Source organism: Triticum urartu, chromosome 5A (assembly GCF_056163025.1).
Source record: "Triticum urartu cultivar PI428250 chromosome 5A, HENAU_Tu73, whole genome shotgun sequence".
NCBI classification, from domain to species: domain Eukaryota; kingdom Viridiplantae; phylum Streptophyta; class Magnoliopsida; order Poales; family Poaceae; genus Triticum; species Triticum urartu.
Genome location: NC_141877.1, coordinates 38,801,841 through 38,873,464, shown reverse-complemented (window position 1 = coordinate 38,873,464; position 71,624 = coordinate 38,801,841). Strand labels below are relative to the sequence as shown.

At 44.6% G+C, this 71,624-nt stretch overlaps 10 non-coding genes and 4 pseudogenes across 10 annotated transcripts; all 14 read left to right on the top strand.

The window, feature by feature from the left end:
- Positions 1-33,144: 33,144 nt before the first annotated feature.
- On the top strand, positions 33,145-33,278 carry LOC125511877 (small nucleolar RNA snoR80). The gene has a single exon (XR_007285148.1). It is a non-coding gene; the product is annotated as a small nucleolar RNA snoR80 (small nucleolar RNA).
- Positions 33,279-33,555: 277 nt separating this feature from the next.
- Positions 33,556-33,644, top strand: LOC125511871 (small nucleolar RNA snoR20a). Its single transcript, XR_007285143.2, has one exon. It is a non-coding gene; the product is annotated as a small nucleolar RNA snoR20a (small nucleolar RNA).
- Positions 33,645-33,699: 55 nt separating this feature from the next.
- LOC125511869 (small nucleolar RNA U61) lies at positions 33,700-33,778 on the top strand. The gene has a single exon (XR_007285141.1). It is a non-coding gene; the product is annotated as a small nucleolar RNA U61 (small nucleolar RNA).
- Positions 33,779-33,868: 90 nt separating this feature from the next.
- LOC125511881 (small nucleolar RNA snoR14) lies at positions 33,869-33,957 on the top strand. The gene has a single exon (XR_007285152.1). It is a non-coding gene; the product is annotated as a small nucleolar RNA snoR14 (small nucleolar RNA).
- Positions 33,958-34,142: 185 nt separating this feature from the next.
- LOC125511870 (small nucleolar RNA snoR77Y) lies at positions 34,143-34,225 on the top strand. Its single transcript, XR_007285142.1, has one exon. It is a non-coding gene; the product is annotated as a small nucleolar RNA snoR77Y (small nucleolar RNA).
- An 817-nt stretch (positions 34,226-35,042) lies between these two features.
- LOC125511775 (small nucleolar RNA R66) lies at positions 35,043-35,114 on the top strand. The gene has a single exon (XR_007285114.2). It is a non-coding gene; the product is annotated as a small nucleolar RNA R66 (small nucleolar RNA).
- Positions 35,115-35,529: 415 nt separating this feature from the next.
- On the top strand, positions 35,530-35,625 carry LOC125511771 (small nucleolar RNA Z159/U59; annotated as a pseudogene).
- A 6,177-nt stretch (positions 35,626-41,802) lies between these two features.
- On the top strand, positions 41,803-41,903 carry LOC125511726 (small nucleolar RNA SNORD96 family; annotated as a pseudogene).
- Positions 41,904-42,016: 113 nt separating this feature from the next.
- LOC125511719 (small nucleolar RNA SNORD25) lies at positions 42,017-42,112 on the top strand (annotated as a pseudogene).
- A 541-nt stretch (positions 42,113-42,653) lies between these two features.
- LOC125511790 (small nucleolar RNA R16) lies at positions 42,654-42,737 on the top strand. The gene has a single exon (XR_007285116.1). It is a non-coding gene; the product is annotated as a small nucleolar RNA R16 (small nucleolar RNA).
- Positions 42,738-42,889: 152 nt separating this feature from the next.
- On the top strand, positions 42,890-42,985 carry LOC125511766 (small nucleolar RNA Z159/U59; annotated as a pseudogene).
- A 78-nt stretch (positions 42,986-43,063) lies between these two features.
- On the top strand, positions 43,064-43,208 carry LOC125511894 (small nucleolar RNA snoR137). The gene has a single exon (XR_007285165.2). It is a non-coding gene; the product is annotated as a small nucleolar RNA snoR137 (small nucleolar RNA).
- Positions 43,209-43,311: 103 nt separating this feature from the next.
- Positions 43,312-43,410, top strand: LOC125511755 (small nucleolar RNA Z103). The gene has a single exon (XR_007285106.1). It is a non-coding gene; the product is annotated as a small nucleolar RNA Z103 (small nucleolar RNA).
- Positions 43,411-43,626: 216 nt separating this feature from the next.
- On the top strand, positions 43,627-43,724 carry LOC125511756 (small nucleolar RNA Z103). The gene has a single exon (XR_007285107.1). It is a non-coding gene; the product is annotated as a small nucleolar RNA Z103 (small nucleolar RNA).
- Positions 43,725-71,624: the final 27,900 nt, after the last annotated feature.

Genomic DNA, 71,624 nt, shown 5'->3' with positions numbered 1-71,624 from the left:
AAGAGCTTCGTACCATCATGCACATGTTACTTTCGCCTAATGATGAAGACATGGTTTTGTTGAATCCTTTGACACTAGGAAACCTCCCGACCCCTCGGCGATCCTCTCGAACATGAGAGGAAGAAGAGGATAAAAAAAGAAGAGGAAGAAGAAAATAAAGAGGAGAAGAAAGAATAGAGGAGTTCTTCTCCTCTATTCTTTCTTCTCCTCTTTTTTTCTTCTTATTCCTCTTTTTTTATCGGGAACGAGGGTCGTCGAGGGACATAGATGTAGTGTCGTCGTTGTCGATATATACCCCCTCTCGATAGCTTACTATGATTAGGTAGCTAGTTCTACGTTTGGCACTAATATATCCATCTGTCATGTTTGAATAATAATTGCCATGTTGTAAATATTTGTAGAAACTATGGACACCGCTCTAGACGAAGCAAAAGAAGCATTGTTGAGGGACATAATCGCAGAAGGAAGTGATGCCATCTCGTTGTTTCTCAACGAAACCGATGGTCTAGAAGGAGAGGGTGAACAAGCTGGCTACGGTGACCTAATGCCGGTGCAAGAAGAAGAACATGAGGACGGCTCCGGTGACCCAATGCCGGTGCAAGAAGGAGACCGTGATGACGGCTTCGGTGACCGAACCGAGTCCGGCCAGGTATATATATTAGTTAAGCCTATGCTGACTAGTTGATTGATGCATTCATTGTTTTGGTATGTACACATATTAATTAAGTCTTTGTTCTTTTTTCTAGCCCTCCGGATCGAGCACAACTTCGGTAAAGAGACGAGGCCCGAAGAAAAAGTTGAGCTCGGATGAAAAGTTTGAGATCATAGCAATCGCGCCCGACGGCCAGCCTATTGAACCCCTCAGGACAAAGAGCGCATTTGTTGCTCAGTGCGGGGTTCTGGTTAGGGACAAGATCCCGATAAGCATCCAGCAATGGTTTAAGCCGGCTACAGAAGACCCTGAGGTGTCTTATGTCAATGATATGCAGAAAAATGATCTTTGGACTGAGCTGAAGTCAAATTTCACCCTACCGCCAGAGGATAATCCAGAGAACCCAGTTAAAGAGAAATTAATCAAGTCTTTTGCTCTGAAGAGGATGGCAGTACTATTCAGGAGGTGGAAGAAAGAGCTGAATAAGTTTGTCGAAAATAATGAGACACCAGAATTCAAGGACAGATATGAGAAGATCAGAGATCACTGGCCCGCATTTGTGGCCCACAAGACATCGGAAAAGAGTAAGAAGATGTCGGCGACAAACAAGAAAAATGCTGCGAAGAAGAAGCTTCACCATCGCACGGGTCAGGTGGCTACCTCGTAGCCCGGCCTAAGTGTTCCAAGACTGAGAATGATCTGGTTCATAAAGGGATCGAACCAGAGACAATTAACTGGCCAGACCGTTGCCGGACTTGGTTCTTCGGGGCTGGCGGAACCTTGGACCCTGTAACAGGGAAGTGCATTTGGACGAACGATCAAATGGACATACCAGTCAGTAAGCTTAAGCAGTATATCGAAGCAGCGCAGGAAGGGACGTTCTTTCCAGACAGAGAGAACGACGAGCTCACAATGGCCCTCGGGAATCCTGAGCACCCTGGACGGACACGAGGCACGCCAGGCTCCATTCTGTGGAAGGTTGGGTTTCCGGACGCAGGCGGTTACAAATCCCATGAGAGGAGGAAAAAAGTGCAGTAGACCCAAATGCAGGCGCTGCAAGCAAGGGTAGACGCGATAGAGGAACGAGAAGCAAATCGTAGCAAACATACTGCCGAAGCCTCCCCCGAAGCTACCCCGGCATCTCAGCGCAGAAGCAGCGTGGCTTCCACCGAGCTGCTTCAGCCGGAGCATGCCTTGACGGCTCCTGCCAGCTATCCCGTGGATGCTATCATGGAGTCTCAAAATTGCCACCTTATGATGCAATGGATGAATTTGAAGGTCAAGGCGGCTGTTGGCTCTGTTTATCCTACTGAACCCGGCGCAACTTTTCACTGCCGGCCGATTCCAGAAGGATATGCTAGGGTGATGGTGGATGAAATAATGGAGGGATTTGAGGACCTCCAGCTTGACCACCCTACCGGTGAAGGGGAGACTCGGCTGGGGTCTGCTCTGAAGACTCCATGCCTATGGCGGAAGGAGCGCATCAACCTTCCGAACTGGACGCCTCCGCCTCCTCCTCCTCCTCCGGCGAGTCAGGGCACTCCGCCTCCTCCTCCGGCGAGTGACGATCAGGGCCCTCGGCCGGCTCCTTCTCCGGCGCGTGGCGGCACTCCGCCTCCTTCTCCGTTTGCGCCGACGCGCTCGAGCAGCCAGCCTCCTCCTTCTCCGCCTCGTCGGCAAGGGCGGAAGAGACCTGCCACCGCTCCAGCTGCTCCGGCGCGTCGTAGTCCTTCTCCTCCGCCTCTTAAGCAAGTAAAGAAGACAACCGCTCCGTCTGCTCGGTCGACGTCTAGCAGTACAACCAGAGGCGGGAGGACATACAGATTCGGTCCTTCTCTAAAGACTCCAGAGAAGTTACCATATGAGAGGACCCCAGAGGAGAACGCCGAGATCACGTGAACCGAAGTGGATGACTGGTTTCAAGGGTTGAGAGCAAAGAGACATCCACCTCCGGAGGAGAAGGTAGATCCAGTGAAAGTGAAGTGCACTCTGGCTGCCATGACAAAACCACCGAAGTCTCCGCCGAAAGGAAACTATGAGCGCATTATTGGAAAGGAATTTGCCGAAGCGGAGCGGTCGGGAAGTACTGTCAGTGATCAAAGGCTGAAAGAACGACGAGCTGGGAAACAAATTGCCCAGCTCGGCGAACAAGCGAAGCAATCATGCCCCCCGCTCAAGGTGCCTAGCCACAACGTCGCTAATGATCTGAGGATGGTGCCCGGTTATAACAATCTTGCAGATTACCTGCCCGACGATGTACATTATGAACCCATGGACATGCAGATACAAAGATACGAGTACGGGAAGCCTCTCGTCAAAGATGAAAGATCTCTATCAACGATGATGCGAAGATTGCATGATTGGTACTTGAAAATCTGCAGAGACTCTGGGGGGAGGAGTACTTTGTATGTGAAAGTTAAAAAGGAGCATGACCTCGTTGGAATTGAACTGTTGCATGTTCCATTTGAGGAGTTCTATCAGTTTTTCAATCAATTGGCCCTCGATAAAACAACGGTCGCCTGCTACTGTCTGTAAGTAGTACTACTTCTGTCATTAAGTTTCTCTATATAGCTTAGCTCTTTCATTGCATGTATTTATAATCATCCTCACTATATTATGCAGATTGAAGATCGCCGAATTGAACAAAAGACAAGTCGGTGATATTGGGTTCATTAACACATATCTCATAGATGCAACTCAGGTTGAATTTCATGCCGCAGCTACCGAGGCCAACTTGCTACGATCATTGGTAATAAATGAAAACAAAGATATAATACTCTTTCCTTACAACTTCAAGTGAGTGTTACTGTCTTGTGCGTATTCGGTTTCCCTTATATATTAGTCAAGGTTATAGTAATGTAATTGATGAGTTATGCATGCGTGTGCAGTTTCCACTATATTCTCCTAGAGAGTAAGCTTGAGCAGGGACTAGTAACCGTCTTAGACTCAAGACGAAAAGATCCCCAGGACTATGCAGACATGACTCAAATACTCGAGAAGTAAGTTAAATCGATCATTATCCACCATATCAGCAACTTTGTTCATTTCCTGATATATCAAGTAATTGTTTTCTTTGTCCGGCAGGGTTTGGAGAAAATTCACCTGAAAAGCTCCGGGACTGCCGAAGGAGCTGCAATTTAGACACCCGAAAGTAAGTACTATAGTAGCATTTTAAGCGCATCTACTAGTCATTCAAGCGCTAGTTTCATCAATACCATTTGGCATTCTTGCTTATCAGTTTGATTAACCTCTATTTCTTGTAAAGTGGTTGTGGCAGGAACAAGGGAATGATTTCTGTGGATACTACATTTGCGAGTCCATCCGCCACACGACCTGTGAGCGGGGCTACACTGACGAACAATATGAAGTACGTAAATAACAACATTCACAATTTTATTTTATTACCATCATTTGTGTTGAGTTTCATTCATTCATATATATATATATGTATTGACCCCCTTCTTTAAATTAGATGTTTCGGAAGCGGGATGAACTCCTAGCACCAGCTCGCATGCGAGCAATTCAAGAGGAATTGGCGGCATTCTTTCTTGACCACGTGATCCCTGAAGACGGAGAATTCTATGTAGACCCTGAGTCCGTATGTTTATATTTGTAAGAGATAATTATTGTATATATGTAGCCGGTAGTGTCAGATAGATATACGAGAACTTGTTGTTCGACCAATCTCTCGGAGAAGGAGAGGTGGTCGATATCACTTCTCTCTGTATGCATATATGTTCATGACGATCTTCTGTTTCCTTCGTTTGCTTACTAGCTAGCTACCGTGTCTAGTCCTCTCTATACGTATGTATAGTACGTAGCGTCGACCAAGCACGGACATAAGAGAGGACACTTCTCTCTATTAATTATAGCTAGCTAAATTAACACAATATATGAAACACCTAAATTAACCCCCCAAAACCCCCAACCCCCCCCCCCCCTTTCAAAAAAAAACAAAAACCCCAGCCACAGAAATACTGACGCGTGGATGCCTATTGGTCCCGGTTGGCGCCACCAACCGGGACCAAAGGGTCTCTTGCCTGGGCTCTGCGCACTGCCCACGTGGAGGCCCATCAGTCCCGGTTCTGGACTGAACCAGGACTAAAGGGTCGGGGCATTAGTACCGACACTTTAGTCCCGGTTCGGGAACCGGGACTAAAGGCCCTTACGAACCGGGACTATAGGCCCTTTTTCTACCAGTGGGCGTATGATCGTGTTGATTGGAACTTCTTGGAGAGGGCTCTGTCCAAGTGGGGTTTCTGTGATGCTTGGATATCCCGTGTTATGGCGTGCGTTACATCTATGAAGTATTCTGTGAAATTCAATGGCAAGTTACTGGAGGCCTTCTCCCCCTCAAGAGGGCTCCGTCAAGGTGACCCCTTATCACCCTTTCTCTTCCTCTTTGTGGCTGATACCCTGTCTGCCCTGTTACACAAATCAATGAGAGAGGATGGCCTACAAGGGGTTAAGATATGCAGGTCTGCTCCGGTGATTACGCATCTTTTGTTTGCATACGACTCACTCCTATTTTTTCAAGCCTCGGAACAGCAAGCTAACTTGGTTAAGAGTGTGTTGAACATGTATTCGGCGGCGACTGGACAATTAATCAACCCGTCAAAGTGCTCCATCCTCTTTTTAGAAAACTGTTTGCCATCTGTGGTACATGAGGTGAAGTCGGTCTTGCAAATAACCCAGGAAGTTTTTGAGCCTAAGTATTTAGGCCTCCCAGTCCCGGAAGGAAGAGTACATAAGGGAAACTTTGAAACCCTCCAGGATCGGTTATGTAAGAAACTTATTGATTGGAGCGAACAATACGTGTCCTCTGGAAATAAGGAAATCTTGATCAAGGCAGTCGCACAGGCGATACCTACTTATGTCATGAGTGTCTTTAAGTTACCTGCATCGGTATGTGACGAGCTGACTCGCATGATCCGCCAGTATTGGTGGGGCGTTGAGAATGGGAAGAAGAAGATGGCGTGGATGAGTTGGGACAAGATGCGACTACCAAAATCTATGGGTGGCATGGGGTTTAAGGATATGCGGGCTTTCAATCAAGCTTTACTGGCCAAGCAAGCTTGGCGATTGCTAGATTCACCGGATAGCCTATGTGCACGGCTCTTGAAAGCTCGTTACTACCCGACGGGACAGCTGTTGGACACCTCTCGCTCTCTGATAATGGCTCTTCTGTTTGGAAGGGCATACTTCATGGTCTTGATCTGCTGAAGCGAGGTGTTATTTGGAGGGTCGGCAATGGTGCTAACATACGTACATGGAGGGACCCCTGGATCCCTAGGCCGTCCTCGTTTCGTCCTATCACCCCAAAGGGGATCTGCCGACTGAACCGAGTGGCCGATTTCATTGATGAGAACGGTGCTTGGCGTGCCGATCGTCTTCGGGAGTTTTTCTGGCCGATGGATGTGGACTACATATTAAAGATCAGGGCCTCACCGCGTAACCGCGAGGATTTCGTTTCATGGTTCCCGGAGAAGTCTGGTCTATTCTCAGTAAGAAGTGCATATAAGCTGGCCACATGTGATCACAACATCGCTTTTGCCAATGGGGCGTCGAGCACGAACCCAGCTGGAGATCGCGTGATATGGAATTGTATCTGGGCGGCCAACGTACCACAGATAATGAAGATTCATGCGTGGAGAGTGGCGACTGGTACGCTAGCAACACAACGATGTAAAAATCGGAGGCATTTGGCGACCAGATCCCTATGTCCTCTTTGTGGGATTGAGGAGGAGTCTACTTTTCATGCTTTGGTTGCGTGCACGCATGCTAGAACATTGTGGTTCAACATGCGTCGGAGGTGGCCTTTGCCGAAGGGTGACGTTCTAGTTGATAACGGATAGGAATGGCTCATGACACTCCTCAGCGTTTGCCCAAAGTCAGCTGCAGACATGGTAATCTTGTTGATTTGGAGGATTTGGCAGGTTCGGAATGATATTTATCATGGTAAGGAAGCACCCCCAGTACTGGCCTCCGTTGAGTTCTTGGACAGCTACTACAAATCTATCAACTTGGCTGGCAAGTTCACTGTGGAGGAGATTCTCAAAGGTAAAATGTCCTTGGCAACCCCGGTGGCACCGCGCCAAAAAAGGGTGGCAACTGCCCTACCATGGCCGGCACCACCGAGAGGGTCTGTGGCCCTGTCCATCGATGGCTCCTTCCAGGCTGAAGACGGCTCTGCGGCGGTCGGGATGATACTCAGGAACCATGAGGGGGTCATCCTCTTTGCAGCTTATAGATATGTTTTTCACTGCAATGATCCCTTGGAGACGGAACTACATGCGTTGATGCAAGGTATGGCGTTGGCCATTGAGCACTCCGAGGCCCCGGTGATCCTTCAATCGGATTCATCCGAAGCTCTATCATGTCTCGCTACGGATGCTCTCCAACGGTCAGCGTATGGTCAGCTAGTGATGGAGATTAAGCACTTATCTGGTATTAGGGAGTTTGTTCCTCAGAAACTTAATCGTGTGCAGAATAGAGTTGCCGATCGGCTGGCTAACTATAGCCGTACGGAGCGTGCCACTGCTGTGTGGTTAGGCTCGATTCCTCCTTGTATTGAGGATGTATGGCCTCTCGACTGTAACTCTATGAATTTGCAATAAAACTCCCTTTACCCTCGCAAAAAAAGGAATAGGAATCTATTCCTATGAACCAAAGAGCTCTAAAGGAAAAAAATCTTATAAAAATCCTATCCTCTAAAATTTCTATGAAATTCCTCCAAACCAAAGGAGGCCTTACACGGATCCGATCCTGACCACCACAGGAGGGTGTGTTAACCAAACAGGACGACCTGTCAGCCCTGCCAAACGGTGTTTAGATCTCGCTTTTCTATTGGTCGGTCATCTGAATTTGTTTATCGCGTCAGTCATACTCCGTGTATCTGAATATACTATATACCAGCAAAATCACCTAAAAATTATACTGGTGGATGATTGTTTTTTTTGTATATCATTGAACAGCGCAAGTTCTATGAAATCTCTAGCAATTCTTTTTCATCATTTGCTTGGAGTTTGTTCTTCATTTCCCTTTTCTTTTAGGTGATATATTAATGCCTTTAGGTCATTCTACCTTAGGATAATGTTTTTTTTGTTTTTAACTGTGTCATTGTATATGCTTAGTCAATTTTCCAGTCGTTGGATTTTTCTTCTATATTTGTGCATGTGATGATGTATTTGATGTTGCAACCATCTGCCGCTACTTATTTTTCTATTAGAAACTTAAAATGAAATTTAGTTTTGTAATTTATCTATTTAAATCACTAAAATATCATTCAATATATCTTTTTACCAACGCTTAGTTGACTTTTTTTGGCGTTGGATTCTTCCACCTATAGTTGTGCATGCGACACCGTATTAATCCACAGTTATGTGACACTAAATTTTTTCTATAAACTTAAAATGAAATTTCCTTTTTTATGTGCTGATTTATTTTGTATCCAGGTGATTTTTATAATTGAACTAGTTTACACTTGTTCTTGCACACTACCGAAGTGTGCAAGATTTGCATATTTTGTGTGCAAGCTTTTAATACATTTTGATTCCTCCATGTAAGAAAAAAGTTTGACAAAAAGTCCTTACGATTGTTCATCTTATGCATATTTGCACAATACACCTGGCTTTCCTTTTTACTACGCATATTAGTTTTTTCTTAAGTCAACATTATAAGTTTGACCAAGCTTACAGAAAAGAATATTTGCCATCCAAAATATGAAGCCTTTCCTTCATTTCCTTTCCTATTTAGGGTAATACCAATGCCCTTAAGTCATTAATCCTTGAAATATATGTTTCATTTTTTTGTATTAGTTTTAGGTATTTACTGCCATAAACTTAATTCAACCAGGTTGTTGTGCTGATCTTAATTCCACACCTTAAAGCCCATAGTGTAAGAATATTGTGGATGTCGGATATGACCAATGTAATTTATTGCGTGATTTAATTAACAAATTGCTTGTATATTGGTATTTAGTTGTTTGAACTCTAAGTATGGCATCAATGTACACATATAAGTTTTATGCAATGTATTTGCAAATATCATATTGTTGTATGAAAGTTACACTAGTATATGCGTATTCATGTATATTCTCGAAAAACGCCAAGTTCTATGAAATAGCTAGAGAATTTTTTCCCTCACTTGGTTTGAGTTTTTTTCCCTTCATTTTTTTCCTTTGGGTAATATTAATGCCCTTAAGTCATTCCACCTTAGAACAATATTTGTTTTTTCTTTTAATTATTTCTTTGTTCATAGATGTTTAGTTGATTATCTACTCGTTGGATTTTTCTTCTGTAATTTGTGCATGTGACGATGCATTTGATATTGCAATCCCCTAAAACTACTTAATTTTATTTTAGGAACTCAAAATGAAATTAATTTTAATAATGTATCAAATTTAATCAATAAAAATGTTTTATTATTCTTTTTTGTCGGTGCTTGGTCCATTTTTTTGCCGTTAGATTTTTTTCCTATAGCTGTGCATGTGACAACATATTAATTCAACAATTATTTGACACTACAAGACGTTTGCTAGAAAATTCCTTGTTCTTTTACACTACTGAATTGTGCAAGTGTTGCATTTTTTGTGCAAACTTTTAATATTTTTTGGGAGTTTTAGAAAATGTTCGCTTTCATTGTTTTGGAAATACAAAAAAAATTCCTGTTTGAAAAAAGTGTTGACGCTTTTCAGAAAATGTTTTCAGCATTTAATGATTCGCACTGCCTTAGAAGAATTGCGTTCAAAATTTCAGATTTTTTTTTCAAATCTGCGTTGGCGTTTGGTTCTTAATAGTTTGCCTTGTCTCTCAGGACGAGATTCTGCTGGGTTCGATACGATGGGAGGATACCTATTTTTGGAGCCAATACTCGATCGCATCCTCTCGCTACCTTCTTGGGCCGGCAGGCCAGCAGGCCAATGCGTCGGCCCGTCCCATCTACACGCGACAAAAACCCTAGATAAATAAATAGATAAATAGGAGTACCCACCAACGCCACGCCGTCTCCATACCCCCCGACCTCAAACTTCATCCCGTGTGGGCTGTGGCTCTCTCCCCTTCTCCCTCCCTGCCCCTGCGTCGCTCGTCCAATGGTACGGCCCGTGTCTTGCTACTTCCGATGGTCGATGAGAGGTTGTATGTAGCGTTGATGACACATTTGTGGACTAGAGTTTCTGACGCAGCCTCTTCAGCAGTGTCTGCAGACTATTAGGATGATCTCCACCGTGTGGGCTCAACGGCCCACCGGGCCCTTAGATTTGTGCCCTGATCGGGGGCGCTCAACCCACTATGGTTGACGGGCCCTTGTCACCTGCACTATATAAAGAGGTGGGGGCCGGTGGCTCGCATCACGAGGTTCGTCGCAACGCCATACACCCCACCTACATCCCTACCGATCTAGGGTTAGTGCAGTGCTGATGGGAAGCGCCGCCACCACTTCGACCACTACCCTCTGCCATCTCCGGCACCGGCGCCATGGCCGACACCGGGAGCTCCTCGAGCCACATGGAAAAGGTAATACCTATCACCACTACCGGAATCCCCATGCCCACTGGATCAAAAGACTCTATCAATGGTATCAACCGAGGTTGGCGTTATGGATTTTCGGTAGCAACAGAAATTCCCCCCTTCCCAAAGAACCCTAGAACAGGGCAGAGTAAAGAAAACAAAAGTACACCGGAGAAGGCCTTGGGCCGCCGGCAAAGAGCGTCGCTGCAAGGCCGCGCCAGTTCCTCTCGATCCCCACACGCATCGGCAAGCCGAGGTGCAGGGACGAAGAACCACCTCTTTTGGGGCAAAGGGCACCGCCACCGAGCCGCTTGCCGGCGGCACGCTCTCTTTCGGGAGCTCGCGCGCGCCGGCAAGGGGGGTGGGGGGCCGCCGCATCGGGAAACCGCCATCAGACGAAGAGGAGGGCTCTGCTCGGGCTGCTCGCGTCTCTCCCTCTCTCTCTCTCTCTCGCCGGGGCGGCAGTGGATGTAAGAAAGAGAACGGGAAAGGGAAGGGGGGCTTGCGCTGGCGCGGCTCGCTGCCGTCGCCGGCGGCAGGAGCGCAACCGCGTCCCTCTCTGCCACTAGATGGGATGAATGGAGGGAGAAAAGGAAAGAAGAAAGAGAAGGCGGCCAGGCTCGCGCGACGCGGCGCGGTGGCCGGTTGATGCCGTCGCCGGCGGCAAGGGCGCGACACGGTGGCCCGGCGACCTGAACGGCGACCAGAAGAGAGACGAGAGACGAGCAGACAATCGAATGGGGCTAGGGTTTTTGTTGGAAATATGCCCTAGAGGCAATAATAAAAGCATTATTATTATATTTCTTTGTTCATGATAATTGTCTTTATTCATGCTATAACTGTATTACCCGGAAATCGTAATACACGTGTGAATACATAGACCATAATATGTCCCTAGTAAGCCTCTAGTTGACTAGCTCGTTGATCAACAGATAGTCATGATTTCCTGGCTATGGACATTGGATGTCATTGATAACGGGATCACATCATTAGGAGAATGATGTGATGGACAAGACCCAATCCTAAGCATAGCACAAAGATCGTGTAGTTCGTTTGCTAGAGCTTTTCCAATGTCACGTATCTTTTCCTTTGACCATGAGATCGTGTAACTCCCGGATACCGTAGGAGTGCTTTGGGTGTATCAAATGTCACAACGTAACTGGGTGACTATAAAGGTGCACCACAGGTATCTCCGAAAGTGTCTGTTGGGTTGACACGGATCGAGACTGGGATTTGTCACTCCATATAACGGAGAGGTATCACTGGGCCCACTCGGTAATGCATCATCATTATGAGCTCAAGGTGACCAAGTGGTTGATCACGGGATCATGCATTACGGTACGAGTAAAGTGACTTGCCGGTAACGAGATTGAACAAGGTATTGGGATACCAACGATCGAATCTCGGGCAAGTAACATACCGATTGACAAAGGGAATTGTATACGGGATTGATTAAATCCTCGACATCGTGGTTCATCCGATGAGATCATCTTGGAGCATGTGGGAGCCAACATGGGTATCCAGATCCCACTGTTGGTTATTGACCGGAGAGTCGTCTCGGTCATGTCTGCTTGTCTCCCGAACCCGTAGGGTCTACACACTTAAGGTTCGGTGACGCTAGGGTTGTGAAGATATGTATATGCAGTAACCCGAATGTTGTTCGGAGTCCCGGATGAGATCCCGGACGTCACGAGGAGTTCTGGAATGGTCCGGAGGTAAAGAATTATATATAGGAAGTGCTGTTTCGGCCATCGGGACAAGTTTCGGGGTTATCGGTATTGTACCGGGACCACCGGAGGGGTCCCGGGGGCCCACCGGGTGGGGCCACCTGTCCCGGGGGGCCCCATGGGCTGTAGGGGGTGCGCCTTGGCCTATATGGGCCAAGGGCACCAGCCCCTATAGGCCCATGCGCCTAGGGTTTCCATGGGGGAGGAGTCCCACTAGTGGAAGGCACCCCTGAGTGCCTTGGGGGGGGGGGGGGAGGGAAACCTCCCCTGGCCGCCGCACCTAGGAGATTGGATCTCCTAGGCTGCGCACCACCCCCCCTTGGCCCTCCTATATATAGTTGAGGAGAGGGAGGACTTCATACCTCAGCCTTTGGTGCTTCCCTCTCTCCCCGTTACGTCTCTCCCTCGTAGTATAGGCGAAGCCCTGCTACTGTGACGCCCTGCATCCACCACCACGCCGTCGTGCTGCTGGATCTTCATCAACCTCTCTTCCCCCCTTGCTGGATCAAGAAAGGAGGAGACGTCATCCGTTCCGTACATGTGTTGAACGCGTAGGCACCGTCCGTTCGGTGCTAAGATCATCGGTGATTTGGATCACGTCGTGTTCGACTACATCATCCCCATTCTTTGAACGCTTCCGCTCGCGATCTACAAGGTACGTAGATGCATCTAATCACTCGTTGCTAGATGAACTCCTAGATGGATCTTGGTGAAACGAGTAGGAAAATTTTGTTTTCTGCAACGTTCCTCAACAGTGGCATCATGAGTTAGGTCTATGCGTAGTTCTCTTGCACGAGTAGAACACAAAGTAGTTGTGGGCGTTGATTTTGTTCAATATGCTTGCCGTTACTAGTCCTATCTTGATTCGGCGGCATCGTGGGATGAAGCGGCCCGGACCGACCTTACAAGTACTCTTACGTGAGACAGGTTCCACCGACTGACATGCACTAGTTGCATAAGGTGGCTAGCGGGTGTCTGTCTCTCCTACTTTAGTCGGATCGGATTCGATGAAAAGGGTCCTTATGAAGGGTAAATAGCAATTGGCATATCACGTTGTGGTCTTTGCGTAGGTAAGAAACGTTCTTGCTAGAAACCCATAGCAGCCACGTAAAACATGCAAACAACAATTAGAGGACGTCTAACTTGTTTTTGCAGGGTATGCTATGTGATGTGATATGGCCAAAAGGATGTGATGAATGATATATGTGATGTATGAGATTGATCATGTTCTTGTAATAGGAATCACGACTTACATGTCGATGAGTATGACGATGAAAGGATGATCATGGAGCCCCAAGATGGAGATCAAAGGAGCTATGTGATATTGGCCATATCATGTCACTATTATTATTTGATTGCATGTGATGTTTATCATGTTTTGCATCTTGTTTACTTAAAACGACAGTAGTAAATAAGATGATCCCTTACAACAATTTCAAGAAGTGTTCTCCCCTAATTGTGCACCGTTGCTACAGTTCGTCGTTTCGAAGCACGCCGTGATGATTGGGTGTGATAGATCCTTACGTTCACATACAACGGGTGTAAGACAGTTTTACACATGCAAAAACTCTTAGGGTTAACTTGACGAGCCTAGCATGTACAGACATGGCCTCGGAACACAGAAGACCGAAAGGTCGAGCATGAGTCGTATAGAAGATACGATCAACATGAAGATGTTCACCGACGTTGACTAGTCGGTCTCACGTGATGATCGGACACGGTCTAGCTCACTCGGATCATGTAATACTTAGATGACTAGAGGGATGTCTAATCTGAGTGGGAGTTCATTAATAATTTGATTAGATGAACTTAATTATCATGAACTTACTCTAAAATCTTTGCAATATGTCCTGTAGATCAAATGGCCAACGTTGTATTCAATTTCAACGCGTTCCTAGAGAAAACCAAGCTGAAAGACGATGGCAGCAACTATACGGACTGGGTCCGGAACCTGAGGATCATCCTCATAGCTGCCAAGAAAGATTATGTCCTACAAGCACCGCTAGGTGATCCACCCGTCCCACAGAACCAAGAAGCTATGAACGCTTGGCAGACACGTACTGATGACTACTCCCTTGTTCAGTGCGGCATGCTTTACAGCCTAGAGCCGGGGCTCCAAAAGCGTTTTGAGAGACATGGAGCATATGAGATGTTCGAAGAGCTGAAAATGGTTTTCCAAGCTCATGCCCGGGTCGAGAGATATGAAGTCTCCGACAAATTCTTCAGCTGTAAGATGGAGGAAAATAGTTCTGTCAGTGAGCACATACTCACTATGTCTGGGTTACATAACCGCTTGACTCATCTGGGAGTTAATCTCCCGGATGATGCGGTCATTGACAGAATCCTCCAGTTGCTTCCACCAAGCTACAAGAGCTTTGTGATAAACTTCAATATGCAGGGGATGGAAAAGACCATTCCTGAAGTATTTGCAATGCTGAAATCAGCAGAGGTAGAAGTCAAGAAGGAACATCAAGTGTTGATGGTCAATAAAACCACTAAGTTCAAGAAGGGCAAGGGTAAAAAGAACTTTGAGAAGGACGGCGAGGAAGTGGCCGCGCCCGGCAAGCAAACTGCTGGGAAGAAGAAATCAAAGTATGGACCCAAGCCTGAGACGAAGTGCTTTTATTGCAAAGGGAAGGGTCACTGGAAGCGGAACTGCCCCAAATACTTAGCGGACAAGAAGGCTGGCAACACCAAAGGTATATTTGATATACATATAATTGATGTGTACCTTACCAGTACTCGTAGTAACTCCTGGGTATTTGATACCGGTGCCGTTGCTCATATTTTTAACTCACCGCAGGAGCTGCGGAATAAACGAAAACTGGAGAAGGACGAGGTGACAATGCGCGTCGGGAATGGTTCCAAGGTCGATGTGATCGCCGTCGGCACGCTACCTCTACATTTACCTACGGGATTAGTTATAAACCTCAATAATTGTTATTTAGTGCCATGTTGAGCATGAACATTGTATCAGGTTCTCGTTTAATACGAGATGGCTACTCATTTAAATCCGAGAATAATGGTTGCTCTATTTATATGAGAGATATGTTTTATGGTCATGCTCCGATAGTCAATGGTTTATTCTTAATGAATCTCGAGCGTATTACTACACATGTTCATAGTGTGAGTACCAAAAGATGTAAGGTTGATAATGATAGTCCCACATACTTGTGGCACTGCCGCCTTGGTCACATAGGTGTCAAACGCATGAAGAAGCTCCATGCAGATGGACTTTTAGAGTCTCTTGATTATGAATCATTTGACACGTGCGAACCATGCCTCATGGGAAAAATGACCAAGACTCCGTTCTCAGGAACAATGGAGCGAGCAACCAACTTATTGGAAATCATACATACTGATGTGTGCGGTCCAATGAGTGTTGAGGCTCGCGGTGGCTATCGTTATGTTCTCACCCTCACTGATGACTTGAGTAGATATGGGTATGTCTACTTAATGAAACACAAGTCTGAAACCTTTGAAAAGTTCAAGGAATTTCAGAGTGAGGTTGAGAATCAACGTGACAGGAAAATCAAGTTTCTACGATCAGATCGTGGAGGAGAATACTTGAGTCACGAATTTGGCACACACTTAAGAAAATGTGGAATAGTTTCACAACTCACGCCGCCTGGAACACCTCAGCGTAACGGTGTGTCCGAACGTCGTAATCGCACTCTATTAGATATGGTGCGATCTATGATGTCTCTTACCGATTTACCGCTATCTTTTTGGGGCTATGCTTTAGAGACTGCCGCATTCACTTTAAATAGGGCTCCGTCGAAATCTGTTGAGACGACACCGTATGAATTATGGTTTGGGAAGAAACCTAAGCTGTCGTTTCTAAAAGTTTGGGGATGCGATGCTTATGTCAAGAAACTTCAACCTGAAAAGCTCGAACCCAAGTCGGAAAAATGCGTCTTCATAGGATACCCTAAAGAAACTATTGGGTATACCTTCTACCTAAGATCCGAAGGAAAGATCTTTGTTGCCAAAGACGGACTCTTTCTGGAGAAAGAGTTTCTCTCGAAAGAAGTAAGTGGGAGGAAAGTGGAACTTGATGAAGTATTGCCTCTTGAACCAGTAAATGACGCAACTCAAGAAAATGTTCCTGAGGTGCCTGCACCGACTAGAGAGGAAGTTATTCATGATGATCAAGATACTTCTGATCAAGCTCCTACTGAAATTCGAAGGTCCACAAGGACACATTCCGCACCAGAGTGGTACGGCAACCCTGTCTTGGAAATCATGTTGTTAGACAACGGTGAACCTTCGAACTATGAAGAAGCGATGGCGGGTCCGGATTCCGACAAATGGCTGGAAGCCATGAAATCCGAGATAGGATCCATGTATGAAAACGAAGTATGGACTTTGACTGACTTGCCTGTTGAACGGCGAGCCATAGAAAATAAATGGATCTTTAAGAAGAAGACAGACGCGGATGGTAATGTGACCATCTATAAAGCTAGGCTTGTCGCTAAGGGTTATCGACAAGTTCAAGGGGTTGACTACGATGAGACTTTCTCACCGGTAGCGAAGCTAAAGTCCGTCCGAATCATGTTAGCAATTGCCGCATTCTACGATTATGAAATATGGCAAATGGACGTCAAAATGGCATTCCTTAATGGTTTCCTTAAGGAAGAATTGTATATGATGCAGCCGGAAGGTTTTGTCGATCCTAAGAATGCTGACAAGGTGTGCAAGCTCCAACGCTCGATTTATGGGCTGGTGCAAGCATCTCGGAGTTGGAACATTCGCTTTGATGAGATGATCAAAGCGTTTGGGTTTACGCAGACTTATGGAGAAGCCTGCGTTTACAAGAAAGTGAGTGGGAGCTCTGTAGCATTTCTCATACTATATGTAGATGACATACTTTTGATGGGAAATGATATAGAACTCTTGGACAGCATCAAGGCCTACTTGAATAAGAGTTTTTCAATGAAGGACCTTGGAGAAGCTGCTTATATATTAGGCATCAAGATCTATAGAGATAGATCAAGACGCCTCATAGGTCTTTCACAAAGCACATACCTTGATAAGATTTTGAAGAAGTTCAAAATGGATCTGTCCAAGAAGGGGTTTTGCCTGTGTTACAAGGTATGAAATTGAGCTCAGCTCAATGTCCGACCACGGCAGAAGATATAGAAGAGATGAGTGTCATCCCCTATGCCTCAGCCATAGGTTCTATTATGTATGCCATGCTGTGTACCAGACCTGATGTAAACCTTGCCGTAAGTTTGGTAGGAAGGTACCAAAGTAATCCCGGCAAGGAACACTGGACAACGATCAAGAATATCCTGAAGTACCTGAAAAGGACTAAGGAAATGTTTCTCATTTATGGAGGTGACGAAGAGCTCGTCGTAAAGGGTTACGTCGACGCTAGCTTCGACACAGATCTGGATGACTCTAAGTCACAAACCGGATACGTGTATATGTTGAATGGTGGAGCAGTGAGCTGGTGCAGCTGCAAGTAGAGCGTCGTGGCGGGAACTACATGTGAAGCGGAGTACATGGCAGCCTCGGAGGCAGCACATGAAGCAATATGGGTGAAGGAGTTCATCACCGACCTAGGAGTCATACCCAATGCGTCGGGGCCAATCAAACTCTTTTGTGACAACACTGGAGCTATTGCACTTGCCAAGGAGCCCAGGTTTCACAAGAAGACAAGGCACATAAAGCGTCGCTTCAACTCCATTCGTGAAAATGTTCAAAATGGAGACATAGAGATTTGTAAAGTACATACGGACCTGAATATAGCAGATCCGTTGACTAAACCTCTCCCTAGGGCAAAACATGATCAACACCAGAATTCCATGGGTGTTCGATTCATCACAATGTAACTAGATTATTGACTCTAGTGCAAGTGGGAGACTGTTGGAAATATGCCCTAGAGGCAATAATAAAAGCATTATTATTATATTTCTTTGTTCATGATAATTGTCTTTATTCATGCTATAACTGTATTATCCGGAAATCATAATACACGTGTGAATACATAGACCATAATATGTCCCTAGTAAGCCTCTAGTTGACTAGCTCGTTGATCAACAGATAGTCATGATTTCCTGGCTATGGACATTGGATGTCATTGATAACGGGATCACATCATTAGGAGAATGATGTGATGGACAAGACCCAATCCTAAGCATAGCACAAAGATCGTGTAGTTCGTTTGCTAGAGCTTTTCCAATGTCAAGTATCTTTTCCTTTGACCATGAGATCGTGTAACTCCCGGATACCGTAGGAGTGCTTTGGGTGTATCAAGCGTCACAACGTAACTGGGTGACTATAAAGGTGCACTACAGGTATCTCCGAAAGTGTCTGTTGGGTTGACACGGATCGAGACTGGGATTTGTCACTCCATATAACGGAGAGGTATCACTGGGCCCACTCGGTAATGCATCATCATTATGAGCTCAAGGTGACCAAGTGGTTGATCACGGGATCATGCATTACGGTACGAGTAAAGTGACTTGCCGGTAACGAGATTGAACAAGGTATTGGGATACCAACTATCGAATCTCGGGCAAGTAACATACCGATTGACAAAGGGAATTGTATACGGGATTGATTAAATCCTCGACATCGTGGTTCATCCGATGAGATCATCGTGGAGCATGTGGGAGCCAACATGGGTATCCAGATCCCGCTGTTGGTTATTGACCGGAGAGTCGTCTCGGTCATGTCTGCTTGTCTCCCGAACCCGTAGGGTCTACACACTTAAGGTTCGGTGACGCTAGGGTTGTGAAGATATGTATATGCAGTAACCCGAATGTTGTTCGGAGTCCCGGATGAGATCCCGGACGTCACGAGGAGTTCCGGAAAGGTCCGGATGTAAATAATTATATATAGGAAGTGCTGTTTCGGCCATCGGGACAAGTTTCGGGGTTATCGGTATTGTACTGGGACCACCGGAGGGGTCCCGGGGGCCCACCGGGTGGGGCCACCTGTCCCGGGGGGCCCCATGGGCTGTAGGGGGTGCGCCTTGGCCTATATGGGCCAAGGGCACCAGCCCCTATAGGCCCATGCGCCTAGGGTTTCCATGGGGGAGGAGTCCCACTAGTGGAAGGCACCCCTGAGTGCCTTGGGGGGGAGGGAAACCTCCCCTGGCCGCCGCACCTAGGAGATTGGATCTCCTAGGCTGCGCACCACCCCCCCTTGGCCCTCCTATATATAGTTGAGGAGAGGGAGGACTTCATACCTCAGCCTTTGGTGCTTCCCTCTCTCCCCGTTACGTCTCTCCCTCGTAGTATAGGCGAAGCCCTGCTACTGTGACGCCCTGCATCCACCACCACGCCGTCGTGCTGCTGGATCTTCATCAACCTCTCTCTTCCCCCCTTGCTGGATCAAGAAAGGAGGAGACGTCATCCGTTCCGTACGTGTGTTGAACGCGGAGGCACCGTCTGTTCGGTGCTAAGATCATCGGTGATTTGGATCACGTCGTGTTCGACTACATCATCCCCGTTCTTTGAACGCTTCCGCTCGCGATCTACAAGGTACGTAGATGCATCTAATCACTCGTTGCTAGATGAACTCCTAGATGGATCTTGGTGAAACGAGTAGGAAAATTTTGTTTTCTGCAACGTTCCTCAACAGTTTTCGGGTATGGCCGGTGTGGGCTGTTTTTGATCCAGCGAAATCAGCGCCTGACCGTCGGATTTGATCGGACGGCAAGGAAGAACCCTAGCGCTCAGACGGGCACTCTGGACCGAAAGTGGAGAAGGCCGCCAGCCGCGAAGGCTGGGCTGAGGCCTGCAGTCGCGGGCATAGCCGCTGCGCACGCTGGGCCGAGTCAGGCTCAGCTACATTTTTTCCCTCTTGCTTGTCCACTTTCTTTTTTGGGCAAATTTTATATATAGTTTTTTTTCTGTTCAAATTTATCCAACGAAAATTTGTCTAACAAAAAAGTAAAAGAAAATGTTCTGAAAAGTAAACAGAAAAAGTCTTTGAAAATGAAAATAAAATTTTTTCAGAAAAGAAATGTTCATGAATTTTATAAAGAAAATAATAAAGTTCATGAATTTTGCTTTAGTAAAAGAAAAGTTTCTGTAAAGAATAAAAAGTTCATGAATTTTTATTCATGTGTTTCCGCTGTGTAAATAATTCATAGTGCTCTTTTACAAAGAAAATAAAAGTCTAGATAGAATTAAGTTTTTAAGAGCATGTTAAAGTAAAAGATTAAATTGTTGCTTCTCTAATGCAATTTTGAACCAACCGGTTAAAATTGCTTAGAGAGTAAAAGAGTATAGAATTGTTTTTGAATAGAATATTGTATAGTTTCCACTGCAAAGTAAAAGTTTTGTCTTCCAATTAAATGGGAACCAACGGGAAAATTTAATTGGAAGAACTGTTCTAAGCAATGTTTTTCCTTTGTGGGTGAAATAAGATGCAGATAGTTTCTGCTATGACAAAAGAAAGATATATTTTTTTAAGTTAAAATATGGTATTGTTATTTTCTGACCAACGTTGTTGATAACAGTGCTATTATTCTATGAGTCTTATGTTCAAAGCTTAAATATCTGATAAATTTTGTATCAAAGTGATCAATTTTCAGAGAAGAGATAAAGATCAAGAAATTCTCTTGACCTAGAGAAATGTATATTTCTTGTTCCCGCTGCAATAAAGTTGATGATGATTATTATTTCTTAGCAAAGTTGTTTAATAGAAATACTATCATCACATTGTTTATGAGTTATATGCATTATTTCCATTTCCACCCAACGGTGATATGGAATTAATGTAGAAGGATGATGTTTTATTCTAATTCTGCCACAATGGTGATTTAGAATATAAAAAGAAAGTTTTAAAAAGTTTAATGTGCATATTTTTAACTAGGACAACGTAGGGTTATTTCTATGCTCATTATTGTTGATTATTGGCTAAATTTTCTCAGACTAAAAGTTTTCCATGCTTTCATTCGTGAAAGCGAATGGCTGGGTACTTGTGACCCGAAAGATGACCAAGAAAGGTCATAACATGAGGGAGTATGTTCTCTCTAAAGAATGGCTTCATCAAAAGAAAAGAGATAGATCATTGAGAGTCTTGGTTGACGAATGTCTTTCATGTACTCTCTATGAAGAAGATTTTTCAGTCAACATGATTTGAAATGAAACAAGCAACATGTGTGTTTAATTTGACCAACGTCGGATCAAGCATATGTGTCAAAGAGCATTCGGATTTATTTCTGAATTTGATGATTGAATATGCAGTCAAAAGAGCCAATTTTGGCATTTATGTCCCTTATAGGGAATTACCCGCATAGCGAGAAAAGATGATTATGATAAAACCCGCATGGCGGGAAAAGTCTGGGAAAATACCTGCGTAACTGGGTAAAGTTGACATAGTATTATGTCAAAAAATCATGTATGGCAGGAGAAATGTAGGCAAAGGACTTATCCTGTATGACAGGAGAAAGATATGATGACTCATGTGCGTTTAATGTGTCCCACTCTGGGAGAAAAGTATGGAGTAGCTATTATGCTTTCCTAGTATCGACCGTACACCTTATGTGTAACGGTCATTAAGCACTCAATAAATCCAAAGAGAATAAAAGTTACAGACAAACCTAAAGATAAGAATGATATGCAAGTGTGACTTGCAAAAGTACTAATGATAAAGAACTATTTTGAGTTTCCGAAATGGAATGAGGAATAAGGAAAAAGTACTCCCATACTAGTTAACAGATAACTTCATTACATATGAAGTAATCGGATAAATGAAGTAGATACTCAAAGTTTCCTCAATTCACAAGAGTTGAGAATGGTTTTTCAAAATTGTGGCAGAAAAGTTCTTGCCACATTTCGAGGGGGAGAAAGAAATACGAGATATCCATTAATGAAGAATGTGATCGTCTGGGGGAGTACGACGATCATATTAATACCCCTAAAGAAAAGAAATAGTTGTATTTATGGATCTTTTACAGTTCCAAAAGCAGACTAAGGAATACTAAGACGGTGCTTAAAGTGCCATAAAGAAGAAAGTTTTAACAGAGTAAACCCAAATAATAAAGTTTAAAGATACACCATTTTTAGTGAAGATGGAGTAATCTAGGGGAGCATGTTGTATGACCTGGATCTTGTGATTTGCAATGACAGAGCAACAACATCCCCATATGAAAGAAGTGCCAGTACCTGAGACACTGATGGTCTCAAGGAATGAGAACATTGAAGGAAATATGCCCTAGAGGCAATAATAAAGTTATTATTTATTTCCTTGTATCATGATAAATGTTTATTATTCATGCTAGAATTGTATTAACTGGAAACATAATACATGTGTGAATACATAGACAAACAGAGTGTCACTAGTATGCCTCTACTTGACTAGCTCGTTGATCAAAGATGGTTATGTTTCCTAACCATAGACATGAGTTGTTATTTGGTTAACGGGATCACATCATTAGGAGAATGATGTGATTGACTTGACCCATTCCATTAGCTTAGCACTTGATCGTTTAGTTTGTTGCTATTGCTTTCTTCATAACTTATATATGTTCCTATGACTATGAGATTATGCAGCTCCCGTTTACCGGAGGAACACTTTGTGTGCTACAAAACGTCACAACGTAACTGGGTGATTATAAAGGTGCTCTACAGGTGTCTCCGAAGGTATTTGTTGGGTTGGCGTATTTCGAGATTAGGTTTTGTCACGCCGATTGTCGGAGAGGTATCTCTGGGCCCTCTCGGTCATGCACATCGCTCAGGCCTTGCAAGCATTGCAACTAATAAGTTAGTTGCGAGATGATGTATCACGGAACGAGTAAAGAGACTTGCCGGTAACGAGATTGAACTAGGTATTGAGATATCGACGATCGAATCTCGGGCAAGTAACATACCGATGACAAAGGGAACAACGTATATTGTTATGCGGTTTGACCGATAAAAGATCTTCGTAGAATATGTAGGAGCCAATATGAGCATCTAGGTTCCGCTATTGGTTATTGACCGGAGACGTGTCTCGGTCATGTCTACATAGTTCTCGAACCCGTAGGGTCCGCACGCTTAAAGTTCGGTGACGATCGTAATTAGGGTTTTTGTGTTTTGATGTACCGAAGGTTGTTCGGTGTCCCGGATGTGATCACGGACATGACGAGGAGTCTCGAAATGGTCGAGACATAAAGATTGATATATTGGAAGCCTATATTTGGATATCGGAAACGTTCCGGGTGAAATCGGGATTTTACCGGAGTACCGGGGGGGGGGGGGTTACCGGAACCCCCCCGGGGGTTATTGGGCCTACATGGGCCTTAAGGGAGAAGAGGAGGGCCGGCCAGGGCAGGCCGCGTGCCCCTCCCCCCTAGTCCGAATAGGACAAGGAAGGGGGGGTGGAGCCCCCCCTTTCCTCTTTCTCCCTTCCCACTTCCTTTTCCAGCAAGGCAAGAGGGGGGAGTCCTACTCCCGGTGGGAGTAGGACTCCTCCAGGCGTACCCCTTGGGCCGGCCGCACCTCCCCCTCTCCCTCCTTTATATACGGGGGCAAGGGGGCACCCCATGACACACAAGTTGATCTTCGTGATCGTTCCTTAGCCGTGTGCGGTGCCCCCTTCCACCATATTCCACCTCGGTCATATCGTAGCGGTGCTTAGGCGAAGCCCTGCGTCGGTAGAACATCATCACCGTCATCACGCCGTCGTGCTAACGAAACTCTCCCGCAACACTTTGCTGGATCAGAGCTCGAGGGACGTCACCGAGTTGAACGTGTGCAGAACTTGGAGGTGCCGTACGTTCGGTACTTGGATCGGTCGGATCAGGAAGACGTACGACTACTTCCTCTACGTTGTGTTAACGCTTCCGTTGGCGGTCTACGAGGGTACGTATACAACACTCTCCTCTCTCTTTGCTATGCATCACCATGATCTTGCGTGTGCGTAGGAATTTTTTTGAAATTACTACGTTCCCCAACAGTGGCATCCGAGCCTAGGTCTTATGTGTTGATGTTGTGCACGAGTAGAACACAAGTGAGTTGTGGGCGATATAAGTCATACTACTTACCAGCATGTCATACTTTGGTTCGGCGATATTTTTGGATGAAGCGGTCCGGACCGACATTACGCGTACGCTTATGTGAGACTGGTTCTACCGACGTGCTTTGCACACAGGTGGCTGGCGGGTGTCAGTTTCTCCAACTTTAGGTGAACCAAGTGTGGCTACGCCCGGTCCTTGCGAAGGTTAAAACATCACCAACTTGACAAACTATCGTTGTGGTTTTGATGCGTAGGTAAGAACGGTTCTTGCTAAGCCCATAGCATCCACGTAAAACTTGCAACAACAAAGTAGAGGACGTCTAACTTGTTTTTGCAGGGCATGTTGTGATGTGATATGGTCAAGACATGATGCTAAATTTTATTGTATGAGATGATCATGTTTTGTAACCGAGTTATCGGCAACTGGCAGGAGCCATATGGTTGTCGCTTTATTGTATGCAATACAATCACGCTGTAATGCTTTACTTTATCACTAAGCGGTAGCGATAGTCGTGGAAGCATAAGACTGGCGAGATGACAACGATGCTACTATGGAGATCAAGGTGTCGCGCTGGTGACGATGGTGATCATGAAGGTACTTCGGAGATGGAGATCACAAGTACAAGATGATGATGGCCATATCATATCACTTATATTGATTGCATGTGATGTTTATCTTTTATGCATCTTACCTTGCTTTGATTGACGGTAGCATTATAAGATGATCTCTCACTAAATTATCAAAGTATAAGTGTTCTCCCTGAGTATGCACCATTGCGAAAGTTCTTTGTGCTGAGACACCACGTGATGATCGGGTGTGATAGGCTCTACGTTCAAATATAACGGGTGCAAAACAATTGCACATGCGGAATACTCAGGTTAAACTTGACGAGCCTAGCATATAACAAATATGGCCTCGGAACACGGAGACCAAAAGGTCGAGCGTGAATCATATAGTAGATATGATGAACATATTGATGTTCACCATTGATACTACTCCATCTCACGTGATGATCGGACATGGTTTAGTTGATTTGGATCACGTGATCACTTAGAGGATTAGAGGGATATCTTTCTAAGTGGGAGTTCTTAAGTAATATTATTAATTGAACTTAAATTTATCATGAACTTAGTACCTGATAGTATCTTGCTTGTCTATGTTTGATTGTAGATAGATGGCTCGTGCTGTTGTTCCGTTGAATTTTAATGCGTTCCTTGAGAAAGCAAAGTTGAAAGATGATGGTAACAATTACACGTACTGGGTTCGTAACTTGAGGATTATCCTCATTGCTGCATAGAAGAATTACGTCCTGGAAGCACCGCTAAGTGCCAAGCCTGCTGCAGGAGCAACACCAGATGTTATGAACGTCTGGCAGAGTAAAGCTGATGACTACTCGATAGTTCAGTGTGCCATGCTTTACGGCTTAGAACCGGGTTTTCAACGACGTTTTGAATGTCATGGAGCATATGAGATGTTCCAATAGTTGAAGTTAATATTTCAAGCAAATGCCCGGATTGAGAGATATGAAGTCTCCAATAAGTTCTACAGCTGCAAGATGGAGGAGAATAGTTCTGTCAGTGAACATATACTCAAAATGTTTGGGTATCATAATCACTTGACTCAACTGGGGGTTAATCTTCCTGTTGATAGTGTCATTGACAGAGTTCTTCAATCACTGCCACCAAGCTACAAAAGCTTCGTGATGAACTATAATATGCAAGGGATGAATAAGACTATTCCTGAGCTCTTTGCGATGCTAAAAGCCGCGGAGGTAGAAATCAAGAAGGAGCATCAAGTGTTGATGGTCAATAAGACCACCAGTTTCAAGAAAAAGGGCAAAGGGAAGAAGAAAGGGAACTCCAAGAAGAACATCAAACAAGTTGCTGCTCAGGAGAAGAAACCCAAGTCTGGACCTAAGCCTGAGACTGAGTGCTTCTACTGCAAGCAGACTGGTCACTGGAAGCGGAACTGCCCCAAGTATTTGGCGGATAAGAAGGATGGCAAAGTGAACAAAGGTATATGTGATATACATGTTATTGATGTGTACCTTACTAATGCTCGCAGTAGCACCTGGGTATTTGATACTAGTTCTGTTGCTAACATTTGCAACTCGAAACAGGGGCTACGGATTAAGCGAAGATTGGCTAAGGACGAGGTGACGATGCGCGTGGGAAATGGTTCCAAAGTCGATGTGATCGCAGTCGGCACGCTACCTCTACATCTACCTTCGGGATTAGTATTAGACCTAAATAATTGTTATTTGGTGCTAGCGTTGAGCATGAACATTATATCTGGATCTTGTTTGATGCGAGACGGTTATTCATTTAAATTAGAGAATAATGGTTGTTCTATTTATATGAGTAATATCTTTTATGGTCATGCACCCTTGAAGAGTGGTCTATTTTTAATGAATCTCGATATTAGTGATACACATATTCATAATGTTGAAATCAAAAGCTGCAGAGTTGATAATGATAGTGCAACTTATTTGTGGCACTGCCGTTTAGGTCATATCGGTGTAAAGCGCATGAAGAAACTCCATACTGATGGACTTTTGGAACCACTTGATTATGAATCACTTGGTACTTGTGGACCGTGCCTCATGGGTAAGATGACTAAAACACCGTTCTCCAGTACTAGGAGAGAGCAACGGATTTGTTGGAAATCATACATACAGATGTATGTGGTCCAATGAATGTTGAGGCTCGTGGCGGATATCGTTATTTTCTCACCTTCGCAGATGATTTAAGCAGATATGGGTATATCTACTTAATGAAACATAAGTCTGAAACATTTGAAAAGTTCAAAGAATTTCATAGTGAAGTTGAAAATCATCGTAACAAGAAAATAAAGTTTCTACGATCTGATCGTGGAGGAGAATATTTGAGTTACGAGTTTGGTCTATATTTGAAACAATGCGGAATAGTTTCGCAACTCACGCCACCCGGAACACCAGGCGTAATGGTGTGTCCAAACGTCGTAATCGTACTTTATTAGATATGGTGCGATCTATTATGTCTCTTACTGATTTACCGCTATCGTTTTGGGGTTATGCTTTAGAGACGGCTGCATTCACATTAAATAGGACACCATCGAAATCCGTTGAGACGACGCCTTATGATCTGTGGTTTGGCAAGAAACCAAAGTTGTCGTTTCTGAAAGTTTGGGGCTGCGATGCTTATGTGAAAAAGCTTCAACCTGATAAGCTCGAACCCAAATCGGAGAAATGTGTCTTCATAGGATACTCAAAGGAGACTGTTGGGTACACCTTCTATCACAGATCCGAAGGCCAGACTTTTGTTGCTAAATTCGGAGTTTTTCTAGAGAAGGAGTTTCTCTCGAAAGAAGTGAGTGGGAGAAAAGTAGAACTTGATGAGGTAACTGTACCTGCTCCCTTATTGGAAAGTAGTACATCATAGAAACCGGTTTCTGTGACACCTACACCAATTAGTGAGGAAGCTAATGATAATGATCATGAAACTTCAGATCAATTTACTACCGAACCTCGTAGATCAACCAGAGTAAGATCCGCACCAGAGTGGTACGGTAATCCTGTTCTGGAAGTCATGCTACTAGATCATGATGAACCTACGAACTATGAAGAAGCGATGGTGAGCCCAGATTCCGCGAAATGGCTAGAAGCCATGAAATCTGAGATGGGATCCATATATGAGAACAAAGTGTGGACTTTGGTTGACTTGCCCGTTGATCGGCAAGCAATTGAGAATAAATGGATCTTCAAGAAGAAGACTGACACTGACGGTAATGTTACTGTCTACAAAGCTCGACTTGTTGCGAAAGGTTTTCGACAAGTTCAAGGGATTGACTACGATGAGACCTTCTCACCCGTAGCGATGCTTAAGTCTGCTGAATCATGCTAGCAATTGCCGCATTTTATGATTATGAAATTTGGCAAATGGATGTCAAAACTGCATTCCTGAATGGATTTCTGGAAGAAGAGTTGTATATGATGCAACCAGAAGGTTTTGTCGATCCAAAGGGAGCTAACAAAGTGTGCAAGCTCCGGCGATCCATTTATGGACTGGTGCAAGCCTCTCGGAGTTGGAATAAACACTTTGATAGTGTGATCAAGGCATTTGGTTTTCTACAGACTTTTGGAGAAGCCTGCATTTACAAGAAAGTGAGTGGGAGCTCTGTAGCATTTCTGATAGGGATTTTTGTATTCGTGCCCCTAGTTGGGTCACGCTCGACTGATTTGCCCCTATTTTTTCAACAATTGCGGTTTTGCCTAGCTCACTTCACTCGCCTTGTGTTTTTTCCCTTCCAGGGCGGTTCCGACCAGTGAGCAGTCGCCACGTGGCGAACCGTGATTGGTCGGAACCTCCCCGGAAGGGCAAAAACACAAGGCGAGTGAAGTGAGCTGGGCAAAACCGCAATTGTTGAAAAATAGGGGCAAATCAGTCGAGCGTGACCCAACTAGGGGCATGAATACAATTGTTCCTTTCTGATATTATATGTGGATGACATATTATTGATTGGAAATAATATAGAATTTCTGGATAGCATAAAGGGATACTTGAATAAGAGTTTTTCGATGAAAGACCTCGGTGAAGCTGCTTACATATTGGGCATTAAGATCTATAGAGATAGATCAAGACACTTAATTGAACTTTCACAAAGCACATACCTTGACAAAATTTTGAAGAAGTTCAAAATGGATCAAGAAAAGAAAGGGTTCTTGCCTGTGTTACAAGGAGTGAAGTTGAGTAAGACTCAATGCCCGACCACTACAGAAGATAGAGAGAAAATGAAAGATGTTCCCTATGCTTCAGCCATAGGCTCTATCATGTATGCAATGCTGTATACCAGACCTGATGTGTGCCTTGCTATAAGTCTAGCAGGGAGGTACCAAAGTAATCCAGGAGTGGATCACTAGACAGCGGTCAAGAACATCCTGAAGTACGTGAAAAGAACTAAGAATATGTTCCTCGTATATGGAGGTGACAAAGAGCTCATCGTAAATGGTTACATTGATGCAAGCTTTGACACTGATCCGGATGATTCTAAATCGCAAACCGGATACGTTTTTACATTAAACGGTGGAGCTGTCAGTTGGTGCAGTTCTAAACAAAGCGTCGTGGCGGGATCTACATGTGAAGCGGAGTACATAGATGCTTCGGAAGCATCAAATGAAGGAGTCTGGATGAAGGAGTTCATATCCGATCTAGGTGTCATACCTAGTGCATCGGGTCCAATGAAAATCTTTTGTGACAATACTGGTACAATTGCCTTGGCAAAGGAATCTAGATTTCACAAGAGAACCAAGCACATCAAGAGACGCTTCAATTCCATTCGGGATTTAGTCCAAGTGGGAGACATAGAAATTTGCAAGATACATACGGATCTGAATGTTGCAGACCCGCTGACTAAGCCTCTTCCACGAGCAAAACATGATCAGCACCAAGGCTCCATGGGTGTTAGAATCATTACTCTGTAATCTAGATTATTGACTCTAGGGCAAGTGGGAGACTGAAGGAAATATGCCCTAGAGGCAATAATAAAGTTATTATTTATTTCCTTGTATCATGATACATGTTTATTATTCATGCTAGAATTGTATTAACCGGAAACATAATACATGTGTGAATACATAGACAAACAGAGTGTCACTAGTATGCCTCTACTTGACTAGCTCGTTGATCAAAGATGGTTATGTTTCCTAACCATAGACATGAGTTGTTATTTGGTTAACGGGATCACATCATTAGGAGAATGATGTGATTGACTTGACCCATTCCATTAGCTTAGCACTTGATCGTTTAGTTTGTTGATATTGCTTTCTTCATAACTTATATATGTTCCTATGACTATGAGATTATGCAACTCCTGTTTACCGGAGGAACACTTTGTGTGCTACCAAACATCACAACATAACTGGGTGATTATAAAGGTGCTCTACAGGTGTCTCCGAAGGTATTTGTTGGGTTGGCGTATTTCGAGATTAGAATTTGTCACTCCGATTGTCGGAGAGGTATCTCTGGGCCCTCTCGGTAATGCACATCACTCAAGCCTTGCAAGCATTGCAACTAATAAGTTAGTTGCGGGATGATGTATTACGGAACGAGTAAAGAGACTTGCCGGTAATGAGATTGAACTAGGTATTGAGATACCGACGATCGAATCTCGGGCAAATAACATACCGATGACAAAGGGAACAACGTATATTGTTATGCGGTCTGACCGATAAAAGATCTTCGTAGAATATGTAGGAGCCAATATGAGCATCCAGGTTCCGCTATTGGTTATTGACCAGAGACGTGTCTCGGTCAGTCTACATAGTTCTCGAACCCGTAGGGTCCGCATGCTTAAAGTTCGGTGATGATCGTAATTAGGGTTTTTGTGTTTTGATGTACCGAAGGTTTTTCGGTGTCCCGGATGTGATCATGGACATGACGAGGAGTCTCGAAATGGTCGATACATAAAGATTGATATATTGGATGCCTATATTTGGATATCGGAAACGTTTCGGGTGAAATCGGGATTTTACCGGAGTACCGGGGGGTTACCGGAACCCCCCAGGGGTTATTGGGCCTACATGGGCCCTAAGGGAGAAGAGGATGGTCGGCCAGGGCAGGCCGCGCCCCCCTCCCCCCTAGTCCGAATAGGACAAGGAAGGGGGGGGTGGCGCCCCCCCTTTCCTCTTTCTCCCTTCCCACTTCCTTTTCCATCAAGGCAAGAGAGGGGAGTCCTAATCCCGGTGGGAGTAGGACTCCTCCAGGCACACCCCTTGGGCCGGCCGCACCTCCCCCTCTCCCTCCTTTATATACGGGGGCAAGGGGGCACCCCATGACACCCAAGTTGATCTTCATGATCGTTCCTTAGCCGTGTGCGGTGCCCCCTTCCACCATATTCCACCTCGGTCATATCGTAGCGGTGCTTAGGCGAAGCCCTGCGTCGGTAGAACATCATCACTGTCATCACGCCGTCGTGCTGACGAAACTCTCCCTCAACACTTTGCTGGATCGGAGCTCGAGGGACGTCACCGAGTTGAACGTGTGCAGAACTCGGAGGGGCCGTACGTTCGATACTTGGATCGGTCGGATCGGGAAGACGTACGACTACTTCCTCTACGTTGTGTTAACGCTTCCGTTGCCGGTCTACGAGGGTACGTAGACAATACTCTCCTCTCTGGTTGCTATGCATCACCATGATCTTGCGTGTGCATAGGAATTTTTTTGAAATTACTACGTTCCCCAACAAAAATCAGATAATTTTTATTACTATAAAGTCTATGTTAGTGAAATTCAAATGGAGGTTGATCCCACCTCATTTAAAGCGCTCATTCGAGCTTTGAGAAGTGTCTGCTTATCTAAATGGTAAGAGACTATGTGAGATGAAATGAAATTGGTGAATCCCGACGATGTTTGGGACTGATGAGTAATTTCCAATGGAGCCAAAACAGTAGGCTGTAAAGAGTCTACAAGGTCAATGTGACTCCAAAGGAAATATGTAAAGGTGTAAAACACGACTTAAATCAAAAGGTTTTTGCACGTTTTGCACCGAATAGATTACAATGAGTGTTGGTAGCACATCATGATCTGAGTTACATCAGATGAAAAATATTATGATCTGAGTTACATCAGATGAAAGTAAAGAACACAGGGGATACTGCCTGAAGGAGTCTTTTATGGACTGAAGCAATCAAATGTTGTTTTGGGTTAAAGAAAATGAGAAGACAATTGTATTCATGCAAAGTTATAGAATAGGAAATTCATTTCCTAATCCTGTGCATGTGCATGACGTACTACTCGCTAGTGGTGATGTCAATCTACTGCAGCAGGAGAAAAGAAGTTCTTGTTCTCAAAGTTCAAAAGAATATTCTCAGTAGAGTGACTCTTGTTATAATTATCGAGATTCACCAAGAAGAGAATAAAATGGGGTATTAGGAGTGTCGCATGAGCATACTTTAAAAAGTTTCTAAAGTATGCATGTGAGAAAACCTACGCCTGTTCTTATAGTAAATGGTAATGATTTTGGGAACTTTAGTGTTCCAAGAGTCAATGTGAAATAGACCAAATGAATATGGTACCATATGCTTCAGCTGTTGGAAGCTCAATATATTACCCTGACACAGTTCATGTATCCGGGTTGTTTTGGCAATGTCCACTCCATATACAGATCACTGGAATGGAGTCAAAGATACCGGCCTCATGCTGAAAGAAACAAGTGCTCTTAAAAGGTTGTGAGTACAAAGATAAAAACTTGTGAAACATACAACGAAATCCACAATTGTCGCTGACCTTCACATTAGGAGTTTTTGTGTGGAATAACTCTATAGAATGAATCATTTATCATGAATATGATGCAAAGATAAAGTATAGCATGATATGAGGTTGAGGGACAGGCAAAATGGTTAAGGAGACCTGTACCCGGAGTTGATAATGGTTAACAACAGCAATAACCATTTTTTAGTTTTTCTCTCCTATGACAACGAGTCAAGTGTTGATGCCAAATACACTGACGCAGAGTTATGCGTTCTAAAGGAGAAAGTCCGGAATTATGTAGAAATGCCTGAAGCATAAAAGCAATAGATAAGTATTTGCAGATCTGCTTATTAAAGGCTTACCGCCCAGTGTGTTCGGAGAACACACAGTCGACATGGGTTTTATGGTATAGTCTAAAAGTTCCGGACAATAAAAGGGCCCAAGGTTAAAGAATTTGTTTCAAAATAGAGAGGTACGTTGTGGCTGTCTGATTCTATCGGCGATTGAGTTGTGACGATGAAACATGTTCTATGTATTGATCTATTATGAAATGAGTAAAGTAAAAGTATAAGGTCAAAAGTAAAAGTTAAGATCAAGGAGGAGAATGTTAGGATGATCTCCACCGTGTGGGCCCAACGGCCCACCGGGCCCTTAGATCTGCGCCCTGATCGGGGGCGCTCAACCCACTATGGTTGACGGCCCCCTGTCACCTGCACTATATAAAGAGGTGGGGGCGGCGGCTCGCATCACAAGGTTCGTCGCAACGCCATACACCCCACCTACATCCCTACCGATCTAGGGTTAGTGCAGTGCTGATGGGAAGCACCGCCACCACTTCGACCACTACCCTCTGCCATCTCCGGCACCGGCGCCATGGCCGGCACCAGGAACTCCTCGGGCCACATGGAAAAGGTAATACCTATCACCACTACCGGAATCCCCATGTCCACTGGACCAAAAGATTCTATCACAGACAACCTCCTGGCTGTCTGAGCTCCCAGATCTCATCCATCCCCATCGCTCGGTCCCTTCTTCTTTTTATTTTTCTGGGTCTGATTGATGCGCGTTCATTACCAATTCCCGAGGATGACTTGTGTTCCTCGCGGTAATTAGTCTCGGACGCCACACACGATTCTCTCATGTGTCTTATATGCTGATTGGTGGCGTTCCCCGTGCCACCTTATCCTGGAAACGCCAGATATATACTTCATTCACGTGTCGTCCTCTCTGTTTTCCTTTCTTTGTGTTATATTATAGTTCTTTCATGTTTGATAGAAATATATCTGATGGATTGTACAAGCATCTGATTTTTTTAATAGTTTGCTCCAACTGATTAGTCTGAAAGTGGATGATGAGATCACAAGTGAAAATACAGTTATCCTCTCTTACTTCCTCGGAAGGGTGCTGAGAATGCTTCGAATCTGACACGATTACTGTGCACTGTTCTTTTCCTAGTATCTTCTTTCAATCGTGTAAGATATTGGCCGGTGATGACTTGTATTGGTTGCTGAAAAGGCACATTGATTGCCTGGACTCTGTTGACATTTCGCATGAACTAGGACGGTCTGAGGCTGTTATGTAAACAAGCCATTTTTATCAGACAGTGTCCGTAGCATCAAGCTATCACCGGCAATGAGGAACGAAACCTGTGCCGGAGGCGGATGCGCCGATGTTGGTAACACAACCCTCTAAGAAGTTCTGAGCCGCCATTAGATCCAGTTTTCCATTATTTTCTGGATGTTTATTTCTCTGAGTATTGACATGTTGGTTTTTTTCGAGGATGGATTGATTTCGATGCGAGGTGATGATGTTATGTATGATAGTCTGTCAATCCCCTGATGTCACAAAGTGAAGACACACATGCATCCCGACAGGCTCTGATCGCATATGTAAAATTGGCTATTTCAACTCATGGTTTTGAATACAACTAGCTTTCTCTTAAGCCAAGAAAAAGCTCAACTGGCTCAGACGCACAGAGTACTCTGTTTTAGAGCAATATAATAGCTTCGTCGAGTAGTTATCAATGACCCGTTATTAGTCTTGTTTGTGCTATCTATGGAGTACAGGGCTATACCCATAATGATTAGCTGCATGTTGGAATTACCGCTAGATTTTGAAGTGATGACAATTTATGCTGCTTTCTGAGGTTTTAACAATCAACTGAAAACATTGTTATCATAGCTGCAAGTGTCTCATTTGACCTTTGTTGATTTGTCTCGGTTGGAATCCAATCCCATGTCAGTCCCTTCCTATAGTGTGCGATTTTCTGTGGGTCCTTGAGGGATTCTCTCTGTCTATCTTGTTATTGTAGTACTTATTAAAATTAGGATCTATCTAGAACACATCTACATGTTTCCTAGTTATTGCACATCTAAGTGACTCGAAACAAGAATAAAATGAAATAGAAAGGGAGGAAAGAAAATATCGCACGAATCTTCACCTAAAATCAGTGGCATAGAATTCAGATGCGCTATACTTATAACACATCTAGATGTTCTTTAGCATAACCATGAAAATTAATCTAGTTGGGCCTAATGGTACTTCTCTGGTAGCTACAGGCATACTAGGACAGTAATCATAATCAGTTTCCAGGCACTGATTGGATCCTAGGACTTCATGCATATTTGTAACTATTTTGCTGCTGGGAAATATATGGTAGTGCTGATAAATTAAGGCTTGTTTCTCAAGACATTCGCAGTTGCACTATGCGTCCATGCTGTCATTCCGTAACTCTGAGGACAGATTTATCAGGTTTGAGTGTTATTAAATGTTGAACAACCCTTTTTGTGCAGAATCGTGTGACCCGGTCTCCTTGATGATTCAATCCATCTCTTATATTTCACCGGGCTTGAATTTCCCAAAAGGGCTACTTTATGGAATCTGCTTCGCCTACTGCTAATTGCCCCTGCTTATCGTTGAATGTTTGATGGTTTTAAGTTCCTTTTCTCTTAAGTTAGTTAGTTCTGCGAGTCCAGTGATGGCAAATCTTTGAGACCTGAGTTTACTTAGTTGATGAACATCATAAGCATAATCCCTGAGGGCCGCCGATTCGATCTTCTATTGTTCCTGGTCTACCCATGATCTTCTATTGTTCCTTGATGTTCTTTTTTCAGTTTTGCTGTACTATTCTTTTGCTTGATGGAGATGTATTTGCCTAGAATGCATTCTCTGACAGCTCAACCATCATTCACCATGTTTCCTTGTTCTGAAATTCTCTATTTGGAAGAAGTGAAGACCTGAACTGAGGTAGTGCAGTTTAATTTTTTTTCTAGGGTGTTTTCTTTCATATGGATCAAAGAGTGTTGTTCTTTTTTTCTTCTCTATTTGTTTTTTTGGTATTTGGCAGCCTTCTCGGAAAGATACCAATCTGTTGATACAAATATACAAATGTTCTGAGGTTGCTCTTGGGAAATTTACTTGTTTTTTACTATCTTGTTCTCTGGAGGCAACCTAAATACTTTCCAATGATGACCAAACTAAAAACTTTCGTTCTTCTGATGCGCCACCTCATGGCGTGGTGCGGAAGCAATTTGGTGACCTGAACTAAGGAAATTCTTTATTATGTCTTCTTTCCGCCCCAAAACAATGTTGTTTATATCATGTTTTCCTCTTATAGTGGGCAATGCGAAAATGTTGCGTTTATTATATCAAATCGTGTTGTGTTACCTGTCTTCTTTTTTTTTCGAAAAGGGGGTTTACCCCAGCCTCTGCATCGGAAAGATGCATACGGCTCATATTATTAAAATAGAATCTAGTAACAAAGTCTCCAAGTATCGAAGTGCGACAAAAAAGCAAAAGCTCGAAAGAGCTGAAATCCTAAGCCACAACCGGCTGGCAAACACAATAGGAGCACTACATGCCTATCCTATTACATGACCGCCATCCAAACCGGTTGAAAATATCCCGCGCTACCATCTCCCATCGGGTAGACGCAGTAACCAAACGCTCCCTGGCCTCCGTCGGAGTGAGTAGCGACCACATACGGATGAATGCCGTGGCCCTGAAGATAACCTGCAAAAAGTGAATGTTTGTTGACCTGTTAAAAACTAAATCATTTCTGCAGTTCCATACTGCCCACAGTAAAGCACAAACGCCAACACGAATGTGTCTTGCAGTATCGGAATCAACCCCATCAAGGCATGGTCCAAATAACATGTTGATAGAGGTGGGCTGATTAATATTAAACGCAATATGAATTGACTGCCACAGAATCTTAGCCAACGGACAATCAAGAAAGAGGTGTTTGATGTTTTCATTATTATCGCAAAAGCTACACCTAGATGAGCCCATCCAGTTGCGTTTTGCCAGGTTATCCTTAGTCAAAATGACCTGTTTATGCACAAACCACATAAAACACTTTGATGCGTAAGGGAACCTTTACGTTCCAAACGTGAATCGAGGAAGGGACAATGCTAGAGTTAATGACATCCAGATACATAGACTTAACCGAGAACGCACCGTTCTTAGTAAGTTTCCAACGCAATTGATCTGGTTGCTGGTTCAGCCGAACCTCCATTAAACGTCTAACAAGGTGGAGCCAAGCCTCCCAACGATTACCGACTAGCGTCCTCCGAAAACTAATATTGAGGGGAGTGGATTGTAGAATAGAAGCAACGTAGGCTTCTCTACATCGCACAATGTTGTACAAAGTAGGATATTGAAGTGCAAGGGGAGTCTCCCCAAGCCACGTATCCTCCCAAAATCTCGTAGTGGCTCCATTCCCGACAATAAATTTTGACTTGTTGAAAAAAAGCTGTTTGACTCTCATCAAACCCTTCCAAAAGGGTGAGTCGGAAGGCCTCACATTTACCTGGGCCAGGGTTTTAGCATAAAGATACTTATTACGCAAAATCTGAGCCCAAGTAGCTTCCGTCTCAGACGAAAGTTTAAAAAGCCATTTTCTAAGGAGGCATATGTTTTTAACTTCCAAATTTTCAATGCCTAGACCCCCTTGGTCCTTCGGCCTACATATTATATCCCATTTATCAAGCCTATACTTTCGTTTGAGGTCGTCATTCTGCCAAAAGAACCTAGACCGGTAGAAATCTAACCTTTTCCTGACTCCCACCGGAACCTGGAAAAAGGATAAGAGAAACATAGGCATACTAGTAAGGACCGAATTAATCAGAATCAATCGTCCTCCGTATGACATGAGCTTTCCTTTCCAACAGCTCAGTTTCTTTTCAAATCGATCCTCGATGCATTTCCACTCATTGTTAGTCAGCTTACGATGATGAATGGGTATACCTAAGTACGTAAACGGTAAGGAACCCAATTCACATCCGAACAATTGTTTATACGTATCTTGGTCCTCCTTTGCTCTTCCAAAGCAAAACAATTCACTCTTGTGAAAGTTAATTTTGAGGCCATATAGTTGTTCAAATAAGCATAATAGCAGCTTCATGTTTCTTGCTTTCGCCAAGTCGTGCTCCATAAAGATGATTGTATCATCAGCATACTGAAGAATGGAAATCCCTCCGTCAACTAGATGTGGGACCAGGCCACCTACCTGCCCTGCATCCTTGGCCCTACCTATTAAGATAGTGAGCATATCAGCCACTATATTAAACAAGATCGGCGACATCGGGTCTCCTTGCCTAAGCCCCTTGTGTGTTTGGAAATAGTGACCTATGTCATCATTCACTTTAATCCCGACACTTCCTTTTTGCGTAAAGGAATCAATCTGGTTTCTCCAGGCCGGATCAAAGCCTTTCATACGCAAAGCTTGTTGAAGGAAAGGCCATTTAACTTTATCATATGCTTTTTCAAAATCCACTTTAAAAACTACGCCATCAAGTTTTTTTGAGTGGAGTTCATGGAGTGTTTCATGCAAGACAACAACCCCTTCAAGGATGTTTCAATCAGGCATGAAAGCAGTCTGGGACGGATGAACCACAGAGTGCGCAATCTGCGTAAGTCTGTTCTTCCCGACCTTGGTGAAGATTTTGAAACTCACATTAAGCAGACATATGGGTCTGAACTGCTCAATGCGAACTGCGTCTGTCTTCTTAGGAAGAAGAGTTATCGTTCCAAAATTTAGCTTAAACAACTGAAGCCGTCCCTCAAAAAACTCGTGGAACATGGGCAATAAATCACCCTTAATAAAGTGCCAGCACTTTTTGTAGAACTCCGCCGGAAACCCATCCGGTCCTGGAGCCTTATTATTCTCCATCTGTGCAATGGCTTCAAACACCTCTTTCTCAGAGAAAGGAGCAGTCAGGAGCTCATTCTCGGCAGTCTCAAGTTGAGGAACATCCTGAACCCTAGACTCATCTAAGGACACAAAATTCTCTTCCGGGGGACCAAACAACTGCTTATAATAATTGGTAATATAGACTTTCAGATTGTCTTGACCAACTATCGTCCCTTCATCTTGTTCTAACTGAAAAATTCTCTTTTTACGATGCTTCCCATTAGCAATCATATGAAAGAATTGAGTATTGTCCTCTCCTCGTACTATCTTGCGAACCTTAGCTCGCAATGCCCATTTCAATTCCTCCTCGCGAAGAAGCTATTTAAGACGCATCTCCGCCTCTATCTTTGTTTCCAACTCACTGGAATCTAAGATAGAAGTTTCAGCTTTAACTTCAAGGTTTTGAATAAGTAGAAGAAGTCTCTCCTTCTCCGCCTTATAAATACCATGCGTTTGCTTAGCCCATCCTCGAAGGAACCTTCGGAGATGACGAATCTTACATTGCCATCGCTCGATAGGCGTCTTTCCTCCTGAGTCCATAGCCCACTCCCGAGCTAACAACTCAATTGAACCTTCTCTTTCAAACCAGGCAAGTTCAAACGAGAAAATGTTTTTGTTTCCCACAAACGTTTGAACCCCTGAATCGACTAGTAACGGAGTATGGTCAGAGACACCCCTGGTCAAAGCCTGCACGGTTACCAGAGGAAACTTCTGTTCCCACTCGACACTTGCTAAGACACGGTCAAGTTTCTCAAATGTTGGGACCGGTAACGAATTAGCCCAAGTAAATTTCCTACCCGAAAGCTCTATCTCTCTGAGATCCAAACTTTCGATAATAGTGTTGAACATAAACGACCATCGGCCGTCAAAATTGTCATTATTCTTCTCCTCTCTCCTACGAATAATGTTGAAATCCCCCCACTAAGAGGGGTAGCTGTTCGTTACCACAAATATGAACCAGATCCGCCAAAAAGTCGGGCTTGAGCTCTGGTTGCGTAGCTCCGTACACCGCCACCAAAGCCCAATCAAACCCATCTGCCTTAGTTTGAACTCGGAACTTGACGGCAAAATCCCCCAAAACTACACTCCGGACTTCCAACGTTTCGCACTTAACCCCAAGTAAAACCCCACCGGATCTTCCTCGAGGGGGGAGGCAATGCCAATCAAACTCTACCCCCCCGGACAAAGTGGCAAGAAACTGAGAAGTGAAATTGCTTCTTCCAGTCTCAGACAAAGCAATAAAATCTAAATGATGTTCAAGAGAAGCAACCGCAAGAAACCTCCTTTTAGCCAAGTCTCTAAGACCTCTGCTATTCCAAAAAATGCCTCTCATAGCTCATCATGAAATTTTTTGGCAGTACGGATCCTAGCACTCCTACGCGCTGCAGAGACTGGATAAACCTTTCGTCTCCATGCCCTCTTAGGCTTTAGGTGTCCATCAGTCGGATCACCGCACTCATTCACAGCTTCTAGCACCAAAGGCTCATCATTGGTGTCTTCCTCTGTCTCTAGAAATGCAGGGTCAAGATTGGCACACATACCATCAAGAACCCTAACCCCAAGCGCATCAATCTCCGAGTCATTCATTGGTTTAACGGCAGCTATGTGACGAATCATATCTGCCGCACGATCAGCTTCCAAATCAAGAATGTCGTTAACCGACTTGGTAATTTCAGTACCATTATTACCCAGTGAAATTCCTAATTGATTTGCATTATGAATGATTTCATTATTAGTAAAATGCAAAATGGAATTAGACTTAATAACAGACATACCAGTGGAGGTCTCGACGTCATGCAACTTGGCAGCCCTCAACGCACACCTCAGTTGTATGTCATCAACGTCCGGCTGCTCCTGCAGCCTCCCGCTGATCCGCCTCCCCTGGGAGACAGGATCCGGGATACCACCAAAGGCGATGACCTCCTCTCGAGAAGCTCTGCTAGGGGAAAGGCCTCCTGCCCGTCCCCCAACAGCGGTGCTCCGGGTCTCAGTCACCGGAGCAGGAGAACAACGTGGCGGTATCTCCGGCAACCTGTGCACGGGCGACCCACCAGCAGCAGAGCCCGGGGCAGCCAACTCGCAGCTCACTGGGGAGGGAGCTGGAACACTGGCCGTGTCGCCCAGTCCACCCACAACGGTGACCGGCGAGCCAGCAACCTCCTGCCCAGCCACACCCATGCCCGCGCGTGGTGACGAGGAGAAGGACACCGCCCCAGCCAAAGGGGCGGGTCTGGCCGGGGAAGCGGCAGCTGGCCCGTGGCCGCCCCCAGCGGCCGGTCCTCCGAAGAAAACTCCCCCCGCCTCTGAAGATGCCATGGAGGGAGCGAGTGGTGCGTAGGCCTCCTGCCTGCTTGTCCCACCCGAGGTCGCCCGAGCCTCCGGAGGGGCCAAAACTTCCGCACAGGCCTTGGGCGCCATCGAAACAGGCGCCGCAAGAGCGCGGGATGGCCGAACCTCACTCCCGCCCAAGTCCGCCGAGCCATCCAGCGAAGTCGTCACCTCCGGCCTAGGCAACGGCGATGAAGGAGGAGTAACTTGGACCTCCTGTCCAGTGGTTCCTCCCGGTCCATCGACAAACAAGACACGGTCAACCCCCGTAATCTCCGGCGGCAGATGCTCAGACGGGTCATCCATGTCCACCCGATCACTCCAGAGACGAGGAGGTGCCGAGAAAGCTCCTACGGACCCAAGTTGCAACATGTTGGACGGGATCAAAACTGGCGATTTCCCCTGAGCAGACTCTCCTGCTTTAGACGAATCCACAGGCCTGAAATCCCTGTCCCCATCATTATGTGCGTCATCACCATGGTTCCCAGAAGGGCCTCCCCCCTCAGAAGTATCCATATGATGCAGCTCCTCAAAATCCTGAAACAGGTTAGGGTCCTCATACTTGACATTCAACATGTAAGCAATACCCTCGTGACACCATCTGACCACTTCCGGCAAGAACTCGATGTTAGCCACGCTAACCAGCAAGCGCGCCACACCATGAGCACGGGTGAAGGGCATATCTACCTGCTCCGTCCGACCGAGCAAGGATCCAAGGCTCCATGTGACAAAGAAATCATCCAAGGGCTCAGATGGTGCCCCCCCAAAAACGAACCCAGATCTGAGTCAGTGGTGTGCCCTGCGGCTCCGTCTTTTTCCACTCATCAAACTGCAACACAAAGCTAGTGCCTGTAACTCTGCACATACCAAACTTGAGTCAGTGGTGTTACCTGTCTTCTGGCACATTTATTAACACAAGAATATAAGAATATGCCCATATTTTGCCTAGTCTATGATTTTATTTCTTTAGGTTTTTGTTTTGTTTCTGATTTTGTTCCTCCTGCATTCATTTGGTGGATGAAAGCAAACACTCAATTGTTTGTGAGTTGTAGCACTCTTCGATTCAGAACATTGTTTGGCCAGCTCTCAAGTATGTATTTTTTTAATACTTCCAAATTTCTTTAGATATGTAGTCTGATATTCTGTTTGTTCTTGATTCTGTTATTTACCATGTATATTTTCTTTTGTGTATCATCGAGTAAAATATGGCTGGAGAGTGATGAAATACACAAACAAAACACACCATCTTTCGGGACTGATTGGTGCACTCTGTGTGCCATGCTGTGAAAATGTGTGATTGTGATGTCCACCTACCATATTTTCTCCAAAATACAACTTTTATGTTCTGTGATTCTGATGTGATATATGTTCAAATTTTAGAGACTGATATGCCCATTGACGCCTTTCTTGGTATTTTGAATTTGACAACCGTGATGAGCCAATTTTACAGTTACAGACATGTAATGACTCCTGTGGAAATGATCACATGGTCAAAGAACATCTAAGGGACTGAGTTGTATTTGTATTTTGGATCTTTGCTGTCAGTAGTTTATTTGTTGCTACGTTATTTTTCATATTCTTCTCTTTATCGTATTTGTTCCTTTTAAACTTATCCATATGGTTCTTGGACAATGAGTAAATGTTAAGCAGAAAGCAAATGTTCCTCTCGCTATCCAGTGTGGAATTTATTGTGATGTGATTGGACGTTGCTATCTCTTTTGATGAATTTGATTGGACTTTGTATCGTTTTCCAATTCGAACAACCTGAACAGATATAAATTGGAACGACAATCATACAAGCGTTTGACAAAAGCACCCTATCCAGAGAATGTACTACGTGGTGGTGGAGGAAGATCCAAAGGAAAGAGATGGTTTACTTACCACCGTTGTTGTTGCTCTAGAGTCAAATGGTCTAATCAAAATTTCTCGTTGCAGATGTTTCTCTTCAAAAATTTGAGCCGTACTATTGGCAACTGATGATCAGATAGCATTAATGTGTTCTATTTGTCTGTCTCTTCTTTTACCCCCTTGAATTTATTTATCTTCCTGTGCAAACCAAGGGTGGCAAATGATGTGAAATATGTTATGCTATACACTGAATCTTTGATATTTTTACAAAACTCCGCTTATTATCTGACGCCACCCATGAGTTTGAACTTTCAACCCGGTTTTTGAAGAGCTTAGCTGCGTAATTTTTGTACAATGCCATGACACTGGTAGTATCGTGTTTTCTTGATGCTTTATTATCATTGTTCCACTGGGTTTGATCGTTTTGTCATTTATCTGATGTTTAAAACTGTCCAATGATGATCAAACTAAATACTTTCGTTCTTCTGATGTGCCATCTGATGGCTCGATGCGGAAGCAATTTGGAGACCTGAACTAAGGATATATTTGATCATATTGTTCATCCCCCAAAACTGGATTTTGTGCTTTTTATGCTTGATTACTGAACAAAAGTTTTATGTTTGTTGCTTCACAACTGGAAGAATGTCCTGTTGTTAACAGTTTGGTCATCTGTAGAGAGAAGCATAGATGAACGGAAACACCAGCCAGCATTAAACAGCATGGTGCTTTATCAAACTGCGTCGTGTTACCTGTCTTCTGGCACATTTTGTAACATTATAAAATGTCCAAACTTCCAGTGATGTTTTATTTCTGAGCTTCTTATAGTTTGGGTGCATATGCTGTGTCGAAACATTGGCTTCCAACATTTAGATGGAAGTGAGGATCCTTTCCCCAGCTGATCGACTATGATTATACTGTGCGCAAATGTAACCCTTTATCAGAGGATTCCAAGCCAGAAATCTGATCCATCTCACCCGACATTCTCTAGCCCTCTTTTTTCTGTTTGTATTTTTCCTTTGTTTATCTGTTCTGATTTGTAAACTTAATGGTATTAAGGATTCCTTGAATGATGGATTATACTATGCAGAACTGTAATCCCATAGGGATCCCAAGCCAGAAATCTGATCCATCTTTGTTTATGTTTGCCACCCTGTTTTTTATCGTTTATCAGAAATTGAATATTGAATGGATGTGAGGATCCTTTCCCCAAATGATCGACTATGATTATAATGTGCGCACATGTAATCCTCATTGGAGGGTTCCAAGCCAGAAATCTGATCCATTAATTTCTGCTTACAAAGTCCTATTTGTGCATTTTGTTTTTGTGTTATTTGATACGTCTCCAACGTATCTATAATTTTTGATTGCTCCATGCTATATTATCTACTGTTTTGGACATTATTGGGCTTTATTATCTACTTTTATATTATTTTTGGGACTAACCTATTAACCGGAGGCCCAGCCCAAAATTGCTGTTTTTTTGCCTGTTTTAGGGTTTCGAAGAAAAGGAATATCAAACGGAGTCCAAACGGAATGAAACCTTCGGGAACGTGATTTTCTCACTGAATACAACTCAGGATACTTGGACCCTGCGTCAAGCCAACTAACAGGAGGCCACGAGGTAGGGTGGTGCGCCTGCCCCCCCAGGCACGCCCTCCACCCTCGTGGCCCCCCTGTTGCTCCACCGACACACTCCTTCCTCCTATATATATCCACGTACCCCCAAACGATCAGAACAGGAGCCAAAACCCTAATTCCACCGCCATATCTTTCTGTATCCACGAGATCCCATCTTGGGGCCTATTCCGGAGCTCCGCCGGAGGGGGCATCGATCACGGAGGGCTTCTACATCAACACCATAGCCTCTCCGATGAAGTGTGAGTAGTTTACTTCAGACCTACGGGTCCATAGTTAGTAGCTAGATGGCTTCTTCTCTCTTTTTGGATCTCAATATAATGTTCTCCCCCTCTCTTGCGGAGATCTATTCGATGTAATCTTCTTTTTGCAGTGTGTTTGTTGAGACTGATGAATTGTGGGTTTATGATCAAGTCTATCTATGAATAATATTTGAATGTTCTCTGAATTCTTTTATGTATGATTGGTTATCTTTGCAAGTCTCTTCGAATTATCAGTTTGGTTTGGCCTACTAGATTGATCTTTCTTGCAATGGGAGAAGTGCTTAGCTTTGGGTTCAATCTTGCGGTGTCCTTTCCCGGTGACAGTAAGGGCAGCAAGGCACGTATTGTATTGTTGCCATCAAGGATAACAAGATGGGGTTTTCTTAATATTGCATGAGTCTATCCCTCTACATCATGTCATCTTGCTTAAGGCGTTGCTCTATTTTAACTTAATACTCTAGATGCATGCTGGATAGCGGTCGATGAGTGGAGTAATAGTAGTAGATGTAGGCAGGAGTCGGTCTGCTTGTCTCAGACGTGATGCCTATATACATGATCATACCTAGATATTCTCATAACTATGCTCAATTCTGTCAATTGCTCAACAGTCATTTGTTCACCCACCGTAGAATACTTATGCTCCCGAGAGAAGCCACTAGTGAAACCTATGGCCCCTGGGTCTATCTTTATCATATTAATCTCCTACTACTTAGTTATTTACTTTGCCTTTATTTTACTTTGCATCTTTATCATAAAAATACCAAAAATATTATCTTATCATATCTATCAGATCTCACTCTCGTAAGTGGCCCTATAGGGATTGACAACCCCTATTTGCGTTGGTTGCGAGGATTTATTTGTTTTGTGCAGGTACGAGGGACTCGCGCGTAGCCTCCTACTGGATTGATAGCTTGGTTCTCAAAAACTGAGGGAAATACTTACGCTACTTCGCTGCATCATCCCTTCCACTTCGGGGAAAACCAACGCAGTGCTAAAAGAGGTAGCAAGAAGGATTTTTGGCGCCGTTGCCGGGGAGGTCTACGCAAAAGTCAACATACCAAGTACCAATCACATACCCTTATCTCCCGCATTACATTATTTGCCATTTGCCTCTCGTTTTCCTCTCCCCCCAATTCACCCTTGCTGTTTTATTCACCCTCTCTCTCTATCCTCCCTCTCTTTCTCTATTTGCCTCTTTTTGCCCGCTTACTTTTTGTTTGCTTGTGTGTTAGTTTGCTTGCTTGTCGTTATGGCTCACTAGTAGAAAAAGGGTCTTTAGTCCCGGTTCGTAAGGGCCTTTAGTCCCGGTTCTTGAACCGGGACTAAAGGGTCGGTACTAATGCCCTGACCCTTTAGTCTCGGTTCAAACCAGAACCGGGACTAAAGGCCCTCCACGTGGCCGGTCCACCTTTAGTCCTGGTTGGTAACACCAACCGGTACTAAAGGAAATTTTCTGATATTTTTTTGAAATTTTTTTATTTTCAAATTTCTGAATTATTTTAACCTCTAATCTCTAATCACCCCTCATCACTGCTCAATTTTATCTCTAATCACCCCTCATCATTCCAAATCATCTAACTTCCCGGACGGTCACCCATCCTCCCACTCCCCCAGCCTGAGCACGCTCAACTTCCGGGTTCTATTCTCCCTCGTTTCCAAGTCTGCACTCGTTGTTTTCCTGACAATAGTAAGATGTCAATCCTATTAACCCTCAGGAGTTTAGCTTGAGCATGAAGTCACACATTTTACTGTTTGAGTTTGAAACTATTGTTCTCAAAAACAATAATTTTTTAGTAACACTAATATTTCTTGAATAAGTAGTTTGACCATTGTTTGACCATAGTTTGACCAGATTTAACCAAAATTCAAAAAAACTGAAATAATTATTTAATAACACTAATATTCTTGAATAATAATTTAGTAACACTAATACTTCTTGAATAAGTAGTTTGACCATAGTTTGACCAGATTTAATGAAAATTTAAAAAAACTGAAATTTGAGCATAACTTTTTTTCCTTTTGGAATTTGAGGATTTTACAAATTTGCAAACAGGCCGTAGGCGGTCTCCATCGGATGTAACTTTTCGAGTAGATGATTTTTCATATAAAAAACTTTTTAATCCGAGTTCGTATGCAAAAGTTATGCCCATTTTACAAATTCCAGAGAGATTTTGTAAATAAAGTCGAAATTCATATTTGTAAATTTTCCCAATAACTAGACCACATATCACATGGGAAACTTATTTTATTTTATTTTTTTGACATTTCCATCATTTTCTTTTGTTTTTTCTAAAACTGAAAAGGCGGTCCATGGGGGGGGGGGTTGAAAATGGGACCTTTAGTACCGGTTCGTGCCATGAACCGGTACTAATGCCTCAAAGCCCATTAGTCCCGGTTGGTGGCACCAATCGGGACTAAAGGTCTAACCTTTAGTACCGGTTGGTGCCACCAACCGGGACTAATGGGCATCGCACCCTTTAGTCCTGGTTCGTGGCACGAATCGGGACTAAAGGGCCCAGGTGAACCGGGACTAATGCCTTAGCCGCACGAACTGAGATAAATGCACCCATTGGTCCCGGTTCTGGACTGAACCGGGACTAATGGGCTTACCCGGCCTGGACCAAAGCCCCCTTTTCTACTAGTGGCTAGTCCCTTATCTTCTCCGTTGACCCCTGAGTTCGAAATCTTTCACTTTAAACAAAGGTTAGCAGAAAACTTAAAAGATGCCTGGTTGAGAATAATGGAATATCATCATAATTGTACCTCTTAAATAAATCTGAGAATTTTGCTTCACAATTTTTATGTTGGATTAAATATGTCTCATAGGCAACTCTTGGATTGCGTTGCCAAAGGCAATTTTATTGAAATCGATCCCCATATTGCACTTGAAATTATAGAAGGTATAGTGGGAACACTACCTCAACAAAAGGGGGCTCATCCTACCCAGGAAGAGACACACGTTTTTGAAAAAATTTGTGAAGTTACTAAAATCTTGCAGAAATCTCTTAAACCTCTTAAGAACATTAGTGGAAATATTCACCGCATGAATATGTTGATTACCCTTTGCAATAAGCGGTTGGATTCGTTAGATCTAAAAATTTCATAATATGAAGGGAAACATAAAGAACCTCCCGGATTCAAACTTGATTCCGCTAAAAAGTTGAAAACCAAAGATGGCAATACCTAGATCTATTCTTGCTTGTTATGCCTATCTAGGGGCGTTAAACGATAGCGCTTGTTGGGAGGCAACCCAATTTTATTTTTATTCCTTGCTTTTTGCTCCTGCTTAGTAATAAATAAATTATTTAGCCCCTATTTTGGTTATTTTTTGTGTGTTTAATTAGTGTTTGTGCCAAGTAGAACCGTTGGGAAGACTTGGGGAAAGTCTTGTTGAACTTGCTTAAAAAACAGAAACTTTAGTGCTCATGAGAACTGCTGTCATTTTTATTTGGAAACTGCTATTTAGTTAATTATTTTTTCAGATGATTAATAGATAAATTCCTCACGTCCAGAAATTTATTTTAGAATTTTTGGGGTTCCAGATATTGCGCTAGCTACAGATTACTACAGACTGTTCTCTTTTTGACAGATTCTGTTTTTCACGTGTTGTTTGCTTATTTTGATGAATCTATGGCTAGTAAATTAGTTTATGAACCATAGAGAACTTGGAATATAGTATGTATAACACCCATATAAATAAATAATGAGTTAATTACAGTACCTTGAAGTGCTCTTTTGTTTTCTTTCGCTAACGGAGCTCACGAGATTTTCTACTTTAAGTTTTGTGTTGTGAAGTTTTCAAGTTTTGGGTAAAGATTTGATGGATTATGGAACAAGGAGTGGCAAGAGCCTAAGCTTGGGGATGCCCATGGCACCCCCAAGATAATCTAAGGACACCTAAAAACCAAAGCTTGGGGATGCCCCGGAAGGCATCCCCTCTTTCGTCTACTTCTATCGGTAACTTTACTTGGAGCTATATTTTTATTCGCCACATGATATTTGTTTTGCTTGGAGCGTCTTGTATGATTTGAGTCTTTGCTTATTAGTTTACCACAATCATCCTTGCTGTACACATCTTTTGAGAGAGCCATACATGATTTGGAATTTGTTAGAATACTCTATGTGCTTCGCTTATATCTTTTGAGTTATATAATTTTGCTCTAGTGCTTCACTTATATCTTTTAGAGCACGGTGGTGGATTTGTCTTATAGAAACTATTGATCTCTCATGTTTCACTTAGATTATTTTGAGAGTCTTAATAGCATGGTAATTTGCTTAAAATCCTAATATGCTTGGTATGCAAGATTAATAATAAAACTTTCTTATGAGTGTGTTGAATACTAAGAGAAGTTTGATGCTTGATGATTGTTTTGAGACATGGAGGTAATAATATCAAAGTCGTGCTAGTTGAGTAGTTGTGAAATTGAGAATTAATTGTGTTGAGGTTTGCAAGTCCCGTAGTATGCACGTATGGTAAACGTTATGCAACAAATTTGAAACATGAGGTGTTATTTGATTGTCTTCCGTATAAGTGGCGGTCAGGGACGAGCAATGGTCTTTTCCTACCAATCTATCCCCCTAGGAGCATGCGCGTTGTAACGCCCCGAGACCGATGTGCCAGGTGTCTTCCAGTTATTCGCTGTTGTTGCCTTGTCATTGCTTGCGTGTCATGCATTGCATATCATGTCATCATGTGCATTTCATTTGCATACATGTTCGTCTCATGCTTCCGAGCATTTTTCCCGTTGTCCATTTTGCAATCCGGCGCTCCTATGTCACCCGGTGTCCCTTTCTACCTCTTTTAGTGTGCGGGTGTTAAGCGTTCTCGGATTGGACCGAGACTTTTCATGCGGCCTTGGTTTACTACCGGTAGACCGCCTGCCAAGTTTCGTGCCATTTGGACTTCGTTTGATACTCCAACGATTAACCGGGGGACCAAAAAGGCTTTGTGTGTGTTGCAGCCCAACACCCCTCCAAAGTGGCCCAAAACCCACCTAATCCCCCTCCATCATCTAGGCTGTTCGATCACGATTGCGTGGCCAAAAACCGCACCTCATTTGGACTCTCCTAGCTCCCTCTACCTATAGATATGTGCCTCCCTCCGAAATTCTCGAGCAGACAAACCCTAGATCCAACTCCCTCCGCGTCGCCGGACATTTCTTCCCGCGCCGGACATGTCCGCTCGCCGCCGCCACCTCACTCCGGCGAATCAGGCGTCGCCACGTCAGCTCCACCGCCTCGCTCAACCTCTCCTGTCGCGCCACCTGTCGCCGCCTCCCCTCCTCCACCGCGCCAGCCACCGCGGCCCGCCCGGCTCATGGCCGGCCCGCCCGAGCCGCGTCTGGGCCCAAGCGCCCGAGGCGCCCCGCCGCTTTCTCCTTTGCGCCGAGCTCGCCGGACCTCGCCGCCTTTGCTGGAAGCTCGCCGCTGGCGGCCCTTCCCGCCGCCCTTCGTCGCCGCCTCCTCGAGCTGCGGCCGCCGCCCGTCAGCCACCGCGGTGCGCTGCCACCCGCGCCCGCGTGCTCGCCGCGCCTCGTGCCCGTCGCTTCGCGCCGCCGCGCCCGCACTTCGCCGCCGGCCGTCGTCGACTCACCACGCTGCCGCGGGCTCGCCGGAGCCCGTCTCCGGCCAGATCCGGGGAGTGGGATAAGATCCACCACTCCCCCGAACCAAACGCGTCCCGGATCTCTTCGTCCCGGAATCTTTTCGTCCAGTTTTTCCCTCGAGGTCTAAATTCCACAAAGTCCCAGTATTTTCATGCATAATTCATCACATCATAACTCTGCACCCGCTGCTCCGATTCGTGTGTGTAGCATATCAAAATGTTCCTCTCGACAAGTACATCATTTCATCTCATTGCATCATTTCCATTTGAGCTCATCTTGATGCCCGAAATGCTGTTGGAAGAGGGCTATGTGATGATAGTTTCAGATCTGTTTCAGCAAATGCACTTTTGTCATTTTTGCCATGATTAATGTGTGCATGCTATGATCCTGAGCTCTACATGTGTTTTGAAATATGCCATGCCATCTCTACAGGGGTGTATGCCATGTATTTTTGTGATCTTTGTGGTGACTAGCACAAGCATGCAAAGTAGCTTACTCAATGATGCTGATTTCAGGGACTTAGAATTTCACTAAGTCCTTGCCCTCTCATTATTTTTATGCCATATGTTCATGTTGTTTCCTAATAATCCGTGCCTCTTTTGAGGATGATCAGTGTAACGCCCCGAGACCGATGTGCCAGGTGTCGTCCAGTTATTCGCTGTTGTTGCTTTGTCTTTGCTTGCGTGTTGCATCTTATCATGTCATCATGTGCATTACATCATCATGTTTTCAAAACTTGCATCCGTCCCGGTCTCCTCGTTCCGTCCGTTGTCCATTCTGAGTCCAGACACACTTGCACGCGCCCGCGGCATGTCCGAAATATTATTTTATAAGTGGCCGGAAAATGTTCTCAGAATGGGATGAGAGTTGACGTGTGGTCTTATTATAGTGTAGATAGACCGCCTGTCAAGTTTCATCGCATTTGGAGATCGTTTGATGCCCCAACGGATAACTATAGCGGCATCATAGCCGGTCTAACGTCGGACGTTTTCGGTCTCCGGAAACAGATGCCGGGCCCTCTCTCTTTATTCTCCCCCTCGCAGTCTCGCCACAGCCCACCTAGTCCATCCTCCTTCCCCTCTTCGCTTCCGGAGTTGTCCGATGCGACCGCACGGTCCGAAACCCTCTCCACACAGTGCATCGAACCCCTCACGTGAGCGTCCGAAAGTTGTCCCGGACCCGACCCGAGGTGTTGCCTGTTGGGGAACGTAGTAATTTCAAAAAATTTCCTACGCACACGCAAGATCATGGTGATGCATAGCAACGAGGGGAGAGTATGATCTACGTACCCTTGTAGATCGCAACGGAAGCATTGACACAACGTAGAGGAAGTAGTCGTACGTCTTCTTCCCGATCCGACCGATCCAAGCACCATTACTCCGGCACCTCCGAGTTCTTAGCACACGTTCAGCTCGATGACGATCCTCGGGCTCCGATCCAGCAAAGCGTCGAGGAAGAGTTCCGTCAGCACAACGGCGTGGTGACGATCTTGATGTACTACCGACGCAGGGCTTCGCCTAAGCACTGTAACGGTATGATCGAGGTGGAATTTGGTGGCAGGGGGCACCGCACACGGCTAAGGAACGATCTCAAGGATCAACTTGTGTGTGTTGGGGTGTCCCCTGCCCCCGTATATAAAGGATGAAGGGGGGGAGGCTGGCCGGCCAAGGAGGGAGGCGCAGGAGGAGTCCTACTCCTACCGGGAGTAGGACTCCCCCCCTCAATCCTATTCCTAATAGGATTCCTTAAAGGGGAGAGGGAGAGAGAGGTGGCCGGCCCCTCTCCTAGTCCTAATAGGACTAGGGAGAGGGGGGGAGGCGCAGCCCTATGTGGGCTGCCTTCTCACCTTTCCACTAAGGCCCATGTTAGCCCATTTGGCTCCCGGGGGGTTCCGGTAACCCTCCCGGTAATCCGGTAAAATCCCGATTTCACCCGGAACACTTCCGATGTCCAAACATAGGCTTCCAATATATCAATCTTTATGTCTCGACCATTTCGAGACTCCTCGTCATGTCCGTGATCACATCCGGGACTCCGAACAACCTTCGGTACATCAAAATGCATAAACTCATAATAACTGTCATCGTAACGTTAAGCGTGCGGACCCTACGGTTCGAGAACAATGTAGACATGACCGAGACACATCTCCGGTAAATAACCAATAGCGGGACCTGGATGCCCATATTGGCTCCCACATATTCTACGAAGATCTTTATCGGTCAGACCGCATAACAACATACGTTGTTCCCTTTGTCATCGGTATGTTACTTGCCCGAGATTCGATCGTCGGTATCCAATACCTAGTTCAATCTCGTTACCAGCAAGTCTCTTTACTCGTTCCGTAATACATCATCCTGCAACTAACTCATTAGTTGCAATGCTTGCAAGGCTTATGTGATGTGCATTACCGAGAGGGCCCAGAGATACCTCTCCGACAATCGGAGTGACAAATCCTAATCTCGAAATACGCCAACCCAACATCTACCTTTGGAGACACCTGTAATGCTCCTTTATAATCACCCAGTTACGTTGTGACGTTTGGTAGCACCCAAAGTGTTCCTCCGGCAAACGGGAGTTGCATAATCTCATAGTCATAGGAACATGTATAAGTCATGAAGGAAGCAATAGCAACATACTAAACGATCGGGTGCTAAGCTAATGGAATGGGTCATGTCAATCAGATCATTCAACTAATGATGTGACCTCGTTAATCAAATAACAACACTTTGTTCATGGTTAGGAAACATAACCATCTTTGATTAACTAGCTAGTCAAGTAGAGGCATACTAGTGACACTCTGTTTGTCTATGTATTCACACATGCATTATGTTTCCGATTAATACAATTCTAGCATGAATAATAAACATTTATCATGAAATAAGGAAATAAATAATAACTTTATTATTACCTCTAGGGCATATTTCCTTCATTGCCACCGTTGTGTCCGGATCATCCCCCAACGTCTACAAAACGTCTCCGATTTCTTAATTGAGCTTCCTAGCCTAGTTACTCGCGACCGTCCAATTAAAATCGGAGGGACAGATTAGCCCCTAACCAAAATCCATTGGCTATATATAGTTCCCCTTTATCTAACCCTAGATCCTAGGGGCTTGTCCCATCCACCAAATCCCCTCACCCGCCGCCGCCAGTCCTCTTCCACATCGGGATCCTCCCATTCCTCCTCCCACCAACCAGAGCTCGAGCCCGAGCTCTTCGATTCGAACCCATCCAGACCACCTCCCATGCTTTCCGGCCAGTAGCAGGAGCCCCTGCCTCGCACCTCCTATGGTCCTCCTCACCTGCAAGCAGCCGGAGCAGCAGCTCCCAGTCGCCGGAGATGAGTGCCCCGACAGCCCCGCTCCTTTCCCCCTCCTGCTTCCCTACCTCTCGTTCTCACGATCTTCCCCTCCCTCTCTCTGTTTTCGCTCACAGGAGACCACCATGGCCGCTTCGTGAAGCTCCGTCGTCGTCGCTTCGTGCCGGGCATGGATGGATCGATGCTCCGCGCGCCCAGATCTGCCACCGCCGCATCAGACGCTCAAGCCCCATCGTGCCGCACCTCTGCTTCATCCAAGAAGAGAACAGCAGCGCCCCGCTTCTTCCTAGGTCACTGGGAGACCATGGCCTCCTCCCGCGCTCCTCTGCACCCAGGCGAACCGTGCTCGGCCTCCGCAACCACCCCGCGCCACCACCGGCAGCTCGTCACCGGAGACCCATCAGCAGTCCTCCAGGAGCCCGCGTCCTCCTTTGCTTCTCCTCCTGGTGCCTCGCGGGAGCAGCTCCACCCTCGGCTGAAGCCCCACGCCGTCGTGCCGCCCCGCCAAGTTCCTCACCGCGTCTTCCCGTGGAGCGCTAGGAATAAGTACAGCACCCCGTCGCCGCCAAGTACACCGGAGCTCCATCCCCGCGCTCAGATCCGCCGAATCTTGTCGCCTCGCCTGATCCCCGCCTCCTCGCGCCTCCCTGCATCGACGGCGGCACCGGCTACGGCTCTGAACCTGAGCCCCGCTCCTGTTTGCTCTATTTTACTCGAGCAGAGAGCTCGCCTGCTCGTCCGTGTTGACATCCACACCGCGCGTGGGCTGCCTTCCCTCGATCGCCAGAAGCCCAGCCTGCCTTCCCTTCGCTATTCCAGCCCCACAGGCCTGGCTCCGGCCAGCCTCTCCACCGAACGGCCCAGAGGCCCAAGGTGAGCAGCCCCTCTCCACTCCCTCTCCTGTACACTACCGGGCCAATCAGTTTTGGCCCAATGTGTTTTTCCCTTGCCTGGGATTTTTGCTGTTTATCTGAGTAATGCCAGTTTTGCAGAAACACCCTTGCACTTCATGCATTTAATAACTTCACAACCCTGCATCAGGTTAAAACAAACTTAATATGAAAGTTTCTTAGAATTTTATCTAGCTTAATAATATGCAACTTTCATCCATGGTTAAAATGTTTAAATTGTTGTTTGTTTAAATTTGCCCCTATGCCATGTTAAAATGATTTTATTCATAACTAATTAACCGTAGCTCCAAATTTAATAAACTTTATATGTAAATGGGGTAGAATTTTGCCTAGTTTAATATGGTGGTTTTACTTTGCATGTTTAACAACTCTAAAATTGTGTTTAGGGCAGAACAGTACCAAACCTAATATATGCATATGGGGATTTACCGGAATTGTTGTCCGTTGCTTCCGGCCTCATTTAAACTTGACTAGATAGGTAGTTTTACTTTGCTTCACCCTCTTGCCATGCTAACAACATTTAATCTTGTTGGGTACATAAACAAGATCGAACTAAGTAACTCGAATGTGGTGTTTCGTCAATATGCAACGGAGTTGTATGTTGAGCTCCACTTAATTTGTAGGTTTGTTTGTGCATTTTGCCATGCCATGCTTCATTAAACCGGACATGCATCATACTTGATTGTGTATCATGCCATGTTTATGTCGTGGTTGTTTACTATGTTGTGTGCTTCTTTCCGGTGTTGCTTCTTCGGGTTGGTTCCGATAACGTCGCGTTTGTGAGGACCCGCTCGACTACGTCTGTTTGTCTTCTTCATGGACTCGTTCTTCTTCCTTGCGGGATTTTAGGCAAGATGACCATACCCTCGAAATCACTTCTATCTTTGCTTGCTAGTTGCTCGCTCTTTTGCTATGCCTATGCTGCGATACCTACCACTTGCTTATCATGCCTCCTATATTGTTGAACCAAGCCTCTAACCCACCTTGTCCTAGCAAACCGTTGTTTGGCTATGTTACCATTTTGCATAGCCCCTCTTATAGCGTTGTTAGTTGCAGGTGAAGATTGAAGTTTGTTCCTTGTTGGAACATGGAGATGTTGTTCCTTGTTGGAACATGTTTACTTGTTGGGATATCACAATATCTCTTATTTAATTAATGCATCTATATACTTGGTAAAGGGTGGAAGGCTCGGCCTTATGCCTGGTGTTTTGTTCCACTCTTGCCGCCCTAGTTTCCGTCATATCGGTGTTATGTTCCCGGATTTTGCATTCCTTACGTGGTTGGGTAATAATGGGAACCCCTTGACAGTTTGCCTTGAATTAAAACTTCTCCAGCAATGCCCAACATTGGTTTTACCATTCGCCACCTAGCCTTTTCTTTCCCTTGGGTCGGCTAGCCCAAGGGTCATCATTATTTTACCCCCGCTGGGCCAGTGCTCCTCTGAGTGTTGGTCCAAACTAGAGTCCTGTGCAGCGCCCCCTCGGGGAAACTCGAGGTTTGGTTTTAGTTGTATGAGAGGTCATCTGAGTGTGCCCGGAGAACGAGATATGTGCAGCTCCTATCGGGATTTGTCGGCACATTCGGGCGGTGTTGCTGGTTTAGTTTTACCCTGTCGAAATGTCTTGTAGAACCGGGATACCGAGTCTGATCGGAATGTCTTGGGAGGAGGTCTATTCCTTCGTTGACCGTGAGAGCTTGTGATGGGCTAAGTTGGGACACCCTTGTAGGGATTTGAACTTTCGAAAGCCGTGCCCGCGGTTATGGGCAGATGGGAATTTGTTAATGTCCGGTTGTAGATAACTTGAACCTTAACTTAATTAAAATGCATCAACCGCGTGTGTAACCGTGATGGTCTCTTTCCGGCGGAGTCCGGGAAGTGAACACGGTGTTGGAGTTATGCTTGACGTAGGTTGTTTTAGGATCACTTCTTGATCATACTTGTATCGACCGTGCTTTGGCTTCTCTTCTCGCTCTCATTTGTGTATGTTAGCCACCATATATGCTAGTCGCTTGCTGCAACTCCTCCTCATACCTTTACCTTACCCATAAGCTTAAATAGTCTTGACCGCGAGGGTGCGAGATTGCTGAGTCCCCGTGACTCACAGATACTTCCAAAACCAGCTTGCAGGTGCTGATGAGTTCGTGCAGACGATGCAACCAAGCTCAAGGAGGAGCTCGATGAAGATCTTGTCCTTTGTGTTGTTTCGTTCTAGTTGATCAGTAGTGGAGCCCAGTTGGGGTTGATCGGGGACCTTGTCGCATTTGGGGTTCTTCTTTTATGTTGGTTCCGTAGTCGGACCTTGATTGTATTTGGATGTTGTAATGCTTTATTCATGTAATTGTGTGAAGTGGCGATTGTAAGCCAACTATGTATCTTTTCCCCTATTGTATTACTTGGGTTGTGTGAAGATTACCTCACTTGCGACATTGCTTTCAATGCGGTTATGCCTCTAAATCGTGCTTCGACACATGGGAGATATAGCCGCATCGAGGGCGTTACAAGTTGGTATCAGAGCCTTCCCCGACCTTAGGAGCCCCATTGCTTGATCGTTTTTAGCAGCCGAGTTGTGTCTAGAAAAATGTTTTGAGTCATTTAGGAATTATATATCGGAGAGTTTAGGAATTCTTTTTACTTCCTAGTCTCCTCATCGCTCTGGTAAGTCATGCTGACGTAGAGTTTTGACTCTTCTCTTCTCAAATTTCACTAAAAAAGTTTTTAGGATCACGCGGGTATCTTGGAATCGTTCCGATGGTTTTGTGACGAGAACATTGTCTTGGTGCCTCCTGTCAGGGGTTTTGTGGAAGTGTCCCGGGGAGTTGAGCTCCGAGGTGTTGTCATCATAATTTTATCGTTGCCGTTCTGGAATACCCGAGTTTAGTACGCCGACATCAAAAATCTCTTTTATGCAGTTCGTTGGTGAGATAACCTCGACGCCACCCAGTACTGGGGCGGGAGTTCGGGAGTATTGCCATAACTTGTATAACAGATTCTTTTCGAAGGTTGAGGTAGATGATTTCCGAAGGTTTCTTGGTTATGTGTTGAAGGATGGATACAGCTGGATGTAGGATTTGCTAGTTTTGGGTGAGATATTATGCTTCCCCTGTATCCCCAACACCTGATTGCATAACTGGGAAAGTTTCGGGAGTTTATAAGTGGGAATTCAAGTAGCTCTTAGGATATCTTTCCGACGGATGTATGATATGAAATTGGGGTTCGACGTCTAGTGGTCCGCCTATTCACGGTCGGTTTTACAGTGGTCTCGTTGTGTCTTAAAGAGTCCTTAGCTTTGCCGACTCGGGGACGCTTCGTATGTTATGTGCACTGCCTTGTACATGATGGTGCTGTACGATCGAGCCCGTGTAGGCCCCACCACGAAAACTTCGGACGAAATCTCTATCATATGTTTGTTCCGGCTTATTCGGCAAGCCAATCCTTCGTTTTGTTTTGAGTTGTGGTATTCGAGTTGCTTCGAAGTCAAATGTTGATTCCATACCTTCCCCAAATGGTGTTCTCATATTCCTATGTGAATACTAATCCTTCTCGTTTATTGAGATTGTCATGTCAATTCTTCTCACCGGCGTGTCTCTCTTCAAGTGGATCCATTCATTTTCAACATCCGCAAGATTCAATCTCAGTTTTCTCAACGGTGTTCATTTCTTCCATCTCCAAGTTGCCTTTGTTTTTCCCACCCTCCCTCCCTTTGTTTTCTTCAAGGACTCAGATTTCTTAATCAAGTATCTTTTTATTCGTGTGAAGTCTCTCCATTCTTTTTGTCAATGTTCTTATCCGGTGATTCTCAAGAAGATACTAACGGAGCTTCAAGTTATCATTATTCGTTCTTTTTCTTCTCCGGTGGAACCAATTCAAGATTTCGGTGATCATATCTTTTTCCTCGTTTCAAATACCTTCTCATGCTGGTGCACCTCATATTCATTCACGTCTCGCTATTTAATTGTTTCGGAGTGCTGAAGATATCTCGAAGATTCGTGTATCCACTCTTCTTTCATTCAAGCTATTTCGAGGATGTTATATCATTCAAGCCTTTTTATTCAACCGGTGCATTCTCCTTTTCAAGTAATCATTTCAACGGTGTTTCTTTTGAGTGGGCCCTAACCCACAGGTCATTTTCCAGGATCTTACATGACTCTTCTTATTTTCCCGGAGTTATTCTCAAATTCTTTTCGAAGTTTGACGTAAGAATGAATTTTTTTTCATCAGTCAGATGTGTTTCTCCAAGATCTTTCAATTTCTTTTCATCGTTGGCTCAATTTTTCCATTCTTCATTCCGGAGTGTCTCAATAATTCATGGTGGTGTCTCTCATTGTCTTTCATAACACTTGAAGACCGAAGAAGAATTTTTCCTCCATATGTGGCTCCATTCTCTTCAAGATTCGTGATTCTAGCTTGTTGCCATCCTCTCATAGTTGTTTTTGGATTGTGAGAATTCTTTTCAACTATCCGGAACAAATTCAAGAGTCTTCTCAATTTGTTATCCGGAATCCATCTTTTCAAACATTATTCATTCTCAGCTTTCAGCTCTCGTTCTTCAATCTTACCGGTGCTTCGTTCAAGTGATCTTTAATCAGTTCGTGATCCCTTCGTTCTCATGTATCTAGTTTCTCTCAAGCATCTTCGTTCATCTGCAAATTCTTCCCGGTGATTCGTTATCTTTTATTCGTTCATTTTCAATTCTTACGGTGGTTCGTTCAAGATTTCTTATTCTTTCTTATCATATCAATTTATTCGTTGTTTCAACCCTTCCGGTGGTTCGTTCAATACCTTCGCAAGTCTGATGTTATATCTCTCTTAATATTTTCTATGAGAATAAGTAATTTTCCAAATCCGTTGATTGTCATCAATTTAAATTGGTGAAGGATAAGCATAATGTAATTCTTACTCTTGTTTCATCCAAGTGATTTAATTCCTTATTCCGGAGGTTCATCAAAATTCTTGATTTCTTTTGTTCATCTTTCCTTTCCGGAGCTCCAAGTTATTTCAATTATATCACCACGGAGATTCATCTAAATCGTCGCAAGGCTTCGCTTGTGTTTTCAACTTCTCTTTCCTTTTGTTTGATCATCCTTTTATTACCGGAGTTCCTCATGGTGGTTCGTCAAGGATTCTTTTCATTCTTCAATTGTTCTTCAAGATATCTCTCGAAGCTATGATCCGCCAAGATATACTTCAAGTTGTCTTCTTCTTGCAATCCGGAGTGCTATTCTTTCAATCTTATCTTTTGAGGTGGTGTTATGTCATTGTTGACAATTTTCCTTCGTGTTTCATGATTCACAAGTTGTCCGGAATGACATATTTTAAACCCATCATTTTCAATTCGTTCATGAGTTCCTTTGTAACCCATCAATCTCTTCATTGGAGTTATCCTGGGTTATATTTCACCTAATCCTTTCCCAAAAGATTGTTGCTATTTATGGTGCTCATAAATGAACCAAGTTCTTCATTTATCCTCACGGTGAAATAAGTTTCTTGTCTCCTTGTTCATATCAATACAACCGTGTTTCCATTTATGGCAGAATTTCACCTTAAGTTTTTCAGATGTTTTCATAAGCCCACGAGCAGCTTATTGTTTTCGTTGTTGATTTTTTAACAACTCCATTCAAGCCTTATTCGTAAGGATGTTTTCTTTAAAATTCATCTGTGGGAAGAATTATCATTTTCTTCTCCATAATTTAATTCCAATGATCTACCTTTGATTCCTTCATCCGGAGGCATTGTGATGTTTCTCTTTTCTCTCATCATCACGAATTGTGAGGATCGTGTTCTTTCGTGCTTATCCATTTAACCGGAGTGTCGTGCCCTCTTTCCAAGTTCTTATTCAATTCCTTTCTTTTTAATCGGAGTGCTGTCCAAATTATATCAGTCTTATTCCTTCTCTATCTTGGTTTTAACCGGAGTGGTTTCAATATTTATCTTGCCTTCAACCTCAAGGTTTTTCGCAATGTTCTTTGTTCCTCTTTTCTAAAGGAGTGTTTTCGACCTTGTTGACCTTCGTTGTATTCTGTCTCGAATTTGTTCAACCTCGCAAGGTTCTTTGGTTTCACTCATTGGTTAAAGGAGCAACTTAGTTTTACCTCTTCTCTTTCTCTTCCATTTTTCCCTCCGGTGCCATTCTAGATCTCGGGACGAGATCCTCTCGTAGTGGTGGAGTGTTGTAACGCCCCGAGACCGATGTGCCAGGTGTCGTCCAGTTATTCGCTGTTGTTGCTTTGTCTTTGCTTGCGTGTTGCATCTTATCATGTCATCATGTGCATTGCATCATCATGTTTTCAAAACTTGCATCCGTCCCGGTCTCCTCGTTCCGTCCGTTGTCCGTTCTGAGTCCAGACACACTTGCACGCGCCCGCGGCATGTCCAAAATATTATTTTATAAGTGGCCGGAAAATGTTCTCGGAATGGGATGACAGTTGACGTGTGGTCTTATTATAGTGTAGATAGACCGCCTGTCAAGTTTCATCGCATTCGGAGATCGTTTGATGCCCCAACGGATAACTATAGCGGCATTATAGCCGGTTTAACGTCGGACGTTTTCGGTCTCCGGAAATAGATGCCGGGCCCTCTCTCTCTCTCTTCTCCCCCTCGCAGTCTCTCCATAGCCCACCTAGTCCATCCTCCTTCCCCTCTTCGCTTCCGGAGTTGCCCGATGCGACCACACGATCCGAAACCCTCTCTACACAGTGCATCGAACCCCTCACGTGAGCGTCCGAAAGTTGTCCCGGACACGACCCGAGGTGTCGCCACCGTTGTGTCCGGATCATCCCCAAACGTCTACAAAACGTCTCCGTTTTCTTAATTGAGCTTCCTAGCCTAGTTATTCGCGACCGTCCAATTAAAATCGGAGGGACGGATTAGCCCCTAACCAAAATCCATTGGCTATATATAGTTCCCCTTTATCTAACCCTAGATCCTAGGGGCTTGTCCCATCAACCAAATCCCCTCACCCGCCGCCGCCAGTCCTCTTCCACATCGGGATCCTCCCATTCCTCCTCCCACCAACCAGAGCTCGAGCCCGAGGTCTTCAATTTGAACCCATCCAGACCAACTCCCATGCTTTCCGGCCAGTAGCAGGAGCCCCTGCCTCGCACCTCCTGTGGGCCTCCTCACCTGCAAGCAGCCGGAGCAGCAGCTCCCAGTCGCCGGAGATGAGTGCCCCGACAGCCCCGCTCCTTGCCCCCTCCTGCTTCCCTACCTCTCGTTCTCACGATCTTCCCCTCCCTCTCTCTGTTTTCGCTCACAGGAGACCACCATGGCCGCTTCGTGAAGCTCCGTCGTCGTCGCTTCGTGCCGGGCATGGATGGATCGATGCTCCGCGCGCCCAGATCTGCCACCGCCGCATCAGACGCTCAAGCCCCATCGTGCCGCACCTCTGCTTCATCCAAGAAGAGACGAGACAGGAGCGCCCCGCTTCTTCCTAGGTCACTGGGAGACCATGGCCTCCTCCCGCGCTCCTCTGCACCCAGGCGAACCGTGCTCGGCCTCCGCAACCACCCCGCGCCACCACCGGCAGCTCGTCACCGGAGACCCATCAGCAGACCTCCAGGAGCCCGCGTCCTCCTTTGCTTCTCCTCCTGGTGCCTCGCGGGAGCAGCTCCACCCTCGGCTGAAGCCCCACGCCGTCGTGCCGCCCTGCCAAGTTCCTCACCGCGTCTTCCCGTGGAGCGCTAGGAATAAGTACAGCACCCCGTCGCCGCCAAGTACACCGGAGCTCCATCCCCGCGCTCAGATCCGCCGAATCTTGTCGCCTCGCCTGATCCCCGCCTCCTCGCGCCTCCCTGCATCGACGGCGGCACCGGCTACGGCTCTGAACCTGAGCCCCGCTCCTGTTTGCTCTATTTTAGTCGAGCAGAGAGCTCGCCTGCTCGTCCGTGTTGACATCCACACCGCGCGTGGGCTGCCTTCCCTCGATCGCCAGAAGCCCAGCCTGCCTTCCCTTCGCTATTCCAGCCCCACAGGCCTGGCTCCGGCCAGCCTCTCCATCGAACGGCCCAGAGGCCCAAGGTGAGCAGCCCCTCTCCACTCCCTCTCCTGTACACTACCGGGCCAATCAGTTTTGGCCCAATGTGTTTTTCCCTTGCCTGGGATTTTTGCTGTTTATCTGAGTAATGCCAGTTTTGCAGAAACACCCTTGCACTTCATGCATTTAATAACTTCACAACCCTGCATCAGGTTAAAACAAACTTAATATGAAAGTTTCTTAGAATTTTATCTAGCTTAATAATATGCAACTTTCATCCATGGTTAAAATGTTTAAATTGTTGTTTGTTTAAATTTGCCCCTATGCCATGTTAAAATGATTTTATTCATAACTAATTAACCGTAGCTCCAAATTTAATAAACTTTATATGTAAATGGGGTAGAATTTTGCCTAGTTTAATATGGTGGTTTTACTTTGCATGTTTAACAACTCTAAAATTGTGTTTAGGGCAGAACAGTACCAAACCTAATATATGCATATGGGGATTTACCGGAATTGTTGTCCGTTGCTTCCGGCCTCATTTAAACTTGACTAGATTGGTAGTTTTACTTTGCTTCACCCTCTTGCCATGCTAACAACATTTAATCTTGTTGGGTACATAAACGAGATCGAACTAAGTAACTCGAATGTGGTGTTTCGTCAATATGCAACGGAGTTGTATGTTGAGCTCCACTTAATTTGTAGGTTTGTTTGTGCATTTTGCCATGCCATGCTTCATTAAACCGGACATGCATCATACTTGATTGTGTATCATGCCATGTTTATGTCGTGGTTGTTTACTATGCTGTGTGCTTCTTTCCGGTGTTGCTTCTTCGGGTTGGTTCCGATAACGTCGCGTTTGTGAGGACCCGCTCGACTACGTCTGTTTGTCTTCTTCATGGACTCGTTCTTCTTCCTTGCGGGATTTCAGGCAAGATGACCATACCCTCGAAATCACTTCTATCTTTGCTTGCTAGTTGCTCGCTCTTTTGCTATGCCTATGCTGCGATACCTACCACTTGCTTATCATGCCTCCTATATTGTTGAACCAAGCCTCTAACCCACCTTGTCCTAGGAAACCGTTGTTTGGCTATGTTACCGTTTTGCTCAGCCCCTCTTATAGCGTTGTTAGTTGCAGGTGAAGATTGAAGTTTGTTCCTTGTTGGAACATGGAGATGTTGTTCCTTGTTGGAACATGTTTACTTGTTGGGATATCACAATATCTCTTATTTAATTAATGCATCTATATACTTGGTAAAGGGTGGAAGGCTCGGCCTTATGCCTGGTGTTTTGTTCCACTCTTGCCGCCCTAGTTTCCATCATATCGGTGTTATGTTCCCAGATTTTGCATTCCTTACACGGTTGGGTAATAATGGGAACCCCTTGACAGTTTGCCTTGAATTAAAACTTCTCCAGCCATGGCCAACATTGGTTTTACCATTCACCACCTAGCCTTTTCTTTCCCTTGGGTTGGCTAGCCCAAGGGTCATCATTATTTTACCCCCGCCGGGCCAGTGCTCCTCTGAGTGTTGGTCCAAACTAGAGTCCTGTGCAGTGCCCCCCCGGGGAAACTCGAGGTTTGGTTTTAGTTGTATGGAGAGCTCATTTGAGTGTGCCCTGAGAACGAGATATGTGCAACTCCTATCGGGATTTGTCGGCACATTCGGGCGGTGTTGCTGGTTTAGTTTTACCCTGTCGAAATGTCTTGTAGAACCGGGATACCGAGTCTGATCGGAATGTCTTGGGAGGAGGTCTATTCCTTCGTTGACCGTGAGAGCTTGTGATGGGCTAAGTTGGGACACCCCTACAGGGATTTGAACTTTTGAAAGCCGTGCCCGCGGTTATGGGCAGATGGGAATTTGTTAATGTCCGGTTGTAGATAACTTGAACCTTAACTTAATTAAAATGCATCAACCGCGTGTGTAACCGTGATGGTCTCTTTCCGGCGGAGTCCGGGAAGTGAACACGGTGTTGGAGTCATGCTTGACGTAGGTTGTTTTAGGATCACTTCTTGATCATACTTGTATCGACCGTGCTTTGGCTTCTCTTCTCGCTCTCATTTGCGTATGTTAGCCACCATATATGCTAGTCGCTTGCTGCAACTCCACCTCATACCTTTACCTTACCCATAAGCTTAAATAGTCTTGATCGCGAGGGTGCGAGATTGCTGAGTCCCCGTGACTCACAGATACTTCCAAAACCAGCTTGCAGGTGCCGATGAGTTCGTGCAGACGACGCAACCAAGCTCAAGGAGGAGCTCGATGAAGATCTTGTCCTTTGTGTTGTTTCGTTCTAGTTGATCAGTAGTGGAGCCCAGTTGGGGTTGATCGGGGACCTTGTCGCATTTGGGGTTCTTCTTTTATGTTGGTTCCGTAGTCGAACCTTGATTGTATTTGGATGTTGTAATGCTTTATTCATGTAATTGTGTGAAGTGGCGATTGTAAGCCAACTATGTATCTTTTCCTCTATTGTATTACTTGGGTTGTGTGAAGATTACCTCACTTGCGACATTGCTTTCAATGCGGTTATGCCTCCACGTCGTGCTTCGACATGTGGGAGATATAGCCGCATCGAGGGCGTTACAATCAGTAACGATGTTTTGTAGATAATGTTGAGCTCTACCCATCCATGTCTTTGTTTGCAATTATGGAGCAACCTAGCTTGAGTCAATCGAGCTCTATTTTTGCTATAAAATATTCCTGGAAGATTGTTAACATGTTTAGCAATTTTCCCGAGCTTGTTGTTGTTGATCCGTGCATGCTTTGATGTTGTTCTTGCCATGTCTAGCTTCTATGCCATGTCTATTTGCTGGGTGTATGCTTAGTGTTTCATGCAATGCCTCGTAGTGAGTGCATCGAGCTCGTAAACATGCCTACTCGTTATCTGTTTTGCCATGCTCCAGTTTTTCACTAAGTCTGAATCTGTTTATGTTTTTGCTATGTTCACATGCTTGTAATTTTATTTTCTGATCCCTTTTGGCTCATGGTCACTAAGGGACTTTTGTTATATGCTTTGAGTAGCTTCATGCCATGCCTTGCTTTGCCATGATATGTTCCTGTAGCAGGTAGTTATCGTGCTCTAAACATTGCTTCCTGATGATAAATTCCTGTCATGCTGTTAATTTCACTAAGTCTGAAACCTGTTATCTTTTGCTCTTTTGCCATGCTTGTTTGAACCTCTTAATGAGTGAATTAGCCATAGCTCGGCATTAATATTTTGTCAAGCATCTTGAGTGGATCCCTACCATGTATTTTGTTGCTATGTTTGAGTGCTGTAGCATATTTATCTTGATGCATTTAGATGGCTACTTGCTGTTTATCGCATACCGGTGCCATATTTGTTTTACTTGCCATTTCCAAACCGTGCATCCAATTCTGGTGATCTTTATATCGATTTCAACCGAAATCAACTCACCTTTCCAGTGGCACTCTTGGTTTTTCCAAGTTGAGGCCAGGTTCATTCATTCCTTTCCAAATCATGCATATGCATCACATATCGCATTCCGCATATCATGCCATGTTCATGTGTGGTTTGTTTACTATGTTGTGTGCTTCTTTCCGGTGTTGCTTCTTCGTGTTGGTTCCGATTATGCCGCTTTTGTGAGGACCCGTTCGACTACGTCCGTTTTTCTTCTTCATGGACTCGTTCTTCTTCCTTGCGGGATCTCAGGCAAGATGACCATACCCTCGAAATCACTTATATCTTTGCTTGCTAGTTGCTCGCTCTTTTGCTATGCCTATGCTGCGATACCTACCACTTGCTTATCTTGCCTCCCATATTGTTAAGACAAGCCTCTAACCCACCTTGTCCTAGAAAACCGTTATTTGGCTATGTTACCGCTTTGCTCAGCCCCTCTTATAGCGTTGTTAGTTGCAGGTGAAGATTGGAGTTTGTTCCATGTTTGGAACATGGATATTTTGTTGGGATATCACAATATCTCTTATTTAATTAATGCATCTATATACTTGGTAAAGGGTGGAAGGCTCGGCCTTATGCCTGGTGTTTTGTTCCACTCTTGCCGCCCTAGTTTCTGTCATATCGGTGTTATGTTCCCGGATTTTGCGTTCCTTACACGGTTGGGTTATAATGGGAACCCCTTGACAGTTCGCTTTGAATAAAACTCCTCCAGCAAGGCCCAACCTTGGTTTTACCATTCGCCACCTAGCCTTTTTCCCTTGGGTTAGGCCAGCCCAAGGGTCATCTTTATTTTAACCCCCCCGGGCCAGTGCTTGTCTAAGTGTTGGTCCAAACTAGAGCCCCTTGCAGTGCCACCTCGGGGAAAATCGAGGGCTGGTTTTAGTTGTACGGATTGCTTATATGGTGTGCCCTGAGAACGAGATATGCGCAGCTCCTATCAGGATGTCGGCGCATCGGGCGGTCTTGCTGGACTTGTTTTACCATTGTCGAGGATGTCTTGTAACCAGGATGCCGAGTCTGATTGGATTGTCTTGGGAGAAGGAATATCCTTCGTTGACCATGAGAGCTTGTGATGGGCTAAGTTGGGACACCCCTGCAGGGATTTGAACTTTCAAAAGTCGTGCCCGCGGTTATGGGCAGATGGGAATTTGTTAATGCCCGGTTGTAGAAAACCTGAAGTTGATCTTAACTAAAATACATCAACCGCGTGTGTAACCATGATGGTCTCTTCTCGGCGGAGTCCGGGAAGTGAACACGGTGTTGGAGTTATGCTTGACGTAGGTTGTTCTAGGATCACTTCTTGATCATAGTTTCTCGACCGTGCTTTTGCCTTCTCTTCTCGCTCTCATTTGTGTATGTTAGCCACCATATATGCTAGTCGCTTGCTGCAGCTCCACCTCATACTTTTACCCTACCTATAAGCTTAAATAGTCTTGATCGCGAGGGTGTGAGATTGCTGAGTCCCTGTGACTCACAGATACTTCCAAAACCAGTTTGCAGGTGCTCGATGATACCGTATAGGTGACGCAACCAAGCTCAAGGAGGAGCTCGTTGAAGATCGTGTTCGTTATGTTCTTCCGTTTCCAGTTGATCAGTAGTGGAGCCCAGTCGGGACGATCGGGGATCTGTGTAGCATTTGCGGTAGTCTTCTTTTATTTTGATTCCGTAGTCGGACCTTGAGTGTATTTGGATGGATGTAATGCTTTATTCATGTATTGTGTGAAGTGGCGATTGTAAGCCAACTATGTATCTCTTCCCCTTATGTATTACATGGGTTGTGTGAAGATTACCTCACTTGCGACATTGCTTTCAATGCGGTTATGCCTCTAAGTCGTGCTTCGACACATGGGAGATATAGCCACATTGAGGGCATGACAAGTTGGTATCAGAGCCCTCCCCGACTTACGAGCCCCGTGCTTGATCGAATCGCTGGCGTTGTTGAGTCTAGAATTGTTTTGAGTCATTTAGGATTATATATATCAGAGAGTAGGACTTCTTTTTACTCCTCAGTCCCTTCGTCGCTCTGGTGAGGCATCCTGGCGTAGAGATTTGACTCTTCTCTTCTCAAATTTCACTAAATTTTTTTAGGATCACACGGGTATCTTGGAATCGTTCCGATGGTTTTGTGACGAGAACATTGTTCTTGGTGCCTCCTGACATTTAGGGGTTGTGGCAGTGTCCCGAGGAGTTGAGCTCTGAGGTGTTGTCGTCACAATTTTATCGTTGCAGTTCTGGAATACCCGAGTTCGCCGACATCGAAAATCTCTTTTATGCAGTTGTTGGTGAGATAACCTCGACGCCACCCAGTACTGGGGCAGGAGTTCGGGAGTATTGCCATAACTCGTATAACGGATGCTTTTCGAATGTTGAGGTAAATGATTTCCGTAGGTTCTTGGTTATGTGCTGAAGGATGGATACAGCTGGATGTAGGATTTGTTAGTTTTGGGTGAGATATTATGCTTCCCCTGTATCCCCAACATCTGATTGCATAACCGGAATGTTTCGGGAGTTTATAAGTGGGAATTCAAGTAGCTCTTAGGATATCTTTCTGACAGATGTATGATATGAAATTGGGGTTCGACGTCTAGTGGTCCGCCTATTCACGGTTGGTTTTACAGTGGTCTCGTTGTGTCTTAAAGAGTCCTTGGCTATGCCGACTCGGGGACGCTTCTTATGTCATGTGCACTGCCTTGTACATGATGGTGCTGTACGATCGAGCCCGTGTAGGCCCCACCACAAAAACTTCGGACGAAATCTCTATCATATGTTTGTTCTGGCTTATTTTGCAAGCCAATCCTTTGTTTTGTTTTGAGTCGTGGTATTCGAGTTGCTTCGAAGTGAAGTGTTTGATTCCATACCTTCCCCAAATGGTGTTCTCATACTCCAATGTGAATACTAATATTTCTCGATAATCGAGATTGTCATATCACTCCTTTTCACCGGTGTGTTTTCTCTTCAAGTGGATCCGATCATTTCAACATCCGCAAGATCAAGTATCAGTTTCTTCTGAACGGTGTTTGTTTCATCCGTCTCCAGCTTGCCTTTGTTTTTCCCGCCCACCCCCCCTTGTTTTCTTCAAGGACTCAGAATTCTTATTCAACTATCATGTTATTGATGAGAAGTCTCTCCATTCTTTTCCGTCAATGTTCTTACCCGGTGGTTCTCATGAAGATTCTAACGGAACCTCAAGTTCATCATTATTCTTTCTCTTTGATCTCTGGTGGAGCCAATTCAAGCTTTGTTGATCATATCATTTCCTAGTTTCAAATGCCTTCTCATACAGGTGCACCTCATAATAATTCACTTCTCGCTATTCTATTATTCCGGAGTGCTGAAGATATCTCGAAGATTCGTGTTTCCACTCTGCTTTCATTCAAACTCTTTCGAGGATGTTATCTCTTTCAAGCCATTTAAATCAACCGGTGCAATCTTCTTTTCAAGTAATCGTTCAACGGTGTTTCTTTTGAGTGGGCCCTAACCCACAGGTCTTTTCCCAGGATCTTACCTGACCCTTCTAATCTTCCCGGAGCTATCCTCAAACTTCTTTTCGGAGTTTGACGTAAGAATGATTTATCATCACTCAAATGCCTTTCTACAAGATCGATTAAATTCTTCTCATCATTGGCTCAATCTCTTCGCTTTTAATTCTTCCGGAGTGCCTCTACAATTATTGGTGGTGTTTCTCGTCGTCATTCTCAGATTTTGAAGACCAAAGAAGAGTTTTACCTCCATATCTTATCCGTTCTCTCAGAGATTCGTGATTCTAGTTCGAGCCCATCCTCTCATAATTGTTTTCGATTGTCAGAATTCTTTTCACCTTTCCGTAGCAATTCAAGATTCTGTTCAGTTTGATTATCCGGAGCCCACCATCTAAGATTTATTCATTCTCAGCTTTCAGCTATGGTTCTCCAAACCTTACCGGTGCTTCGTTCAAGTATTCTCTAATCAGTTTATGATCTCTTCGTTCTCATGTATCTAAATTCTTTCAAGTATCTACATTCATTCTCTAATTCTTCCCGGTGTTTCTTTATCTTTTCTTCGTTCATTTTCAATTCTTACGGTGGTTCGCTGAAGACTTTCTCAAGTTTACGTTATATCTCTCTTAATCCTTTCTACGAGTATAAGTGGTATGCCAAATCCTTTGTTTTGTCATCAATCTAAATTGGTGAAGGATACGCATAACATAATTCTAATTCTTGATTCACCCAAATGATTAATTCTTTATTCCGGAGGCTCATCAAATTCTCGTTTTCATTTGATTCATCTTTTTCTTTTTCCGGAGTTCCAAGCTCTCTCAATTTTCACATTCTGAAGGTCCATCTAATCATTACAAGGATTCAACTTGTGTTTTCAACTTCTCCTTCATTCCGGTTGGATCATCCTTTTGTTACCGCATTTCTTCATGAGGGTTTTACATGATGGTTCACCAATGATTTAATTCCTTCTCGAAGTGATCATCAAGATTCTTTTCAGAGGAGCTCAATCATTCTTCATCTTGCAATCCGGAGTGCAATTCTTTCTACCGTATCATTGGAGGTGGTATTATGTCATTCTTGATAATTTGAGCTCGTGTTTCATGATTCACATGTTGTCAAGAATGAGATATTTGAAATCCACCAATCTATTCGTGGAGTTATCTTGCGTCATGTTCACCTAAAGCCTTCCCTAAGGATTGCTGCTATTTGTGGTGCTCATAAATGACCCAAGTTCTTCATTCATCCTCCCGGTGATATAGTTTTCTCGTCTCCTTGTTCATATCAATCCAATTCTGCTTTTCGTGAGTGGCAGGTTGTCACCTCATAATTTGAGATGTACTCCATAAGACCATATCAAGATTATTCTTTTCGTTGTTGGTTTTTTCAACAACTCCGTTCGAACCTTCCCCTAAGGATGCCTGCTCAAGCTCTTTTGTGGCAGAAATTGGCATTTTCTTCTCCATTCTCCTATTTCAATTATCTATCCTCTATTCTTTTGTTCCGGAAGCATTGTGATGTTGCTCTTTTCAAACCATCATCTCATTTTGTCAAAGATCATGTTCTTTTCATGCCTATCCATTTAAGCGGAGTGTTGTGCCCTTTGCTCAAGTTCATTTCAACTTATCAAGTCTGGCATCTCTTTTCCAACCGGAGTGTTGCCGTAATTGATCTTATCATTCCTTGTACATCTCGTGTCAACCGAGGTGCTTGCATCTACTTCATGTCCATTGTAACCTTTGTCTTATGTCTTTTAACCCTCAAGGTTCTAGTAATGATCCTTCTTCCTCTTTTCTAACGGAGTGATTTCCAACTTCGTTCATCGCCGTTGCTTTCTTTCTTTCAATTTGTTCAACCTCGCACGGTTCTTTGTTTTCACTCGTTTGTCAAAGAAGCAACTTAGTTTTACCTCTTCTTTTCCTCTTCTGTTTTCCCTCCAGTGCCATTCTAGATCTCGGGACGAGATCCTCTCGTAGTGATGGAGTGTTGTAACGCCTCGAGACCGATGTGCCAGGTGTTTTCTAGTTATTCGCTGTTGTTGCCTTGTCATTGCTTGCGTGTCATGCACTTCATATCATGTCATCATGTGCATTTTATTTGCATACATGTTCGTCTCATGCTTCCGAGCATTTTTCCTGCTGTCCGTTTTGCAATCCGGCGCTCCTATGTCACCCGATGTCCCTTTCTACCTCTTTTCGTGTGCGGGTGTTAAACATTCTCGGATTGTACCGAGACTTGTCATGCGGCCTTGGTTTACTACCGGTAGACCACCTGCCAAGTTTCGTGCCATTTGGACTTCGTTTGATACTCCAACGGTTAACCAAGGGACCGAAAAGGTCTCGTGTGTGTTGCAGCCCAACACCCCTCCAAAGTGGCCCAAAACCCACATAAATCCCCTCCATCATCTAGGCCGTTCGATCACGATCGCGTGGCCGAAAACCGCACCTCATTTGGACTCTCCTAGCTCCCTCTACCTATAAATATGTGCCTCCCTCCAAAATTCTCTCGCAGACTAATACGTCTCCAACGTATATATAATTTTTGATTGCTCCATGCTATATTATCTAATGTTTTGGACTATATTGGGCTTTA